The sequence below is a fragment of the Pongo pygmaeus genome, chromosome 6 (assembly GCF_028885625.2).
Source record: "Pongo pygmaeus isolate AG05252 chromosome 6, NHGRI_mPonPyg2-v2.0_pri, whole genome shotgun sequence".
Taxonomy (NCBI): domain Eukaryota; kingdom Metazoa; phylum Chordata; class Mammalia; order Primates; family Hominidae; genus Pongo; species Pongo pygmaeus.
The window spans coordinates 149473360-149545448 of record NC_072379.2 but is presented as its reverse complement, the minus strand read 5'-3'; the positions used below and the strand labels follow the sequence as shown (position 1 = coordinate 149545448).

General features: G+C 42.7%; 1 protein-coding gene and 1 pseudogene across 4 annotated transcripts; one reads left to right on the top strand and one right to left on the bottom strand.

Annotated features, from left to right (window-relative positions):
• LOC129041663 (STE20-related kinase adapter protein beta-like) overlaps positions 1–383 on the top strand; it is a 1778-nt pseudogene extending 1395 nt beyond the window's left edge.
• Positions 384–24591: 24208 nt separating this feature from the next.
• Positions 24592–70160, bottom strand: GIMAP8 (GTPase, IMAP family member 8). 4 transcript variants are annotated; one of them, XM_054496458.2, is made up of 5 exons: positions 69750–70160; positions 36216–36879; positions 32649–32694; positions 28892–29518; positions 24592–26835 (listed from the first exon to the last, which is right to left on the bottom strand). In XM_054496458.2, the coding sequence occupies exons 2-5, from the start codon at positions 36849–36851 to the stop codon at positions 26147–26149; spliced, it is 1998 nt and encodes a 665-aa protein (XP_054352433.1). In that variant the 5' UTR covers positions 36852–36879; positions 69750–70160; the 3' UTR covers positions 24592–26146. The 4 variants fall into 4 exon arrangements, with proteins under 4 accessions (XP_054352433.1, XP_054352431.1, XP_054352434.1 ...); XM_054496456.2 differs by lacking the exon at positions 69750–70160 and adding an exon at positions 68997–69242; XM_054496459.2 differs by lacking the exon at positions 69750–70160 and adding an exon at positions 68755–68801.
• Positions 70161–72089: the final 1929 nt, after the last annotated feature.

Genomic DNA, 72089 nt, shown 5'->3' with positions numbered 1-72089 from the left:
GTCTCCAGTGGAACTCACACAGTAAATAGTGACCGATTACACACACCATCCTCAAAAGCCTTCTCTCCTGCCTTCTTTAGCTGGGTACAGCTCTGTTTGCAACAAGATCCAGAGAAAAGGCCATCAGCAAGCAGTTTATTGTCCCATGTTTTCTTCAAACAGATGAAAGAAGAAAGCCAGGATTCAATACTTTCACTGTTGCCTCCTGCTTATAACAAGCCATCAATATCACTGCCTCCGGTGTTACCTTGGACTGAGCCAGAATGTGATTTTCCTGATGAAAAAGACTCATATTGGGAATTCTAGGGCTGGCAAATCATTTTATGTCCTATATACTTGACACTTTCTCCTTGCTGCTTTTTCTTCTGTATTGCTAGGTACAAATACCAAAATACCAGAATTATACTTGAAAATACAGTTGGTGCACTGAAGAATCTGTTCAAATCACTCTGTTCAAAGGGGCATCAGTTTGTAGTCCCTTTGGTTCACACAGGGTGCTATGACAACTCCAAGGAAACATCAGAACTACTGATATAGCTAGTTAGTGTTATTTATTCGGGAAATTTTTCTAAGCTGTGGCTAACTGTCTTGATCTCTCAATATAATTTTTGAGCCAATTAATTTTTTCAGTATTTTGCTGTCCTCTTGGGAATGGTCCCTCAAAGGATAGTGCTTCCAAGTACATCTTCTTCTCCCAGATTGTCTGGCCTTTTTAATGAGCTATTGTTAAATCAACAGGCTAGTTTATCTTGCATCAGACCCTTTTATGGTAGAGGGAAAATGTCTTTACTTTCCCTTTTTCTTCTGTTAATACTTATGGCAACATCTAACTCAGCCTCACTCACATTAAGTGATTCACTTGAAATGTATAAAAAAAGAAAACTGTGTTTAAAAATAAAAATAAAAAAGGAACATTATGTTTTTGATTTTGTGTGTATGTGTATGTGTGTGTGTGCACAAAACTCGGGACTTTTCTTCTGCCACCATGATGCTAGATCAATGCAAAGCTTAACTTATTAAGATAGTGCACAAATAATAACAGGAGATGAAAGGTATAGTACTGTCCTAGCTCTTACACAGATTAACTATGTAACCTTGGAGTATCGGCTTCCTATAGCTATCATGACAAATTACCAAAAATGTAGTGGCCTAAAACAACATAAAATTTTCCTCTTACAGTTCTGGAAGTCAGAAGTCCAAAATGAGTGTTATGGGATAAAATCAGGCTAATTAGCAGGGTACCTTCTAGAGGCTTCATGGGAGAATCTGTCCCTGGCCTCTTCCAGGATCTCTGTGATACTAGTGTCCTTTGGCTTGTGGCCACATCGCATCAATCTCTGCTGCCATCTTCACATTGCCTTCCTTCTTTGACTTTCTTGTTTCCCCCTTAGAAAGATCTTTGTGTTTACATTTAAACCCACCTAGATAATCCAGGATAATCTCCTCACTGTGAAAGCCTTAATTTAATCACATCTGCAAAGACTCTTTTGCTATATAAAGCAACAGTCACTTGTTCCTCCCAATATCAAGTCTGTATTAGTTTCCAGGGCTGCTGTAACAAATTACCACAAACTGGGTAGCTTAAAACAAGAAAAAATTATTGTCTCACAGTTCCTGAGGCCACAAGGTGTCAACAGGGCCACACTCTCTCTGAAGACTCTAGGGGAGGATCCTTCCTTGCCTCTTTCTGGCTTCTAGTGGTTTCTGGCAATCCTTGCTACTCTTTGACTTGTAGATGCATCCCTCCAATCCCTGCCTCCACAGTTACACAGTTTTCTCCCCTGTGTGCTTATTCAAATTTCACTCATTTTCTAAGGAAAAAAGTCACTGGATTAGAAGAGCTTGCCCCAAAACCTCATCTTAACTTGATTACATCACAAAGACTATTCCCAAATAAGGTCACATTCTCAAGTCCTAGGAGTTAGATCTTGAACATTTCTTTTAGTGGATGCAATTCTAAATTGTGATAGAAAATTGGTGGTTAAAAAAAAAAAGTACAGCGTATGCATTTTGAGAGTGAAACACCCTAGATCTCTTCCTTTCCAGTCCCAGTTGCAATGAATTGGTGAAGCCCATGCGGACTGTCCATGTCACGGTAGTTGGGAAGTTCTTACTACATAAGGTTTAGCATCCTTATTGCTCAGCCTGGAATTCAGCTATTGTTACAGTGTTTCAACCTTTCCTTCTGGGCCAAAGCTTCCTCTATTCCTCTCCTTGAGAGGCAACTTAACACAATGTTTCAGTGGAGCTCTGCTTACCTAAAATTCCAATCACAGTTCCTGTTAATACCTATTTTACATAGCTGAAGGAGACAGAGGTATAAAGGCAGTTTCTGAAATACCACAGGTGCTCAGCAAATGCTTTTAATGATCCTGTCTTAGTCTGTTTGGACTGCTATAACAAAATGCTGTAGAATGAGTAATTTATAAGTAACAGAAATTTGTTTCTCACAGTTCTGGAGGCTGAGAAATCCAAGATCAAAGCATTGACAGGTTTGTTATCTGGTGGTGGCCTGTTTCCTGATTCATAGATGGTGCCTTCTTGCTGTGTCCCCACATGGTGGAAGGGGTGGGGAGCCTCTCTCTAGTTTGTTTTAAGGGCACTAACTCCATTCACGAGGGCTCCACCATAACGACCTAAGTACCTCCCAAAGGCCCTACCTCTTAATACCATCACTTGGGGATTAGGTTTCAATACATGAATTTGGAAGAGGATACACAAACATTCAGACCCCAGCAGATCCCTCCTCAAGTCGTTTAATCTTCTCTGTGTCTCATAGTCCCACTACTGAGGCCTTGCTTGTGGTATTTCTCTGTGTTTCCTGTTAAAGTAAAATTAGAAAAAAAAAAAAAGCAAGGTCATGACTTTCATGCAAATTTAAAATACATACATGTAAAAGATTTTACTTAACTTATTGATTAATGAGAAAACCAGTAAGATATTATAATTAGTTCAAAGGACATTTGAGAATCTTGGGTAATTTGTAGGGGGATAAGATTTCCCGTGTGCCCATTTAATGACTGTTCCTAAGATGGTCATTGTATTAGCCTGTTCTTGCCCTCCTATAAAGAAATTCCTGCAACTGGGTAATTTATAAAGAAATGAGGTGTAATTGGCTCACAGTTCCACAGGCTGCACAGGAAGCATGATGGCTTCTTGGGAGACATCAGGAAACTTTCAATATGTTGGAAGGAAAAGGGGAAGCATGCATGTCTTGCATGGCTGGAGCAGGAGCAAAACTGGAAGGCAGCAGTGCCACACACTTTTAAACAACCAGATCTCATGAGAACTTACCCACTATCACAAGAACAGCATCAAGGGATGGTGCCAAACCATTCCTGAAGGACCACCCCCATGACCCAATCACCTCCTACCAGGCCCCACCTCCAACATTGGGGATTACAATTTGGCACGAGATTTGGGCGGGGACACAGACCCAAACCATGTCAGTCATAAAATGTAATTTTGGGGTATACGTTCTGCCAGACAAAAAAATTATTTACTTGTCTATAAGCAAAATTGCAAGTTACCTCTCAACAGAGTTGAGTATCTTAGACAGAAGTCAAGCCTCGCATCACACAGAAAGAATACCCAATAATCTCTCTTGCTTATTTCCACATGTTGGATAATTTTAATGTCATTTTCTACCTTGTGATCATACATAATCTCCAACAATTATTCTTGATCCCTCAATGCCATTATTATGTACGGCTTGGTTATTTACATATATACAGTAAGAGTTTTAATTAGCCAGATAGGCCTTCCTAACCTTGCTCAGGAAATCCAGAGCCTAACATCATTAAATAACTACCAATGCCAAAGAATGAACTTCTATTTGGAAATTTTCAAAATGAATCTTGAATTACAATCTTGAAAAGTTCTATTATTTGTTTTTCTATCACAAATGTAGAAAACCAAGACAAAGACACTTTTTCCAATAGATTTTACATGCAGTTCTTATAAATGTAGGTGAATTTTCCTTTTTTGTGAGGTCTCCAAAATTTGCAGAGGTTCCCAGCATGACAGGTAGCGGACTTACTTACTGCCTGTGAGACGAGGAGCCTAGATGACAGGTACCATGTTAATTTTCTTGGGAGGGTTTTGGAGGCATTAGCCTCACATAGAATGTTAATCACTATTCCTCAGTAGTGGCCTTATTGTACCTGATTAAGTGAAAACCACTCTCAGACATCACACTCTAGATATGGCCCTAGTGCCGGTGTCCCTGGCTGCCTTCGTCACCCGTCATCTATCTGACGGTCCAGATAGAAGACAAACTGGGTCAGGCGCAATGTCCGTACCCACATTGATCCCTGCCTGAAGCAAGGTATGTTTTGTAGCAAAGGCTTATGATTTTGCCTTTTTTGAAGACTTAGGAGGGAAGTGTTTTCAGATACGTAGGCAGAGGAGGAGCTGCTGAACCATGAATCAACAGCATCTGAGAACTTTCATATCTGCTAGTAAGGCACAGTCCTTTCTTGGAATTGGAGGCTGAGGCTATCTGCAGTGCATAGGTAATATGAGGTAAGTGCTTTCCAAGCCCGCCAACTCTGTCTCTCCCTTTAGGGCCTTCAGTTCTATTTATGTATCTGGACACCTATGATGTGAAATTATATAATACATGAGCTTAAGGAGACCAAACCACGATCCTGGGACTGACATCAAGAGTATTACCATTACCATTACTATAGCTGACACCACTGCTACTAGCTGACACTTGCTGATCACTTACTGTATGCTGAGTACCCTTCTCACTCCTTTATAGATACTACAGGCACACCTCAGAGATATTGCAAGTTCAATGCCAGCCACTGCAATAAAGCAAATGTAACTATAAAAAGAGCCACACGAATTTTTTGGTTTCTCAGTGCATATAAAAGTTATGTTTATACTACACTGTAGTCTATTACATGTGCAATAGCATTATGTCTAGAAAACAATATATACGCTTTAATTTAAAAATACTTTATTGCTAAAAGATGCTAACAATCCTCCGAGCCTTCAGTGATTCATAATATTTCTGCTGGTGGAGGGTCTTGCCTCAGTATTGATAGCTGCTGATTGATCAAGATGGTGATTGCTGAAGGCTGGGGTGGCTGTAGCAATTTCCTAAAATAAGGTAACAATGAGGTTTGTCACATAGAATGACTCTTCCTCTCACAAAATGTTTCTCTGTAGCATGTGTGATGCTGTTTGATAGCATTTTAAGCATAGTAGAACTTGTTTCAAAATTGGAGTCAATCTTCTCAAACCCTGCTGCTGTTTTATCAAGTTTATTTAATATTCTAAATCCTTTGTTGTCATTTCAATAATGTTCACAGCATCTTCGCCAAAAGTAGTTTGTTTTTTTTTTGAGATGAAGAAGGAGATTTTATTTATTTTTTATTTCAATAGGTTCTGGGGGGTCAGGTAGTGTTTGGTTACAGGGATAGGTTCTGTAGTGGTTATTTCTGAGATTTTGGTGCCATCACCTGAGCAGTGTACACTGTGCCCAGTGTGTAGTCTTTTATTCTTCACCTCCCTCCCACCCTTTCCCCAAGTCTCCAAAGTCCATTGTATCATTCTTATGCCTTTTCATTCTCATAGTGTCATTTCCATCTCAAGAAATCAGTTTCTTTTCTCATCCATAAGAAGCAGCTCCTTATCCATTCAAATTTTATCATGAGATTGCAGCAATTCAGTCACATCTTCAGCCTACATTCTTCTTTTGTTGTTGTTAGAGACAGGGTCTCACTCTGTCACCCAGGCTTGAGTACAGTAGTGTGATCACAGCTCACTGCAGCCTTGAGCTCCTGGGCTCAAGTGATGCTCACACCTCAGCCTCCCAAGCAGCTGGAACTACAGGCACACACCACCATGCCTTACTAATTATTTATTTTTGTTGAGACCGGATCTCACTGTGTTGCCCTGTGTGGTCTCAAACTCCTAGTTTCAAGTGATCCTCCTGCCTTGGCCTCCCAAAGTGCTGGGATTACAGGCATGAGCCAACACACCTGGCCTCCACTTCTAATTCTACTTTTCTTGCTACCTCCACCACATCTGTAGTGATTCCCTCTAATGAAGTCTTGAACCCCTCCAAGTCATCTATGAGGGTTGGAATCAACTTCTTCCAAACTGTTGTTAATATTTTTATCTCCTCTCATGAATCATGAATGTTGTTAATGGTATCTAGAATGGTGAATCCTTCCCAGAAAGTTTTCAATTTACTTTGCCCAGGTTTATCAGAAGAATCACTATTTATGGCAGCTATAGCCTTATAGAATATATTTCTTAAATAATAAGGCTCAAAAGTCAAAATTATCCTTGATCCATGGGCTGCAGAAGGGATGTTGTATTAGCAGGCATGAAATCTCTTTGTATATCTCCATAAGAGATCTTGGGTGACCAAATGCATTGTCAATGAGCAGTAACATTTTGAAAGGAATCTTTTTTTCTTTTTTTTCTTTTATTATTATTACACTTTAAGTTTTAGGATACATGTGCACAATGTGCAGGTTAGTTACATATATATACATGTGCCATGCTGGTGTGCTGCACCCATTAACTCGCCATTTAGCATTAGGTATATCTCCTAATGCTATCCCTCCCCCCTACCCCCAACCCCACAACAGTCCCCAGAGTGTGATGTTCCCCTTCCTGTGTCCATGTGTTCTCATTGTTCAATTCCCACCTATGAGTGAGAACATGCAGTGTTTGGTTTTTTGTCCTTGTGATAGTTTACTGAGAATGATGATTTCCAATTTCATCCATGTCCCTACAAAGGACATGAACCCATCATTTTTATAGCTGCATAGTATTCTATGGTGTATATATGCCACATTTTCTTAATCCAGTCTATCGTTGTCAGTCATTTGGGTTGGTTACAAGTCTTTGCTATTGTGAATAGTGCCGCGATAAACATACATATGCATGTGTCTTTATAGCAGCTTGATTTATAGTCCTTTGGGTATATACCCAGTAATGGGATGGCTGGGTCAAATGGTATTTCTAGTTCTAGATCCCTGAGGAATCTCCACACTGACTTCCATAATGGTTGAACTAGTTTACAGTCTGTTCCTATTTCTCCACATCCTCTCCAGCACCTGTTGTTTCCTGACTTTTTAATGATCGCCATTCTAACTGGTGTGAGATGGTATCTCATTGTGGTTTTGATTTGCATTTCTCTGATGGCCCAGTGATGATGAGCATTTTTTCATGTGTCTTTTGGCTGCATAAATGTCTTCTTTTGAGAAGTGTCTGTTCATGTCCTTCGCCCACTTTTTGATGGAGTTGTTTGTTTTTTTCTTGTAAATTTGTTGGAGTTCATTGTAGATTCTGGATATTAGCCCTTTGTCAGATGAGTAGGTTGCGAAAATTTTCTCCCATTTTGTAGGTTGCCTGTTCACTCTGATGGTAGTTTCTTTTGCTGTGCAGAAGCTCTTTAGTTTAATTAGATCCCATTTGTCAGTTTTGGCTTTTGTTGCCGTTGCTTTTGGTGTTTTAGACATGAAGTCCTTGCCCATGCCTATGTCCTGAATGGTAATGTCTAGATTTTCTTCTAGGGTTACAGTAACCAAAACAGCATGGTACTGGTACCAAGGCAGAGACATAGATCAATGGAACAGAACAGCGCCCTCAGAAATAACGCCACATATCTACAACTATCTGATCTTTGACAAACCTGAGAAAAACAAGCAATGGGGAAAGGATTCCCTATTTAATAAATGGTGCTGGGAAAACTGGCTAGCCATATGTAGAAAGCTGAAACTGGATCCCTTCCTTACACCTTATACAAAAATTAATTCAAGATGGATTAAAGACTTAAACGTTAGACCTAAAACCATAAAAACCCTAGAAGGAATCTTTTTTTCTAAACAGAGGTATCAACAGTGGGCTTAAAATATTCAGTAAGCCATGCTATAAACAGATGTGCTGTCATCAGGCTTTGTTGTTCTCTTTATAGAGCACAGGAAGAATAGATTGAACATAATTCTTAAAAGCTCTAAGGTTTTTTGGAATGGTAAGTGAGCATTGACTTCAACTTAAAGTCATCAGCTGCATCAGCCCCTAATGAGAGAGTCAGCCTGCCCTTTGAAGCTTTGGAGCCAGGCATTGACTTCTCCACTCAAGCAATGAAAGTCCTGGATGTATAATCTTCCTACAAAAGTCTGGTTTGTCTTCATTGAAAATCTGTTGTTTATTGTTGCCACCTTCATCAGTGATCTAAATTAGATCCCCTGGATAACTTGCTGCAGCTTCTCCATCAGCACTTGGCTGCTTCGCCTTTCACTTTTATGTAATGGGGACAGGTCATTTCCTTAAACCTCATGAACCAACATCTGCTAGCTTCAAACTTATTTCCTGCAGCTCCCTCACCTCTGTCAGACTTTATAAAATTGTGGGGTCCTTGCTCTGAATTAGACTGTGGCTTAAGGGAATGTTGTGGCTGGCTTAATCTTCTATCCAGACCAATAAAACTTTCTTCATATCAGCAGTAAGGCTGTTTAGCTTTCTTATCATTCATATATTCACTGGAGTAGCACTTTTAATTTCCTTCAATTACTTTTCCTTTGCATTCAAACTTGGTTAATTATTTGGTGCAAGAGGTCTAGCTTTTGGCCTATCTCAGCTTTTCACATACCTGCCCCACTAAGCTTAATCATTTCTAGCTTTTGGTTGAAGGTGAGAAATGTGCGACTCTGCCTTGCATTTGAACACTTAGAGGTCCCTGTAAGGTTATTAACTGACTTGATTTCAATATTGTTGTGTCAGGGAATAGGGAAGCCTGAGGCAAGGGTGAGAGACATGGGAACAGCTGCATGGTGGAGCAGTCAGAACACAGAATGATCAACTAAGTTCATCATCTTGTAAGGCGCAGATTGTGGCACCCCAAAGCAATTACAATAGGGACATCATAGATCACTGATCCCAAATCATCAGGACAGATAATAATGAAAACATTTGAAATACTGTGAGAATTGTCAAAAAGTGACACAGACACAAAAAGTGAACACTTGCTGTTGGGAAAATGGCACCAACAGACTTGTTTGATGCAGGGTTGCCACAAATCTTCAATTTGTAAAAAGCGCATCATCCACAAAGTGCAATGAAATGAGGTACAATAAAGTGAAGTGCACCTGTACATCCTTCCTCATTCCTCATCCCACACATCTGGCCCAGATGGAACATGAAAGTCTCACTGATGAGAGAAGCAGCTGTGGCTTTCTCCGAAGGTCATTTTAGACACTACCTGAGACTGTTCCTCAAGAACTTTTTATTTGCCGGGTCTCTCTGACTCTGCAGGTGCCTTCAACCCACTCCCTTTTACTTTACCCTTTCCAAACTCAGATCCTTTTGCAGAAGTATTTAACTTTTGTCATCAATTTATATACACCAAGACAAAAAAAAAGTGTTACCTTTAAAGAGAGACATAGGAAATTAAGGTGTGCAAACAGACCTTTGAATCCTATGAGGAGCAGGCAGACAATTGAAACAGGAAGAGCTGAGCAGGTTATAAGGCCACCTCTGCCTAAAAGCATGTCCCAGTCTCACCAGCAGGAGCCAATTGCCTACTCTTACAGAATTCCCAATTTATATCAAAACAACTGTTTTATCACTAAAGAGGAGGGTGTTATCCCTTAAAATAAAACAAAACAAGCTTTAATGCAATTAAATATGCAGGGGACTTCCTGGGGCACACTGTCAGCACAAGATTACTAACTTTATCTGAGTTGTTTCAGAGTAAACAGTATCTTTCTGTTAGCCCAATGACACCTGTTTTGTTCCATGAGCTTCAGTAGTAGATTCTCATGTTAGCATATCAGCACTGGATGTCTCCCATTACTATACAAAATGCAGTGTCAGTGAAAAAGTGTGTGAGTCTGATTCTGCCCCTAGTAATATCTATGGCTTTGAAGGGAAAAAATAATGTTACTAAGCCCCAGTATCTTTAGGCCTTACCAAAGTAGTACAAATTCCCAGACTCTCTCAAATCATAAGCCCTGGCCTACCTACCCACAGTACTTCTCAGATGTTGGTCAGAACATAGTTACAAACCTACAAGGTGGTATGTTGGTCAGAACATAGTTATAAACCTACAAAGTGGTGCAGAGAACAATGATCCTCAAAGGGAGACCACAAGGGACAGAGCAGTCCTGGGACTTCTCTTGAAGAGTCTGACATGAAGGAGCAATATTAGTACAAGCCCTCTTCTCCCAGTGCTATCGAGTCCCTGTGGTCATATGAGTAATGTGCAGACAGTTACAGATACCAGCTTTATTTGTTACTTGGCACAGAACAGCCAATGAAGCATGAAGCAAGGAAGCAGGTATTTTTCTTCCATAGGTTTCTGCTACTCTCACCACATCCTAGATTCCTTCCATACTTGCCTGCACAGTCTTTTTAGCCCCACCCCTCCAAAACCCAGGACTTGCTTATACACTCCTGAATTCTTCGCCATTCCATAATACTAATGGTGGAAGCAAAAGATGCTTAGGAAAACAGAAATTGGGGAAATAATTAAGAGGTTACCATAGCCACCAGACAGCATTCAGTATCTTACCCTCTCTCTAGAATTTATAATTAGGTTTGTGCAATTTCTGCTATTATCTTAATTTCCTCATTTTGTTTTCAATTTAACACCCTTTCTTTTTGTTTCCCATAATCCCTTATATCTTCAAGAAATGAGCTACAAGATGATTTATTGTAAATTCACTCATTCATTTAAAAAACAAATGCATCCTGCCTCAGCCACAGCCATTCCCTGCCTTACCTGCTCCTCATTCTGTTTTACCCATCACTTAGAGCTGTGGTCATATCACAGGCTAGAAAGGTTATGCTACAAGGCCCATGTCTCCATCTTTGCATCTGCTAAAGTATTCAGAAGAAATTTGAAAGAGACAGACAGGGCCAAGAAGAAATATCACCATGGAGATTGCTTTCAACTGTGCTCTGTCTCCTCCTTTGGTCCCTCTTCCAGTTGGTGCTGGCCCAGAGATGAGACAGAAGAGTTTTCCTCTGAGTCTCCAAACCCACTCCAGTGCCTTATTCAGAGGTGCAATCATTATCATTTTGGACTCTGACGTGAGCTAAACAAAATAAAAATTGCTGTGAATTGGAACAGGTGCTTATGTGTGTTGCTACTTTTCTAAATCCTAACAATGAAGTTCTGAAAACTTACATAGCTAATAAACAGTGGAGCAGGCTCAGTGTTTTTTAATTGTTCGTTATGAAGAAAGATAATTTGAAAATAGTATTTAAATGACACATTTCTAAGCTGTGAAATATTATAAATGTCTATCTGGAAATATAAAGAGGCATCAGCAGTTCTCTTTTTTTATTGTTATATATTCTTTTTTTTAAAATATACTTTAAGTTCTAGGGTACATGCCCACAATGTGCAGGTTTGTTACATACGTATATATGTGCCATGTTGGTATGCTGCACCCAACAACTCGTCATTTACATTACGTATTTCTCCTAAAGCTATCCCTCCCATATCCCCCACCCCACGACAGGCCCCAGTGTGTGCTGTTCACCACCCTGTATCCAAGTGTTCTCATTGTTCAATTTCCACCTATGAGTGAGAACATGTGGTGTTTGGTTTTCTGTCCTTGAGATAGTTTCCTTAGAATGATGGTTTCCAGCTTCATCCATGTCCCTACAAAGGACATGAACTCATCCTTTTTTATGGCTGCATAGTATTCCGTGGTATTTATGTGCCACATTTTCTTAATCCAGTCTGTCATTGATGGACATTTGGGTTGGTTCCAAGGCTTTGCTATTGTGAATAGTGCCGCAATAAACATACATGTGCATGTGTCTTTGTACTGGCGTGATTTATAATCCTTTGGGTATATACCCAGTAATGGGATGGCTGGGTCAAATGGTATTTCTTGTTCTAGATCCTTGAGGAATCACCACACTGTCTTCCACAATGGTTGAACTAGTTTACAGTCCCACCAACAGTGTAAAAGGGTTCCTATTTCTCCACATCCTCTCCAGCACCTGTTGTTTCCTCATATTTTAATGATCACCATTCTAAATGGTGTGAGATGATATCTCATTGTGGTTTTGATTTGCATTTCTCTGATGACCAGTGATGATGAGCATTGTTTTCCTGTGTCTGTTGGCTGCATAGATGTCTTCTTTACAGAAGTGTCTGTTCATATCTTTGCCCACTTTCTTATGGGGCTGTTTGATTTTTTTCTTGTAAGTTTGTTTCACTTCTTTGTAGATTCTGGATATTAGCCCTTTGTCAGATGGGTAGACTGCAAAAATTTTCTCCCATTCTATAGGTTGCCTGTTCACTCTGACGGTAGTTTCTTTTGCTGTGCAGAAGTTCTTTAGTTTAATTAGGAGGGAGGAACCAAGATAGCCGAATAGGAACAGCTCTGGTTTACAGCTCCCAGCGTGAGCAATGCAAAAGATGGGTGATTTCTGCATTTCCATCTGAGGTACTGGGTTCATCTCACTAGGGAGTGCCACACAGTGGGTGCAGGACAGTGGGTGCAGGACAGTGGGTGCAGTGCACCGTGCACCAGCCGAAGCAGGGCAAGGCATTGCCTTACTCGGGAAATGCAAGGGGTCAGGGAATTCCCTTTCCTGGTCAAGGAAAGGGGTGACAGACGGCACCTGGAAAATCGGGCCACTCCCACCCCAATACTGCGCTTCTCCGACGGGCTTAGGAAACGGGGCACCAGGAGATTATATCCCGCACCTGGCTCAGAGGGTCCTACGCCCACGGAGTCTCACTGATTGCTAGCACAGCAGTCTGAGGTCAAACAGCAAATCGACAGCGAGGCTGGGGGACGGGCGCCTGGCATTGCCCAGGCTCGCTTAGGTAAACAAAGCAGCCGGGAAGCTTGAACTGGGTGGAGCCCACCACAGCTCAAGGAGGCCTGCCTGCCTCTGTAGGCTCCACCTCTGGGGGCAGGGCACAGACTAACAAAAAGACAGCAGTAACCTCTGCAGACTTAAATGTCCCTGTCTGACGGCTTTGAGGAGAGCAGTGGTTCTCCCAGCATGCAGCTGGAGATCTGAGAACAGGCGGACTGCCTCCTCAAGTGGGTCCCTGACCCCTGACCCCCGAGCAGCCTAACTGGGAGGCACCCCCCAGCAGGGGCAGACTGACACCTCAGACGGCCGGCCAGGTACTCCAACAGACCTGCAGTTGAGGGTCCTGTCTGTTAGAAGGAAAACTAAGCCTCTTTTCCTAATTGAATACTCTTTATTTCTTTCTCCTGCCTGATTGCCCTGGCCAGAACTTCCAATACTATGTTGAATAGGAGTGGTGAGAGAGGGCATCCCTGTCTTGTGCCAGTTTTCAAAAGGAATGCATCCAGTTTTTGCCCATTCAGTATGATGTTGGCTGTGGGTTTGTCATAGATGGCTCTTATTATTTTGACATACGTGCCATCAATACCTAATTTATTGAGAGTTTTTAGCATGAAGTGTTGTTGAATTTTGTCAAAGGCCTTTTCTGCATCTATTGAGATAATCATGTGGTTTTTGTCTTTGGTTCTGTTTATGTGATGGATTATGTTTATTGATTTCCATATGTTGAACCAGACTTGCATCCCAGGGATGAAGCCCACTTGATTATAGTGGATAAGCTTTTTGACGTGCTGCTGGATTCAGTTTGCCAGTATTTTATTGAGGATTTTTGCATCAATGATGCGAGACTACTATTATTTTCTAACAGAGAAGAAAACTGAGGCCCAGGAAGCTTGTTAGATGCATAAACAAAGCCACCCACTGTGCAAGATCTGGAACCCTAATCTAAAGTGGTTCATTCCCCTTTTGTCCCTTCATGCATCTCTTCAGATCCCAACCCATCTACTTAGTAATAAGAGTATGGGAAATGGGGAAATGAAACCTCATGTCAAAGGTTGGTGTGCAGGAATCTGAATTATGAAACACAATTTCTCTTTGGTCATCTGTGCTCAATCTTAAGAAAAAAAAGTCCTTGTAGATGTTGGGAAACAGTACACATTATTAAGAAAGGTATGTTGAAATCTCCAACTATAATTGTGGATTTGTCTGTTTCTCCATTTCTGTCAATTTTCACTTCTTGAATTTCGAAGTTCTGTTATTTTTTGAAGCTGTTAGTTATTAATTAGGTGGATGCACAGCCAGTATTATTGTCTTGTTGATGAATTAATTTTTTAGCATTATTATTATACTATTTATTATTATGAAGTGTTCTTCTTTATCTTTGATGAAGAGATAGCACTGTTCTAAAGCCCACTTTGTCTGATAACTAATATAGCCATTGCCGTTTTTGTATGTGTAATGTAAGCATGATGTATATCTTTTTCAGTTCTTCTACATTTAACCCATTTGTGTTTTTACATTTAAAGTGACTTTCCTTTAGATAGCATACAGTGAAGTCTTGCTTTTTTATCCAGTCTGACAATGTGTCTTATAATTGGAGCATTTAGAAATTTACATCTAATATGGTTGTGTTTAAATCCATCATTTTGCTATTTGTTTTTACTTGTTCCAACTATTCTTTTTGATGCCAACTTTTTTGTTTATTTTAAGGTGGAGTCTTGTTCTGTCGCCCATGCTGGAGTGCAGTGGCATGATCTCGGCTCACTGCAACCTTCGCCTCCTGAGTTCAAGCGATTCTCCTGCCTCAGCCTCCCAAGTAGCTGGGACTACAGGAGCATGCCACTACACCAGGCTAATTTTTGTTTTGTTTGTTTGTTTTTTTGTTTTTTGTAGTAGAGAAAGGGTTTCACCATGTTGGCCAGACTGGTCTCAAACTCCTGACCTCAGGTGATCTGCCTGCCTTGGCCTCCCAAAGTGCTGGGATTACAGGTGTGAGCCACCATGCTCGGCCTTTTATGGCAACTTTTTAAAATTTCATTTTATTCCCACTATTGCTTTATTATCTGCACCTTGTTTTATTCTCTGTAACATCACATTCTACCATCAGTAAATATTATGTCACTTCATCTATAAGACCTTTATAATATTATACTTTCACTCCCTTCCTTCCACCTTCTGCATTATTGTTGTCAAACATTTTACATTTACATAAAAGGTACATTCAATTAAAATGCTTTCAAGAATCTATCATCTATCTTCTAAAGAAATTTTAAATGATAAAAAGAATATTTTATATTTTATCCAAGTATTTACTATTTTTGATCTCTTATTCTTTTGTGGAAATCTCAGTTGACATCTATTTTCATTTTCCACCCACCTGACACATCTCATGGATCAGTCCTGAGCAGCCTATTGTTCAATGTCTGGAAACAGCTCCTTTATATAATTTACCATTTTTCTGGTTGTTTATGGAAGGAGGGTAAATAACAATTCCCATTCCTCTATCATGGCATGAAACAAAAGATTTTTCCCCATTTCTTTTCTTGCAATGTATTTATTCGAAAATACCATATAATTTGTACTATTGATTTTTCTCCATTCTGAATTTTTCTGTTTAAGATCACTTGCCATGTTCCTCAGTCTCATACATTTTTATAAACTGGAATTTAGCTGTGGTTGATTTGATCAGAGAGGTCACAATCAAGTTCAATTTTTTGACAATATTGCTCATAGATGATGTTGTATATTTCCATCAGGGGCACTCGATGTCTTGCTTTTTCTCCTTTTATGTTAGCAGTTATTCATGAGCACTGTATAGATCCATTACCTTATTGTATATTGCAAAATGGTGATATCATATTCTCACATGTCCTTTCTGTTAAGTAGCTAGAATATTTTTATTAAGATATTCTCTTCCTCTTCAATTGTTTAGTAGCTGGAAGAACAGTTTATGCAGGCAAGGGAGAAGAATTGCTTCATAAACACTGGGATGAATTACAAATGAATGAAACATTTAAATGCTAGAAAAAAATTTTTTAAGCCCTAGAAAGAAACAGAAAACAATTCCATTAAAATCTATACATGTGGAAGGTATGACTCAAAAACCAGAAATACACATAATTTGATTAATTTGCCTATGAAACAGTGATACACTTGTACATAACAAAAACAAACTAAAATATGACAACCTGAAAAATAATATTTGTAACTCATAGAATAGACAAGTGACTAAGCTCTTACTGTGTAGAGTGTCAGGCTGTGCTTACTGCTTGTTACCAATGTATCACTGTGGTGCTGGATGTCAATAGCTGGGGATGCTGGGCATGTGTGAGGATAGGGAGTGTATGGGAACTCTGTGCTTTCCACTCAATTTTGCTGTGAATCTAAAACTGCTCTAAAAAATAAAGTTTGCTGATTGTAAAGATGCAAAAGTCCAACAATTCACTGTAAAAATGGACAAAATGTATGAAAAAATTTTAACAGAAAAAAACTGATATTAAACATATAGAAAAGAAGCTTAATCTCACTCACATGGAGAGAAATGCAAATTCAAACTGCACTGAGATATGATTTCTCCCCATCAGATTTTCAAAACCCATGATATGAGAACAAACATGCACCTTCACACTTCATTAGTGAAAACACAGAGTGGCATAACCAATGTGGAGGGAAATAATAGCAAACAATGCAGTACTGTTTGAAACTGCAAAGTTTTAGAAATATCCCAAATGAAACAAGTTAACACAAATGCAGGTATTGATACACAAAGGACTACTATATAGTTGTATAAAACAAATAAGGAGACCCTCTAGATACTGAGATGGAGCAATCCCCATGATATGTTGTTAAGTGAAAAGAACAAGACATAGAGCCATATATATAAACAGTAGGCTACCTTTTATGTTAAAAAAAAAAAAAAAAAGGAGAGAGAAATTAAGAATCTATGGCCAGGCACGTGGGCTCAACTATAATCCCAACACTTTGGGAGGCCGAGGTGGAATGATCGCTTGAAGCCAGGAGCTCAAGACCAGCTTGGGCAGTATAGTGAGATCCTCCCTGCCCCCCGTCTCTGGAAAAAGAAAAAAATTAACCAGCTGGGCATGAAGACACTTGCTGATAGTCTTAGCTACTTGGAGGCTGAGGCAGGAGGACCATGAGCTCAGGAGTTCAAGGCTGCAGTGAGCTATGATCATGCCACAGCACTCCAGCCTGGGTGACAGAGGGGACTCTGTATCTGAAAAAAGAAAGAAAGAAAGGAATTAAGAACGTGTACTGTGATTTGTTTACATTTTTAGAAAGAAACAATGTAAGTATACCCAAGAAACAATGGTTACTTTTAGAAAACTGTGGGAGAACCAGGCAGGCAAGGTGGAATCAAGACATCTTAATATTTGCCTTTTCATATTCTTTTGTTTTTTGAATCACGTAAATATATTATTTATTCAAAAATTAGATGTGAAAAGAGTCCCCAGCCTTCCTTATCATAAAGTCATAATATATTTTTTACACTTAAACTTATTTTATTTTTTTACAAAGGAAGTTGAAGGTAACATCTGTGCTGTGTTGCAGCTGCCCCAACAACCAAAGATTGCTGTTGTACCATTATTTGTACAGAATATAATTCTCTGGCTGAACCTTATCTGACCTTTATGGTCTGTTTTATTTTATCTTACAAATGTAAGGGGAAAAGTGGATTTTCAGAAACAGTCATCCATTAATGATTAAAACTTAAAACAAATATCAGAAGCCCCACAGACCATTTTTAAAAATTGTGTACTAAGAGTTAGTAGTAGCTAGAGGCGATTCATTCATTCATTAAAAGGGGAAATCGTTTGTAATGTTAAGCTAATATCAGAGTAGTTTTTGGGAAGATAAATGTGATTGAAATATTTTGGTATGTTCTTGGAGTGAAACAGAAAAACAGATTGCCTACCCCACCAGGCATGACTGTTGATATACTTAGACAAAATCTTGGCTTGCAATGTTGTTGGATTTATGCAAAGCCATTTTCTTAAAATATTTGAATCTGAATACTACCTTTATTTTTCTCTTGGCATCTCTTTTATAACCAAACATATCTTAATTTCACCTGAGGACAGACGGGTGCCTCCAACAGAATTTAGCCATGTTCATGTGCTTAGAAATTCCAAAAAGTAAGCATGTTAATACTTTTTGAACCACTGTTCACATTCCAGGTGTTACTGTTTAGATTCAGAGTGCCGATGAGCCCCTTCTTTCCTCCATAGCTCTGAACAATAGCATATATACACCGGGCGTGGTGGCTCACGCCTGTAATCCCAGCACTTTGGAAGCCTGAGGCGGGCAGATCACGAGGTCAGGAGATCGAGACCATCCTGGCTAACACAGTGAAACCCCCGTCTCTACTAAAAATACAAAAAATTAGCTGGGCGTGCTGGCGGGCACCTGTAGTCCCAGCTACTCGGGAGGCTGAGGCAGGAGAATGGCGTGAACCCGGGAGGCAGAGCTTGCCACTGCACTCCAGCCTGGGTGACAGAGCGAGACTCCGTCTCAAAAAAAAAAAAAAAAAATAGCATATACGTCTCAAAAAAAAAAAAAATAGCATATATACATAAAGAATGGAGTCGGTTGGGCAAATGATCACCTTTTCATCCAAAACACAGAGCCCCCTCAGATGTTGGAGTGAAGAACACAACAAGAATCAAAGTTCAAAATGAGACTTCCCAAATCTTCTTTCTAAATGGAGTAGCATGAGCCCACAGTACAACTCAGCTAACATCCATACCACATTAGACTGAGAAAAGTAAACCTGAAGAGGAAAGATTAGCCGGAATCTGCCCGAAATAGACCTACTCCAGTCACCTTATAACATGGAAAAAGGAAGCCCCAGGCAGGCTACCTATACACGGGTGCAGGGAGATCTAGGAACCCAAGAGAAGGAACCTGTTTCCTGGTTTGAGGCAAAGTGACATTAGCAGTGAGAACTAAAATACAATCTAAAAGCTACCGGTGACTTGGTAATAGGTAGTGCAGATGTCGACAAAACCATGGTTTCCTACTGTCAATAACAAACCTGTTTCTATATTGCAACAAATAAAATGCTATAATGTAAATACTGAAGAGTGATCCCATTTATAATGAGTTGGGCCCTCTAGGAAAACTCTTGTCAAAGCAGCAATTCTCTACTTACTGTGTGATGGTAAACTTGACTTTGGAACTGGCTCTTGTAATACAGTCTACTATAGTCTTCATACATATTACCACTGTATTCATACATATTACTACTGTAAGGGTTTGGAAATCCAGGGGAAAAATTGTGGAATGTTAAAAACCACAAATTTATTCCCAAACCTATGGCTTCAAATTTTACATACTTTGCTTGGTGCCCAGATAAAGAGCTGTACAGTGTTTTTCTGCATCCAGTGAGATGATCATGTAATTTTTGTCCTTCATTCTATTAATATGGTGTAATACATGACTGATACTTGTATACTGAACCTGTCTTGCAACAACTACTACATGTGCCCCCAGGTTATGTGTTAATAATGGATGCAAGATTTTCCATTATACTAGCTCTGTCCTGCACAAGAATATCATGCCATCAAATGCAGAAATACTTAGCGAAAAATCCTGGACATAATATTTCCAATAAAATCAATAACTTAGCAAGCAGTTCTAAGTACCCTGTGAGGAGCCAATATTGCAATGACTTTTAGAACTCCAGTTAGAAGAAATGAACAAGTCATTGATCTTAAGCTGCATGAGGAGGGGCCGCAGAGAATATGAAACTACAAGGGCAAATAATAAGCCATTTCCCAAAACATCTCCTAAGAACAAAGGAAGCATGAGGCCAGTCGCTGCAAAACAGGAAACACACCCCAAAATACGTTCTCTCAGCCAACATGAAGAGATTTTAAGATAGCGGGGAAAACATGAGAACCTAAGAAACTGAAAACAATCAAACAACTGAAATAACAAGCAGCAACCCGCAAACAGCCAGGAAAAAAAGCAGCTGGAGAAAATTCAAAAAGAGACAGCCCTTCTCCAGGAGCTAGAAGTTTTAGAAATGAGTCTTTGAGATATTTAAAGAACATAAATTGAATGCCAGAAATCAGTATAAATATATCTTTTTGTTAAACCTGATGGGGTACTCTAAACATTCTTATGCCCATACTTGATGATCATTTATAACGTATCCAATATTCTGAATATGTGGGGTTTTTAAATGTTTATTAAATTGACTTTTTCTACCTTTCAATATAATGTGGAAGTGGGTAGGAATGAGTTTTTTTAACCAAAGCTTGACAGACTAAAACAGAGATATTATTATCCACTAAAGAACAGTCTCTCAAAGACACAAATAAAAGCATCATCTTACACTTTTTTAAAAGAGGAAGGAGCAAAAGGAAGAGTGATCAAAATCAGGAAGGAAGGCTGCATGCTGACTCTGCATGTTCTCTGCAGAATCGCCAGTAAAAGTTCCTGAAACTGAAACAACAGTAAAGAAAAAGTCAAATAGGAATAATTATGTGTGTGAATACCAGGGTGGTTTTTTTTTAAAAGTAACAGTAAAAACACCACATTTTAGGCTTTTGGAGTCTTGCACCAACAAAGAAACAGTGCATAATTTTGTAGGACTGAGGAGGTAGAGAAAAGGCTGAGGAAAAAGAGGACTCAGAAACAGTGGGGAGGATTTCAGGATTTTTCTTTCTTTTAAATTAGTACTATATTTATTATTTTTCATTACCTTGTTCCTTTTTTAATTTTTATTTTTATTTCAATGGTTTTTGGGGTACAGGTGGTTTTTGGTTACATGGATAAGTTATCTAGTCGTGATCTCTGAGATTTTAGTGCACCCGTCACCCAAGCAGAGTACACTGGACCCAACGTGTCGTCTCTTATCCCTCATCCCCCTCCCAATCTTCCCCCCTCCCAGTTCCTCAGTCCATTATATCATTCTCATGCCTTTGCGTCCTCATAGCTTAGCTCCCACTAAGAAATGAGAAAATACACTATTTGGTTTTCCATTCCTGAGTTGCAAGTGGGATCTCCCAGGGCACCACTGGACAGGTCAAATAATGACATTTTTCTAGAAATGGGACTTTTAAGGGGCTCTAACTCCATTCAGCTCCCTTCAGTGGCTTCCAGGCTGCTAGTTTTCACAGTGATTTTAGTTTTTTGGTTTTCAAGGTTACCACACAGTTGGGGGTAATGAGAAAGGGGCAAGTTGAAACATGACAGAACTCACTATTCTTACTATTTTTCTTGAATGAACACTCTCAATATTGCTTCAAGCGTTGGGTTGATACCCAGAGTTCTGAAAAAAAAAAAAGAGTTGATTCTGATTATTTTTTGACAGTGTTCTCTATTTTTGTGGAGATTTTTGGAGGGCATTATTCTGCTATTCCCACTGACATCATCTCACAGTTATATTTGTCTTATAAATATATAGCATTATGGTTGCAGTGTGAAAGGTAATTTGAGAGAAGCAAGCCTCGAAACAGGTTCAATCCAAAGAAACAGTTGCAACAATCCAGTCCAGAAACGATGGTGACCATAACTCGAGTAGAGATAAGAAAAAAAAAAAAGTGGATGCTCCAGAGAGATATGAAGCCTTTATAATACACAACTCTTTTGTTATTTATTGGAAGAAAGAGTCAAGGCTTTTGGCTTGAACAACTGGACAGATTATGGCACCATTTGCAAAATAGGAAACCCAGGAAGGAAGGGATGAACAGCCAGTGGAGCCAAAAGTGGTGCCCGTGAGAACCTCATTACCAAGTGAAAACACAAGTAGAAGAAAGACCAAAGGTGTTTAGCACATGCTCCAATACCCAGTAGACCTTGCAGTGTTGACTTGAAGCTATGGTGGCCAACAGGATTGAAAGGCATGCTTTGTAGTTAACAGTGCTTAGTAAGCAGCACCCAGTGGAGAAGGATTTGGATCAGGACAAAAGTAAAACCAAGATAAACACCACGTGACAAGTGACAGAAATTTTCAGTAGCTAATGTAACTCATCCATTGGGAAACCTCAGAAATAAATTGAGGGGAAACAGGAACTTGCTGGCAGCCCATAGTGCTGCAAGAGCAGGTGGGTTGCAAGCTAGGAAAACATTCATAATTATTGTCGACATGATGTCATTTTAAACTTCAGGTTACTGATGATTTTCGAAGGACAAATTACAAATATATTCCCAGAGGGTCTTTTAGGCATGACACCTTGGCCCTGGCTTGACCCCTTTTAATCTAGCCTACATGCTGCCCTATAATCTGTGGGTCAGGAAATGCAAGCCTGCCACACTACCACCCACCAACATACATGAGGACGATGTGAAGTGAAGAGCAATAAACAAGAACTGTTTGTAGCTGAAGAGGAAAATGTATCATGCTGATCATGCTGTTCACAACTAGATTTTACACCAGCCTGTTGAGCACATCCTGTGTGTATTCACAGAAATACAGAGGTGCAAGAGTGAAGGCCACGGAGGTTTCTCATGAACATCAAGCTGCCTCTCATGGGAGAACGGGAGGTGAGGCCTGCCGATGCCTTCGTCTGCTAGGGAGGATGATAGTGTGCTAGTGGTAGAGGCTGGACCAATGGGCCCATGGAACAAACTAATGTAAGGATGGGCTAGGAAGGAGAGGGTTTTTACTGAAAAGGCGGATGCTTCATTTGAGGTAGGAGGAGAAGAGGCTCATAGCCAAGTGGCCTGGGGATTCTTCTAGGGAAGTTAGCTTGCTGGCAGGCTTCACAGATCATGTCAGCAACTTAGCTGACTCCCTTGCAGAAATTTAGCCAAATTTTATGGGATTTTCTGTCATTATGGAATCAAGAAACTATTTTTTTTTTTTACTCTTCATGCTAAGTTCATCACAAAAGCCTTGTTCTTCAGTAAATCTTTCTCAGTGCAGGAAAAGAGAGAAATGAAGTGAAAAGGATTGCTATTAGGAAGGAGAGGAGGCTGGGGGTGCTGGAGGACCCTTTGTGAAAAATAAGCATGTTCTTAGTGCATTAGCAAAACAGAGGCACTGTAAATAGGCAAAAAACATTTCCTTAGAAGTTACCTCTCCCCCTCTCTAACCAAAAGAGGTCTGGACTGTCTGTACATCCTGCAGTCTATCACATTGGTCCACTGTATCAGGGTCTCTCAGCCTCGGGACTATTGACATTTTGGTCCAGATAACTCTGTTGTGGGGCACTGTTGTGTGCATCTTAGGATGTTCAGTAGCATCCCTGGATTCTATTTACCACATGCCAGTAGCACCCACTCCCTGTTGTGGCAACTAAAAATTTCTCCAGGAGGCCAGGTGTGGTGGCTTACGCCTGTAATCCCAGCACTTTGAGAGGCCAAGGTGGGCAGATCATGAGGTCAGGAGATGAAGACCATCCTGGCTAACATAGTGAAACCCCATCTCTACTAAAAGTAATTTTAAAAAAAATTAGCCGGGCGTGGTGGTGGGCGCCTGTAGTCCCAGCTACTCGGCTGCCCGAGGCAGGAGAACAGCATGAACCTGGGAGGCGGAGCTTGCTGTGAGCCCAGATCACACCACTGCATTCCAGCCTGGGTGACAGAGCAAGACTCCATCTCCAAAAAAAAAAAAAAAAAATTTCTCCAGGAATTGCCAAATGTCTTCTACAGGGCAAAATTGTTTCCAGTTGAGAACTAGCACATTACCTCAATGACGTCACATTGAAGAGGCAGGACAAGCAATAGGTGGCCAGCATGATAGTGGCCTTGGTAAGGCACATATGTTTGAGAGAGGAGAATATCAATTCTGGACCTCCAAATCAAGGAGGGTCTTCAGTGAGACATGGAGGATGTCTGCCAATTATGGCAATGAGGAAGGGATGCCACTCTTGAAGGCTTTCACTTCAAGCAGAAACTTGCCATTCAGCTCCAGCTGCAACACTGTCAGGCCCCACCTGAGCGTCTGAGCTGAAGCCATGCTTTCCCCAGCCAGTCCCCAGCCTAAAGCTGAGCACAGCAGAGCTCTTAGTGTCTGTCCAATGCAGGACTTGGCTATTGATCTGTCTTTGCCCCAGAATTCCCTATTGAGTTGGCCTGGGCTTTGCCAGGCTCTCCCTGCCCAACTCATCTCCTCCCCACTTTCCTCTTGCAAGTGTCCAGTCTAAATGACAGTCTGAAGGCTTTCCCTGCCCAATTTGGCTTCTTCCCTCTTTTGTCTTTTATGAGCATTCCCCGTAAATAAACCTCTTGTGCTCCTAACTCTTTCTCGGCATGTACTTCTCAGAGAAACTGACACAGCAGTATTGTCGCCCCACTCAGACTTGGACCTAAAGGAAAACAGCAAGGTATGTTAGAGCCAACCTGCGAGAGGATGCTACATTGCTCAGCCCACACATCACCCACCTTGTGTAGCTCCCAGTGTCGCCTGCTCAGCCATAGGTAGCACACTGGGATTTGTTTCTGCCTTCAAGCAGAAGGGAAGCTCAGGGAAGAAGCACAAAATGCCTTTCAGACAGTATTCCTCCCATGTTTCTGGTTCTAACACTGGTTACATTTATTTGTCCTTGCTATACTTAGATGTCCAGAGTGAAAGATAACTGAGCTGTCAGGGACCTGCCACCCAAATGGCTGTCACCCAGTCTAAATAAAAGTCCTCAGGCACCAAAGATACAAAAACCTCGCCTGAGTCAAGGTATCTAAACATCTCAATTGTCTCTTCATGAAGGTATGCTCCTTCCCTAAATCACAAAAATAGAAATCAGAAAGAGAATATGAATTCATAATCTGATTCATCTTTATTATTTGATTCAACTAAATATATTTACACACTTTTTTTTTACTTTCCAACTTTTATTTCAGATTCAAGGGGTACATGCACAGGTTTGTTACATGAGTAAGTTGTGTGTCACAGGGGTGTGGTGTACAGGTAATTTTGTCACCCAGGAAACTAGCATAACATGCAATAGGCAGCTTTTCAATCTTCACCCTCCTGCCACCCTCCACCCTCAAGTGTACCCTGGTGTCTATTGTTCCCTTCTTTGTGTCTATGGCACACACATTTTCTAAAAGTTATCATGTTAAGGGTTATATGGAATCCAAAAGTATTCATGGCAACAGTCCATGCCCTTTTAAATGGATTAATGTTGATGGTAACCTGATATTGTCCAGGGGAAAAAAACAGATGACAAAGATTATGCCCTCAAAGCATGTAAAAAGTGCTCAACATTTAAAACATCTTATACCCTGTATCTACCCAGAAAAAGGTTCTAGATTTCTGTCTCACATATCACCCACCTCTCAAAATAATCTGCTCAGCTATGGAAAGAACACCACTGTCTTGAAACCAAGAAGCAAACTCGAGTGTAGAAGCCACATCCCAGTGCAGGTGGGACAGAAAGATAGAACAAAAACTGGGATGTTGACACCCACCAGCCCCGGACTGCTTACTCCTCGGCTTCCTGACAGGAGATACAGGAAGCCCCTGATGTTTTTAAACCATTATTATTGGAGTTCTCTGAGTTTTAACCTACTTCCTAACCTCAGGGGAAAGAGAGGGAGAAAGAGAAACGCAATGGAGATTCTAATAACCTTCTCTAGAGGAAATCTAGAACAACACTTAGAATTATAGAACTTTGCAAGGTTCTCTGATTTTGGCAATCTTACTATGCTTCTAATTTCTGTTCTAGTCTATGTCACTGTGATAATTAGCAATAAAATCATTCAGAACCTCCAAGACTCATGTCTGTTTCCTCAGGGACAGCCCGCAATAGAAGACTACGTCCCACTTCACATGTAGGTGTGGAACGTGAAGAGCCGTAAGGAATGGCTACCTTGTGAAGAAAGGAACACTCTAGCCCTGAGTCGCATCCCAAAGGAGACAGGAGAGCTCAGGGAGCCAACAGCCCTGGACAACAGGGAGGCCCTCTGGAGTCTGCTTCCTACTTCTGCCATGCCCAGGAGTGTGCTGAATGCTGCCCTGGTCTCATGTATCTGGATCCCCTGGGTTGTTGTACGACTATCTATATTCTGATCCCAGGTGGCCTCAGCCTTGATCACAGTGTCTATCCTGATTCCAACCTACCTACACAGGGGAGGCGATTCTTGTGACTTGATTCTACCACTTATTATCAGCCTAATGTCTGAAATCTTTTTCCAGATTTCCCCACCTTGTATCTTCTTTCTCCTTTATAATACCCTACTATTCGCTCCCGCCTGCAATTTATTTATCTACAAATAGCTGATACATCACAAGGCGGGATGCATTTGCCTCTCAGGCCCTCAAAGCCATGAACCCTCTTCCCTTCCCACAAGTCGTACCATGCCCCGCCCCTCCCCCCAACCTGAGGGTGTCTCTAATTGAAGAGACCCCAGGCACTTCGGCTACCTATTGTAAAATACCCATTAAATTTTTAAGGAGTTTTTCAGCTTGGGACATTTCCTGGACATTTTCAATTAGTTTGCTGACGTTCTCCTGTGTATGGGGATACCCGGACCACCCACTTTCCTTTCTCAGATCATTGACCTTTGTTAAAAGAGCTTTCACCTGAGTTTCCTGGGCCTGGCCTGTTTCTTTGTTGTTAAAAGCACAAACTCGCCGCCCACACTTTTTAAAAATGCGTCGAAGGGCTTTGTTATCTGAGTTCTTGATGAAGTCTTCCAAATTCCCCCCGCCTAGGTCTTCCTTCCGGGTGAACAGCATAATCGCGTATTTCATAAAGCCTGCTCCAAAGATGGCCTCCAGTTTCGCCACCGCTGTTTTGTCCTCTTCAGTGAATCGTCCCAGCTGGAACACCAGGACAAAAAATGTGTCCCCTTTTTCACAGCAGGACAAACAGCGCTTGACTTCCTCTTCTAACCGGGATGGGTCCTTTTCGACATCCAGCATCTGGTTGAAGGAAGGAGTGTCCACAACCACCACCTCCTGTCCGTCCCAGGTCCTCCTGCCACTCTGGCTGGTCTTGGTGACTGGCTGGGCCCGGAGCCGAGAGGTGAAGACGAGGCTCCCCAGGATAGAGTTGCCGGTTGCACTCTTCCCAGTCCCGCTTCTCCCCACAAGGACAATGTTCAGGGTTTCTGTTAAAGGAAAGTGGGAAAGATTCGTGACCATGGGCTGATCTGAAATTGGATTTTAAAGTTATCCCATGAAGCAAGATTACATCACTAAAGTAAACAGGATGTTCAAACAGCATCAAGGCCTCCTTCTCACCCAAGCAGGGGGATCTCCAAACACGGGAATGACTTGGCCCAGTTCACTCAGTCTGTGGACTTATGGCAGGACTTGGACTACAGTCTCCGTCCAGGGTTCATCTACCAATGTGGCACTGTTCCTATCACTGAATCGGTTCTGCTCCTTTTTTGCAGCATCTTCCAGACTCCCTGGCACCTGTGAGTGTCCCCTGGCCTTCTTACTCTCTGCTCCCCTCAGCTGGGTCCCGTCTACACATCTCATCTCTTTGTCTTCTGTTCCTGTTACAACTACATCTTCTCACTCCCAACTACTGCTAACTATAGCAACATCTCCTTACAGTATTTAAAGAATTATTCTGTAAAACTGACTTTCATGAAAAAAGAAACTCTACATATCACTGATAGATTACCAGTTTCCTTAGTTAGGACATGTAAAAATTCATTTCTCCTTAAAACCACATTGAACTTAATTGCCTTTCACTGATGAGTCAAAAGAAACTGCATGGTTATCATAATGAATATCCACTAACACTGTTGGGTGTGTGGTGTCCATGATGGAGAAAGAGAATGAATTTCCCTATAAATGGAATTTACAGACACATAGAGACCTTACAATATGCATTCTTCGGAGATTGTTCTTATGCTTTTGCACTTGCACTGTGACAGTCCAGTGCTCATTCAAGTCTCTTCATAGTTCTCTTCCATTATGAATTTCGTATCAAATAGCTAATATCTACTTCAATGCAAAGGAGCAAGAAAGCACATCTCATGCTCTTCCTTCAAGGGGAAATTATTAACCTGTTTATGCTGAAACTTCAACTTCATAGTTATGCCCAGCAGATGAACAATAGCTTAATCTTCCAACACTCCCATATTTGTCATCTATTTCAGTCCCTACTTCTGTACCTACAGAGGGTGTGTTTCTCATGTACCTCTGAAATCCGGCCTCACTCCCCATCCCATATTCTCTAATTCGATGTTCTTAATGTTCAATGCCTTAATCTTCAATGTTCTTGGAAGATGTCCTCAAGAGCTGTGAACCCCCATCTCCACCAAGATTATTCTTTTTTGTCCCCTAACAAGTGACATGCTTAGTCCTACCTCTTTATTTCAAATTGCTGGTGTACTCTCTGGAATATCTTCCAGCTTTCTGCTCAGCCATTTAATCCCTACCCATTCTCTAAAACCTGTTTCAAATTGGGCTTTCTACACACAGCCTCTCCTGACTTTCCCATGTGTCTATACTTCTAAAGGAGGGTTCAATAAGAAGATATGCTCCTTTGGGTTTTATGTTCTTCCTGGGTGAGGGTGTTTGAAGCAGAAAAAAAACAGGATGAGTAAGAATGGGAAGGACCTCAGCATAGGTCAAGTGAACGTGTAGCACTAAGTGGATGAGGAGTCCTTCTTAAGTAGTAAAGAGAGCAGTGTGCCAAGCTCTGGGCAACAGTACACTGTGGGGAAACAAAGGGTTGGAAAGCATCAGCTCCCTTCTTCAAGACACTCACACCATCCAGTTGAAGACATAGTAAGGATCATGAAAAAATTAAAGACCAGTTCAAGAGAATGTGCATGGAAAAGCTATAACTTCAGTACAATTTGAGAAGCAAAGAAAGAGAAAAGAGTTAGTCCATAGAACAGACCTATCCTTCCTTTATTTTTCTGCCAGTTTCAACTTCGTTTTTTTTTCATTTCAACTTTTATGTTAGGTACAGGTACATATACACCATAGAATAATAGGCAGCCATAAAAAAGAATGAAATCCTGTCTTTTGCAGTAACATAGATAGAGCTGGAGGCTGTCATCCTAAGCAGATTAACACAGGAACAGAAGACCTGTCCTTTTTATCTTCTCCATGCCTTTTAGAAAACAAAAAGTTCTTGTATATTTTATACCTATTTTTAAATGATATATATAAAAATATATATTCTATTCACAGTTTTACCTTTTTCTCTGAAAACACAATGCTTGTTCCCATTCTGATGCACCATGTTCTCAATTTTTTCCAGGAGCTCGTCCACCTGCCTTTGCTCTTCTTCTCCTGTTGCCCGGTAGTTGAAGGCACTATATCTGTTTTTGCACTTCTGGATGAGACAATAGAGAGCTTTGTTGCCATTTCTTAAGAACGTATCTAGATCCTGATCCCCTAAATCTTCTCTCCTGGTAAGAAGTATGACCGTGTACTCAAAGAATTTTTCTCCAAAATTGCTTTGGATGGTGCTCAGCACTGCCTCATCATTCTTAGTGTAAAAGCCCAGTGGTGTCACCAGCAGGAAGGCATGGGGGCCTGTAGAGATGTGTTTTCTAACTTCTGAGTCAATGTTCTTTAAAGATGAGATGTCCGGAGTATCAATGATCGAAACTTTCTTTTTTCTCCAGCTTCTGCTCTCAGACAAGAAGCTCTGGGTTACTGACCGCTCACTAAATCCAGTCTGAAAGGCCTGCCTCCCCAGAATGCTGTTTCCTGCTGCGCTTTTTCCAGCACCGCGTTTCCCCACAAGGAGGACTGTCAGTTCTGATATCCCCGGATTCTGCTCAGGTCCTGTGGACAGCAGCTGCCTCTCCCTTGGGCCTGTGGGACAAATGGACAGGTTCAGAGTCTCTTCCTGCAGTTGAATATGGATGTGGGCAGGTTTTGTGATTTCTCGTCCCTGCCGACTTGTATAGAGAATGGCAACAACACTGTAAACCAGTAGAACTCTACTCTCAGCCAGAAGCTCTCCATCAACGTGAAAGCCACAAACAGGGGCAGGAAAGAACTAAGAGATATTCATGGAGCTTTAGATTCCCCAGGAACATGAACATGCCAACTTTGGCCTTCGTTGGTCTTGGTCCTCAGGGTTCCGCTCATTTTGTTATCAAAGGTAAGTATTGGGGCCTACCAAAGGTAAGTACTTACAAAAGGTAAGCCCAGGGGCTAAGGCAGGAGCAGGGAGAATCCGATTTTCAAATGACCCTTGACGGTATAAAATCAAATACACTCAGCAATTTAAAAAAAAGTGAACTAGTGATATGCAGTATAGATGGATCTCAAAAAAACACGCTAAGTAAAAGAAGCAAGACACAAAAACTGCATACTATATGATTCTACCATACGAAGTTGAAGAACAGACCAAATTAATCTATGTTGATAGAAATCTGGACAGTGTTTCTCTTTGGCGAGGGGCAGCAAGAATCTGTAAGATGATGGAAGTGCTGTATATCTTTATCTAGATGGGGATCCCATATGTATAGATATAGCAAAAGGCATCAAGCTGTTTGCTTAAGATTTGTGCATTTTACTCTGTGTAAATCATACCTCAATAAATTGCTGTAAAAACCTGCAAACCTGCACCCTACAACTATCTCTCCACACATCCCCTGGCTGAGGCAGCATCAACACCAGACCTATGTACTGAGCAAAAGGGAGAGTCAGCAACTGCAGGGAGCTTTCTCTGAGGCTTGAGTCATCAACAGCCTTCGTGGGAAGGGTCTGAGCAGCAAGTTGGGAAGGTGGGATAGACACAGCATCAGAGGCCCTTGCTGTATTGCCTTGGAAAACTTACTGCTTTGCGAATCTGTTTCCATGTTGGTAGAATGGGAATCTAATGCCCACCTTGAGGTTGAAAAGACTAAAGGAAACAGCACCTATAAAGCCCTTAGGATCTGACTAGCATGGAAGTGTGCATGGAAGGCTTCACAGTTAAGGAGGAACTTGAGTCAGGCCTGGAAGTGCCCCTCCCTCCCTCACACTCCCCCCCACTCTCCTTTACAGACTTCAGGACTTTTGCCCATATGACAGCACTTTCTTTGCCTCCTGCCCTATCTCCTGCTGGCTACTCAGGTTCCTATGCAAATATAACTTCTTCAAGAGAACTTCACCTAAATTGCTTCCCGCAAAACTATACAAATTAGCTGCCACGTGTATTTCCTCTATTCTTACCAAAATAATAATTTTATATTTATTTCGAATATGGACTCTCTTCAATTTAGAGAGACCATACAGTGCAGTGGTTAAAAGTAGGAGCGAGAAGGGATAATAAATAGCCCTTGAGAGCCAGAAGCTGGTCTGGCCTCCACAGCAAGGCCATGGCACCCTCCTGTCTCTCATCCACAGTATTACAGAAAATCAGACACGAATCTCCCACAACCACAACCACTCTACAATCATATCTGAGCACACAAAAACAACAGCATTGCCCGAACATCCCCTGCACTGGCTAAATAGATGACAGCTGCCTCATGATAGCTTTAGCCTCGCTCCACCCTTGTCACCTCGGACAGAAGAATTATTCAAACACTTCGGTTGGAACTACCCCCCACTTCCTAAGCGCATCCATCCTGGAGCAAAGTCCCACTTCCTGGAACCTTCCTCAAAATCACCTAACATGAGCCCACATCCTATAAAAAGTCCTTCCCTGCCCCTTGTTTCTGACAGCCCTGTGACTCCCATGGTGTGCTGGGCCCTCACAGCCACAGGTCAATAAACGCACTTTTGTTCAGTCACACGTGTGTTCCTGGGGTCTTGGCCAAAGGGCATTGCCAGAATTTTGAAACCATTCTGCCTGAGTATACGTATTTCTGGCTGAGTGCACTCAGCTGTGAAATGAGGATGAGGCTCACAACATCTTCTTTACAAGATTGTTATGAGAATTGAACTGTGTATTTTAAGAGGATTATATATGAATATGCTATGAAGATTGAATTACATATATATGAAAGTTATTTCCCAGGACATAATGTCAGCTGCAATTTTTTTTGAGACAGGGTCTTGCTCTGTTGCCCAGACTGGGGTGCAGTGGCATGATAGCTCACTGCAACCTTGCGCTCCCAGATTCAAGTGATTCTCATGTCTCAGCCTCCCGAGTAGCTGAGACAACAGGCACGCACCACCATGCCTGGCTAATTTTTGTATTTTTAGTAGAGACAGGGTTTTGCCATGTTGGCCAAGCTGGTCTTGAACTCCTGGCATCAAGTGATCCATCCACCTCGGCCTCCCAAAGTGCTGGGATTACAGGCATGAGCCACTGCACCCGGCCTCAGCTACAATTATTATCAATACTATTAAAATTATGATTTTATTATTTGGGAGATTTCCACGAGGAAAAGGTTCTTGTCTATCTTATTCACGACTGGATACTCAGAGCTTGCACAGGGCTGACCCAGAAATAACCTGCAAATCCATCAGCAAAGGCATGGTTGCATTTGTTGTGTGTGTCCACATTGTGAAACAAACTGCATCTACTATACAGAAAGAGGTAGATCTATACATATTGACTTATGCAGATGTGCAGGATCTATCATTACTGGCAATCATCACATGAATACCGCATCCCATCAGAGAATTCTCCAAGTTGGTGTTGTCCATGAAGGAGTGATTTCTGCTTTCCTAAGAGGAGTCAAAACTTGGGCAGGGCCGGATCCAAGGCCAGAAAGAAGAGTCTGAGTCAGGAAAGAAGACACAAGAGGCAAGCCCAGCTCTGTAACACTTCAGAAAAGTCCAAGGACACCCTCACTGGGTCCAGGAACTTTGCTAGTGCTATACCTACTCACAAGTGTTAGGAGTTTCCTAGGGGATAGGTTGTGGGAACCAAACTCAGCTAGGTCCCCAGGGTGAATTTTTATTCTGGTTTATATGGATAATGTTTCCGCTTCACTTTGGCTGCAGAATGCATTCAAAAGAATACAAGTGTGAGCTTAATGTTTCTTAAAGATCAACTTACCATGTGGCTTGTCTCCCTCTTGAGATGCAGCTTCGTTCACACAATCCTAGAAAATAAAGGAACAAAATAGTGCACACAGATCTAAAACCTCATCTTCCACAAACTAAAAAAAAAAAAAAAAAGGAAATTGAAGTATTAATTCAGAGTAATCTGCTGAGTCAGAGGTAGTCAAATCAAGGCCCTGGTCATGGTCTTTGTTGGTCTTTGTGGACCTGTCCACGATGGCAGTGGATCCTTAAATCCCCTGATGCTGCTATAACTGGTTCTCAGAGAAGGTGATGTTTCCAACATCTCCTTCCCTTGCTGCTCCCAATATGGAAAGGAAGCTTCTTCTAACCTGAGGTTAATTGTCCAATATAATTTGGAATCCCATCCCCTACCCCTGCAAGTCTGGCAAATGGAGACAACAGGATAGAGAACCAAACACCTAACTGACATCCCCTTCTCCTGCCTGGGGAATCCTTATACTTAGTTCCAAAATATTTATTGTCATGGAATCAAGAAAGGAGGTGAAAAAACAGTATGCAATCTTGATGAACCTGCTAGTCTTAGAAGCTTCCTAGACTTCATTTTAACCTTATCTTTGTTAAATCTTCATGCCAGCCAAGGAAACCTTCCCTCTGCTTTCTTGCCTGGCTTTGCCCAATATCATTGATACCCTCAACCATCCCTCTCCCTGCATCCTCTCCATTTAGCTGTCATTATCAGATTTCTTTAACCTTACATAGCCCAGTTCAAATTCTTTAGTGTTCTCTAAATTCAAAAGATTGTTATGAGGTAAATGTCCATAATATAAAAATTAATGATATTTGCATTCCCACTCCACCAGAAAAGTAACAGTTGTTAACTGGTATATATCCTTCTATCTTTTTCTATGTTCATACAAATACATACAAGCATATATGAACATATGGAGACTTATTATTTGTTCTACAATCTGCTTAATAATGCATTCTGTACATCTGTAGAAGTCAATATAGATAGAACTACATCATTCTTTAAGTAGATAGAATTTATTCCATAGTACGGACATGCGTAACTGATGCAACCATCTTTTCATTGATCAATCTTCAGGTTATTTCTGGTTTTACTGCTTCAAGTGATCCTGTACTAACTATTCTTGTACATATATATTTATGTATACAATTTTTTTTTATTTCCAGGGCATAGAATTCTAAAAGTATGGCTCTAACTCAGTCTCTGGGTTGTTGAAGTTCTTAATGATTCCTTAATTTAATGCTCAGGCATTTTCATCATCATCATAGTAACAGCATTACTGAACACCTACCAAGTTTCAAGCATTTGTTAACAACTTTGTAAGCATTTCATTTAATTCTCACAGCAATTCCTGACATACATGTGATTATTATCTCTGCTTTGCAGAAGACAAAACTAAGATGCTATAGTCAACAAAACAGATATGATTTCTTCTGCCTGCATGGAGTTGGTAGGGAGACAACTAGTGAACTCACTTGATGTGGTGGTGACATTGCCATGAGGAAAGGAAACTGTGGGGCTCATTCCAAGGCCTGAGAGCCAGGATGGTCAGGGAGGACTCCCTGAGGAAGTGACTTTTAGCTGATGCAGATGGAGAAATAAAAGCAAACCTGGTACAGGGTGGAGGGGGGCGAGCAAGTGTCAGTGCAGAGAGAATCACAGGCTTGAGGCTCAGGAGTGGATGTGAGTGTAACTCAGGGGCAAACAGGAAGGCCAGCAGGACCAAGGCATAGACAGCAGAGCACAGGGCAAGGAGTCAAGCCAAATTAAGAGTTCTGAACTTTACCTTATGATCAGCAGGAAGTCACTGGAGCATGTTAAACAAGAGGGTTTCATTGTAGGAAACTTACTACACACCCATTCTTCTCTCTATTAACATCCCTGTTCCATGCAGCCCTCAAGGAAGAGACACATTGTCACAGAGGAGGGAGCACTCAGGCTAGGAGATAAGAGAGCAAGTGTCTTCAGCCCTCTTGAGCCTCAGTTTCCTCATGTGTAGAGCATCTGTCCATAGGGTTGTCACGAGGGCTTAATTAGTTTATGTCTTTGCCTGGAATTTAGTGGGCATTCAGTAAATGATTTCTCTCTTATTTCCATGCTGCTTGGGCTTATTACTCTTCCCTCTGAGCAGTCTCTCTCTGACCAGAAAAGTAACAGTTGTTAACTGGTATATATCCTTCTATCTTTTTCTGTGTTCATACAAATACATACAAGCATACATGAACATATGGAGACTTATTAAGTTATTTGTTCTACAATCCGCTTAATAATGCATTCTGTACATCTGTAGAAGTCAATATAGACAGAACTACATTATTCCTTAAGTAGATAGAATTTATTCCATAGTATGGACATGTGTAACTGATGTTACGCATCAAGCTCAGCGCGTGCCTGCTGTACACCCTCTGGGGCTTCCCCTTGCCAAATCCTCTGTGCTAGCATCCCCCTCACACTCAGCCAGGAGTGCTTTGTTTCTTATGCATCAGCCACTCCAGTTAAAGTGTAAGCACCTCTAAGGCAAAAGACTGCATTTTTGTATCTTCCTTAGTTACAAATACATTTTCATTTCACATCCAAAGCTTAAATAAAATCTCACCCTGGCTGTAATGTGTGAGATGGATTGCAGGATAAAGCCGAAGAATACATGAGGAGAAAAATCATTACGTTAAAATAGGATAGGCAAGAAATGATGTAGGCTTGGACCAGGTGGTGGGAGTGGGATGGAGAGAAGCAGGTGGATTCTGGGTATATTGATCCCGCAAGACCTGATGATTTCTTGGCTCTCCAAGGAGAGCTACCAGGGTAGCAGAGCTGACACTGGGGTGTGGGTACAAAGAGCATAGTGAATAGCACAGCCCTTTTCTGAAGCATGAAGGAGAAGTCTTGTAGATTGAAAAGAGAAAATCAAAAATTTGGACATGTTAAGTGTGTGAAAGTATAAGAGAGACAAGTGGAGACCCCAAGCAGCAATTGTGTAAAGGAGGAAGAACTCAGAGGACAGATTTGGACTAGAGTTACTACTCATTTGAAAACTGTTAGTAGTAGATGAAGCTCAATGCCATAAAAGTGTGGGATCATCTGAGAAGAGAGTACAAAGAATTGAGGAAGGCCAGAACCAAGCCCTGAGGATGTTCATTTTTAGAGGTCAGAGATTAGGGAAGGACTCAGCAATCTTTGGAATAGCCAGAAAAAGAGGGGGGAAAAAAAAAACAAGTGAACAAGGAGAGTGCAATTATATTGAAGTCAGGGGAAGAGAGAGTCTAACAAATCATTGTATGTTGAATAATATGAGGGACCAAGTAAGATAAAGGCTTAAATTTGTCCATTAATTTGCTAATAAAGCCTAAAGTCCTTAAGCTGATACTTAAAGTATCCTACAATCTGATACCTCTTATTCCTGAAAATTATGTACAAATATCTTATTAAACAAATATCTTATTATGTACAAATATCTTATTAAACAAACAATATCTTATTAAACACAATGCAATATTTCATTTATTTGTACCCATTTTGATCCCACTAGTTCAGCAACATAGAGCTCTTTCACGATATTAACAAAATTCTTACTTGAAACCTGCTGCCTTCAGTTTTGAAGTTCACATGATAGGGTCCTCCGTTCGTATTCACCAAAGACTCAACCTTGCGAAGGAGCTCCAGCACCTGGGTGATCTGCTCATCCTTACTATCGGTCTTGTGGTTGAAAATGCAGTATCGGCCCTCATAGTCTTGAACCAACTGCTTGAGAGGTTTGTTTTTTTCAATGAAATCTTGCAGCAAGTCATCCCCCAAATCATCCTTCCAAGTGAAGACAATAATGATGTGCCTCCTGGCTTCAGCTCCAAACACTTGTTGGATGCCCTTGGCTGTTTCCTCATCCTCCCTTGTGAAATGGCCGATGGCAATTACCAAGAGCAGAGCATGGAGGCTGGGGGCAGAGAGCTCCAAGCAGCGTTGGATGTTGCGTTGCTTGTCTTCAGCACAAGCTATTGAGGAGAAAAGGTCAGGGGTGTCGATTACCACAACCTTCTTTTCTCTCAGGACCCGACTCTCTCTGTGGCACATTTTGATCACTATCTGATCACTGAACTTGGACTTGAACACATGTTTGCCCAGAATGGCATTTCCTGTGGCACTTTTTCCTGAGCCGCATTTTCCCAGGAGGAGGAGCCGTAGTTCAGACATCTGGCAGCTCTGCTTTGACATGCTTTCCTGACACAGGCTCCCACTTGTTCTGTTGGGACAGAAAGCAACACATTAATGTTCAACTCCCACACAGAGTGGACAGGAAAACAGCAAGGAAAGACATTCTGTTTTTGACTCAAATTGCCACCGATGAATTTGAGCTACTGAAGTTCTAGACCCAGACTAGATTAGAACAAGAAACACTTTCCCAGGATCTTCCTGTTCCCTCATCTCTGAGACAAACCTAGAGATCTCTTTTAGTTCCTTAAATTTTTTTTTTTTTTTACCATTAGAAACCACAAGGAGTCAGATATGTTAGAAACCATACTAAATAAGCATGTTTCAAAGTTGAAGGAAATCTCATAATTAATAGTAATGGTCAGATGTTTAAAAAATACAGATTTCTGGGACCCAACCTAGACCTATTAAATCAGAATCTCAAAGGAAGGAGCCTAGAAATCTGTATTCATCAAATGTCACAGTAATTCTAATGAGTAGCCAAGTTTGGGAAGCATTGCCCTATAAAATGCAATGAAGTAGTAATGTCTAAGGCATACAAGCAAATATCATATATGGTATACATGATACTCTGAAAATAATATCACAGAAGACAAACTAGAAAACTTCATTTGTGGAACTCGTGATGCACCCAGTGCCAGGTGAAGTTAACAGAGAAGCATGACGTGGTGGGTATGACCATGGTCATGGACTCTGACCTGGTTCACCTTCTGCTCTGCACCCATTAGCTGAGATCTGTAGAGGCCACTTAACCATTCTGAGTCTCAGTGTCCTAATCCATAAGATAGAAATGGTATTACCTACTTCAAGGATATGTTTATAAAACTCAAATGAGATGACAAATGAGAAAGTACCTTGCGAGTTTCCACATATTACCTAAATGCAAAGTGGTACGATTTCAGTATACAGATAGTGCTGCTTGGATTTAATATTCTCCCTGCAAAGACTTCCATCTGCCAGGCAAGCCAAGCCCAAAACTCTTGAGCTAATGTGCCAAGCTCTTTGCAGTCTGTTTCCAGCCCACAGAGTCAGCTCTACTTGTAGCCACTCTCCTCAACACACTGTATGCTCCAGCCACGTGAACTACTCATCTGTATTTATTTATTCAGGCCCCACCTTGTTTGACATATGTTTTGAGCTGATTTGCCGTACTTGTTCAGTCATCCTGCCTTGTACAATTTCTTCTGGATTACCCAAGAGACCCTGATCTGAAATCAAGTGAGGCCTGGAAATTCATGACAAAACTGTCGCTGCGAGGAAAAAACTCCCCTCTACCATAATCACAGGATTTCCCTTTAGGGAACATCAGCAATTAGCTGTGATTCCCACACAGGGTTACACTGAGGATCCTGTGTTCCTCTCTTTAAAAACTTAGTTTCCAAGACTGCAAAGCTGGCCATGATGCCCTCACCTGTGAAAGTTTACCTATGCAGATCTACAAGAGAGTGGCTCTCCCTATGAAAGCTTCGTACAGCACCCTCTTGGATGGCCACCCCTCCATGGTCCATGGTGAAGTCAGAAAGTTATTCATGTTATTTCACACCCTTTCTGGTGTCTCTGCCCCTTGATGGGTTCCTTCCTGTTCCCACCAAGCCTGCCCCGGCATCCTTTTTGTCACTTGTATGAAAAGACTGAACAACAACAAATAAAAGGCAGAGATGCAGCAAGCAGATAAGAAGAATGTGACACACATGAGGACAATGTTGTGGGAGTCCAGGGAAGAGTCAGTCACTGGGGACAGATTGGTATCACTCCATCAAAACTGCTCCAGCAGAGGGCAAAGATCCCTTAGCTGCCAATTCACAATGTGCTTACACTCATTATCTGATCACTCTGTGCCATAACCTCTTCATTCTTTATATTTTTCTGATTATGAAGTTTAGTGTTTATTCTAAAGAATTTGGTATATTTAGAAATTTTTACAGAAAAAAATCTGGCTCCATCTATGGCTCCATCATACATAAGTAGCATATTTAACATAAATTGTTAAAATATGCATATAATTTCTTTTCTTTTTTTTTCTTTTTTAGAGACAAGGTCTCTCTCTGTTGCCCAGGTTGTTGTGCAGTGGTGGGATCACAGCTCACTACGTCCTCAACCTTCTGGGCTCAAGTCATCTCCTGCCTCAACCTCCAGATTATCTAGAACCACAGGCACACACCACCATGCCCAACTAATTTTTTAAAATCTTTTGTAGAGATGGGGTCTGTCTATGTTGCCCAGGTGGGTCTCAAACTCCTGGCCTCAAGCAATCTTCTGGCTTTGGCCTCACAAAGTGTTGGGATTACAAGCATGAGCCACCATGTTCAGCCCATAATTTCCTCATACACACATACATTTGCATCATCTGGCAATAACTTCTCTTGTGAAATATATTTTCATTAAATAAGAATAACACATTCCTTAAAATAAGTTGGAAAATACGCAAAATGATGATTGGAAAGTGATCTGCCATCTACAAAGAATCGTATCGATTTGTAGTGTTTTTATTACAGGTAAATGAGCATTTTAGGTTCTTTTCCTTTTTATCATACTTATGTGTCCATCTGAAGCTAATGTAAACTCTTATGAGGAAAGTTTACCCTAGAAATTACTCCAAATATTGAAAATAACAAGTTGTAGTAAAATAATTTACTTTACCCTGCCTATCACTGCTGCCACTGACACCCATACACACTGCCCAGGGGCCCAAGTTCCAGCCAGCCCAGCCCACTACTGCCACCACCAGCGCCCATGCATGCCGCTTGGGGGTCTAAGGGCTGGCCCACCACTGCTACTGGCACTGCCAATGCCACATACATCATCCAGGGGCCCAAAGACTGGCCCACCAAACCTGTTGCTGTGGCCAACACACACCACCTGGGAGCCCAAATACTGGCCTACTCAGGTCCTCCACTTGCCACTATCAGTGTTTGTATATGCCACCCAGAGGACTGAGTACTGACCCACATAGCCCATAGCCACCAATACTGGTCCTCATGTGCATCACCCAGGGCCCAAGGGTGAGCCCACTTGGTATCTCTATTCCCAGGAAAATGTTACCACAGCCTTCACTAACAACCACAGGCTAAACCACTGAGGAACTTGCAGACATCACTGACATTGATTACAGCCAAAGAAATAATATGAAGACTACACTACTGCACCTACCCAGAATCAAAGCCAAAGCACCCTACCCAATCAACACTAGAGATATGTGTACAGAAGAAAGTCTTTCCCTATGAAAGCCAATGCAGAAAATTGAAAGAAGCAACTGTTACACCAGATGCACATAGTGCAAAAACACAAGAAACATTAAAAAGCAAGGGAACATAATATCTCCAAAGGAATGCAATAATTCTCTAGTAACAGATCCCAAAGAAAAGAAAATCTTGGAATGCTTGAAGAGGAATTGAAAATAATGATCTTAAGGAACATCAACAATATAAAAGAGAACACAGATTGACAATACAAAGAAATCAGAAAAAACAATTCATGATCTGAATGAGAAATTCAATAAAGAGATAGATATTATAAAAAAAAAAAAAGAACCAAATGGAAATCCTGGACCTGAATAATTCAATGAGCAAAATAAAAAAATATAACCAAGAGCTTCAAAAATAGACTAGATCAAGCAGAAGAAAGAATTTCTTAACTTGAAGGCAGGTCTTTTAAAATAACTCAGTCTGGATAAAAAAAATTTTTTTAAGAATAAAGAAAGCCTATATGACATATGGGACACCATAAAGTTAACAAATACTTGAATTTTGAGAGTTCCAGAAAGATACAAGATGGGAAAAGTCACAGAAAATCTATGTAATAAATAATAGCTGAAAACTTCCAAAGTATTGTGAGAGATATAGACATTCAGACACAGGAAATTCAAGATTCAATCCAAAAACATCTTCTCTGAAGCATATTGTAGTCAAATTGTCAAAAGTCAAAGACAAAGAAAGAATTCTAAAAACAGCAAGAGAAAAGTCTCAAGTCACATATAAAGGAATCTCCATCAGACTAACACCATGTTTTATTAGCAGAAACCTTGCAGGTCAGGAGAGAATGGGATGATATATTCAAAGTACTGGAAAAAAAAAATTTTGGCCAAGAATACTATACCCAGCAACACTATCCTTCAGAAATGAGGGAGAAATAAAGCCTTTCCCATACAAACAAAAACTGAGGTAATCTATTACCACTGGACCAACCCTACAAGAAATGCTTAATGGACTCCTACCTGTGAAAGTGAAAGGACAGTATCTACCACCATGAAAATGCACAAAGTACAAAACTCATTGGTAGAGCAGATATACAAATGAGAATGAGAAAGGAATCAAATGTTATTACTATAGAAAACCACCGAATTTCAAGGATAAACAATAATAGTAAAATAAAGGAACAGTGTGTCAGGCCTCTGAACCCAAGCTAAGCTATCATATCCCCTGTGACCTGCACGTATACATCCAGATGGCCTGAAGTAACTGAAGATCCACAAAAGAAGTGAAAATAGCCTTAACTGATGACATTCCACCATTGTGATTTGTTTCTGCCCCCCACAACTATCAAGGTTCTTCATAATTTTAAGAAGGTTCTTTGTAATCTCCCCCCTCTTAAGAAGGTTCTTTGTAATTCTCCCCACCCTTGAGAATGTACTTTGTGAGATCCACCCCGTGCCCACAAAACATTGCTCCTAACTCCACCGCCTATCCCAAAACCTGTAACAACTAATGATAATCACACCACCCTTTGCTGACTCCTTTTTTGGACTCAGCCCGCCTGCACCCAGGTGAAATAAACAGCCTTGTTGCTCACACAAAGCCTGTTGGTGGACTCTGTTCACACGGATTCATGAGACATTTGGTGCCAAAGACCCGGGTCAGAGGGACTCCTTTGGGGGACCAGTCCCCTGTCCTCACCCTCACTGTGTGAAGAGATCCACCTATGACCTCAGGTCTTCCTACCAACCAGCCCAAGGAACATCTCACCAATTTCAAATTGGGTAAGCAGTCTTTTCACCCTCTTCTCTAGCCTCTCTCGCTACCCTTCAATCTCCCTGTCTTTCCAATTCCAGTTGTTTTTCATCTCTAGTAGAGACAAAGGAGACACATTTTATCTGTGGACCCAAAACTCTGGTGCCAGTCACAGACTCGGGAAGACAGTCTTCCCTTGGTGTTCAATCACAGCGGAGACACCTACCTGATTATTCACCCACACTCCACTGGTGTCTGATCACCACGGGGATGTCTGCCTTGGTCATTCACCCACATTCCCTTGTTGGCAACTCAATTGCAGGGATGCCTGCTTTGGCTGCTCACCCACATTGCAGCCCAGGGCTGCTCCCCACCCACTTCTCCATGTATCTACCTTTCTCTTTAAACTTACCTCCTTCACTATGGGCAGCCTTCCACCCTCCATTCCCCCTTCCTCTCCCTTAGCCTATGTTCTCAAGAACTCAAAACCTCTTCAACTCTCACCTGACCTAAAATCTAAGCATCTTATTTTCTTCTGCAACACCACTTGGCCCCAGTACAAACCCGACAATTGTTCTAAATGGCCGTAAAATGGCACTTTTGATTTCTCCATCCTACGAGACCTAGATAATTTTTGTCAAAAAATGGGCAAATGGTCTCAGGTGCCTGACGTCCAGGCATTCTTTTACACATCAGTCTCTCCCTAGTCTCTGGTCCCAATGCGATTCATCCCAAATCTTTCTTCTTTCTCTCCTGTCTGTTCCTTCAGTCTCCACCCCAAGTTCTGAGTCCTCTGAATCCTTCTTTTCTATGGACTCATCTGACCTCTCCCCTTCTCTCCAGGCTGCTCCTTGCTAGGCTAAGCCAGGTCCCAATTCTTCCTCAGCCTCTGCTCCCCCACCCTATAATCCTTCTATCACCTCCCCTCCTCACACCCAGTTTAGCTTACAGTTTTGTTACGCGACTAGCCCTCCCCAACCTACCCAACAATTTCCTCTTAAAGAGGTGGCTGCAGCTAAAGGCATAGTCAAGGTTAATTCTCCTTTTTTCTTTATCTGACCTCTCCCATATCAGTTAGAATTTAGGCTCTTTTTCATCAAATATAAAAACCCAGCCCAGTTCATGGCCCATTTGGCAACAACCCTTAGATGCTTTATTGTCCTAGACCCCAGAGGAGTGCCATCTATTCCCAACATGCATTTTATTACCCAATCCACTCCCAACATTAGGAAAGCTCCAAAAATTAGATTCCGGCCCTCAAACCCCACAACAAGACCTAATTAACCTTGCCTTCAAGGTGTACAATAATAGAGTAGAGGCAGCCAAGTAGCAACGTATTTCTGAGTTACAGCTACTTGCCTCCGCTGTAAGACAACCCACAACCACACCTCCAGCATACAAAAACTTCAAAACATCTAAGCCACAGCTCTCGGGGCCTGCTTCAAAACTTCCTCATGGACCTTGCTTCAAATGCCAAAAGTCTGGCCACTGGGCCTCAGAATGCCTGCAGACCAGGATTCCTCCTAAGCCATGCCCTGTCTGTGTGGGCCCCCACTGGAGGTCCAACTGTCCAACTCACATCGCCGCTGCTCCTAAAGCCCCTGGAGCCCAAATCCAATGTTCCTTGGCCGACTGCTTCCAGATCTCTTTGGCTTAGCAGTTGAAGACTGATGCTGCCCGATCGCCTTGGAAGCCCCCTGAACCATGGTGGACACCAAGCTTTGGGTAACTTACAGTGGAGGGTAAGTCCATCCCCTTCTTAATCAATATGGAGGCTACCCACTCCACATTACCTTCTTTTCAAGGGCCTGGTTCCCTTGCCTCCATAACTGTTGTGGGTATTGATGGCCAGGCTTCTAAACCTCTTAAAACACCCCAACTCTGGTGCCAACCTGGACAATACTCTCTTAAGCACTCCTTTTTAGTTATCCCCACCTGCCCAGTTCCCTTGTTAGGTTGAGGCATTTTAACTAAATTATCTGCTTCCCTGACTATTCCTAGGCTACAGCCACACCTCATTGCCACCCTTTTTCCCAGGTCAAAGCCTCCTTCACATCTTCCTTTCCTATCCCTTGACCTTAACCCACAAGTATAGGACACCTCTACTCCCTCCCTGGCAACTGATCACACACACATTACTATCCTATTAAAAGTTAATTATCCTTACCCCACTCAATGCCAATATCCCATCCCACAGCAGGCTTTAAAAGGATTAAAGCCTGTTATCACTCGCCTGTTACAGCATGGCCTTTTAAAGCCTATAAACTCTTACAATTCCCCCATTTTACCTGTCCAAAAACCAGACAAGTCTTACAAGTTAGTTCAGGATCTGCTCCTTATCAACCAAATTGTTTTGCCTATCCACCCCATGGTGCCAAACCTGTATACTCTCCTATCCTCAAAACCTCCCTCCACAACCCCTCCAAAACCCATTATTCTGTTCTGGATCTCAAACATGCTTTCTTTACTATTCCTTTGCACCTTCATCCCAGCCTCTCTTCACTTTCACTTGGACTGACCCTGACACCCATCAGGCTCAGCAACTTATCTAGGCTGTACTGCCACAAGGCTTTGCGGACGGCCCCCATTACTTCAGTCAAGCCCAAATTTCTTCCTCATCTGTTACCTATCTTGGCATAATTCTTCATGAAAACACATCTGCTCTCCCTGCTGATTGTGTCCAGCTAATCTCCCAAACCCCAACCCTTTCTATAAAATAACAACTCCTTTCCTTCCTAGGCATGGTTAGGTACTTCGGCCTTTGGATACCTAGTTTTACCATCCTGACTAAACCATTATGTAAACTCACAAAAGCAAATCTAGCTGACCCCAAAAATCCTAAATCCTTTCCCCACTCCCCTTTCCATTCCTTAAAAAACAGCCCTAAAACCTGCTCCCACACTAGCTCTCCCTAACTCATCCCAACTTTTTCATTACACACAGCCAAAGTGCAGGGCTGTGTGGTCAAAACTCTTACACAAGAGCTGGGACCATGCCCTGTAGCCTTTCTGTCCAAACAACTTGACCTTACTGTTTTAGGCTGGCCCCCACCCCCATAACTGTATCTCTCTAATCCACCTGGCATTCACTCAATTTTCCCATATTTCCTTCTTTCATGTTCCTCACCCTGATCATACTTGGTTTATTAATGACAGTTCCACCAGGCCTAATCGCCATTTACCAGCAAAGACAGGCTCTGCTATAGTATCTTCCACACCTATCATTGAGGCTACCATTCTGCCCCCCTCCACTACCTCTCAGCAAGCCAAACTCATTGGCTTAACTCAAGCCCGCACTCTTGCAAAAGGACTACACATCAATATTTATACTGACTCTAAATATGCCATCCATATCCTGTACCACCATGCTGTTATATGAGCAGAAAGAGGTTTCTTCACTACACAAGGGTCCTCCATCATTAATGGCTCTTTAATAAAAATTCTTCTCAATTTTGGAATAGGTGTGGTGTGGTGCTGAAAAAAATGTATATTCCATTGATTTGGGGTGGAGAGTTCTGTAGATGTCTATTAGGTCCCCTTGGTGCAGAGCTGAGTTCAATTCCTGGGTATCCTTGTTAACTTTCTGTCCCATTGATCTGTCTAATGTTGACAGTGGGGTGTTAAAGTCTCCCATTATTATTGTGTGGGAGTCTAAGTCCCTTTTTTTTTTTTTTTTTCTTTTATTATTATTATTATTATACTTTAGGTTTTATGGTACATGTGCACAATGTGCAGGTAAGTTACATATGTATACATGTGCCATGCTGGTGCGCTGCACCCACCAACTCGTCATCTAGCATTAGGTATATCTCCCAGTGCTATCCCTCCCCCCTCCCCCCACCCCACAACAGTCCCCAGAGTGTGATGTTACCCTTCCTGTGTCCATGTGTTCTCATTGTTTAATTCCCACCTATGAGTGAGAATATGCGGTGTTTGGTTTTTTGTTCTTGCGATAGTTTACTGAGAATGATGATTTCCAATTTCATCCATGTCCCTACAAAGGACGTGAACTCATCATTTTTTATGGCTGCATAGTATTCCATGGTGTATATGTGCCACATTTTCTTAATCCAGTCTATCGTTGTTGGACATTTGGGTTGGTTCCAAGTCTTTGCTATTGTGAATAATGCCGCAATAAACATACGTGTGCATGTGTCTTTATAGCAGCATGATTTATAGTCCTTTGGGTATATACCCAGTAATGGGATGGCTGGGTCGAATGGAATTTCTAGTTCTAGATCCCTGAGGAATCGCCACACTGACTTCCACAAGGGTTGAACTAGTTTACAGTCCCACCAACAGTGTAAAAGTGTTCCTATTTCTCCACATCCTCTCCAGCACCTGTTGTTTCCTGACTTTTTAATGATTGCCATTCTAACTGGTGTGAGATGGTATCTCATTGTGGTTTTGATTTGCATTTCTCTGATGGCCAGTGACGGTGAGCATTTTTTCATGTGTTTTTTGGCTGCATAAATGTCTTCTTTTGAGAAGTGTCTGTTCATGTCCTTCGCCCACTTTTTGATGGGGTTGTTTGTTTTTTTCTTGTAAATTTGTTGGAGTTCATTGTAGATTCTGGATATTAGCCCTTTGTCAGATGAGTAGGTTGCGAAAATTTTCTCCCATTTTGTAGGTTGCCTGTTCACTCTGATGGTAGTTTCTTTTGCTGTGCAGAAGCTCTTTAGTTTAATTAGACCCCATTTGTCAATTTTGGCTTTTGTTGCCATTGCTTTTGGTGTTTTAGACATGAAGTCCTTGCCCATGCCTATGTCCTGAATGGTAATGCCTAGGTTTTCTTCTAGGGTTTTTATGGTTTTAGGTCTAACATTTAAGTCTTTAATCCATCTTGAATTGATTTTTGTATAAGGTGTAAGGAAGGGATCCAGTTTCAGCTTTCTACATATGGCTAGCCAGTTTTCCCAGCACCATTTATTAAATAGGGAATCCTTTCCCCATTTCTTGTTTTTGTCAGGTTTGTCAAAGATCAGATACTTGTAGATATGTGGCATTATTTCTGATGGCTCTGTTCTGTTCCATTGATCTATATCTCTGTTTTGGTACCAGTACCATGCTGTTTTGGTTACTGTAGCCTTGTAGTATAGTTTGAAGTCAGGTAGTGTGATGCCTCCAGCTTTGTTCTTTTGGCTTAGGATTGACTTGGCGATGCGGGCTCTTTTTTGGTTCCATATGAACTTTAAAGTAGTTTTTTCCAATTCTGTGAAGAAAGTCATTGGTAGCTTGATGGGGATGGCATTGAATCTGTAAATTTCCTTGGGAAGGATGGCCATTTTCATGATATTGATTCTTCCTACCCACGAGCATGGAATGTTCTTCCATTTGTTTGTATCCTCTTTTATTTCCCTGAGCAGTGGTTTGTAGTTCTCCTTGAAGAGGTCTTTCACATCCCTTGTAAGTTGGATTCCTAGGTATTTGATTCTCTTTGAAGCAATTGTGAATGGGAGTTCACTTATGATTTGGCTCTCTGTTTGTCTGTTATTGATGTATAAGAATGCTTGTGATTTTTGCACATTGATTTTGTATCCTGAGACTTTGCTGAAGTTGTTTATCAGCTTAAGGAGATTTTGGGCTGAGACGATGGGGTTTTCTAGATATACTATCGTGTCATCTGCAAACAGGGACAATTTGACTTCCTCTTTTCCTAATTGAATACCCTTGATTTCCTTCTCCTGCCTAATTGCCCTGGCCAGAACTTCCAACACTATGTTGAATAGAAGTGGTGAGAGAGGGCATCCCTGTCTTGTGCCAGTTTTCAAAGGGAATGCTTCCAGTTTTTGCCCATTCAGTATGATATTGGCTGTGGGTTTGTCATAAATAGCTCTTATTATTTTGAGATATGTCCCATCAATTCCTAATTTATTGAGAGTTTTTAGCATGAAGGGTTGTTGAATTTTGTCAAAGGCCTTTTCTGCATCTATTGAGATAATCATGTGGTTTTTGTCTTTCGTTCTGTTTATATGCTGGATTACATTTATTGATTTGCGTATATTGAACCAGCCTTGCATCCCAGGGATGAAGCCCACTTGATCATGGTGGATAAGCTTTTTGATGTGCTGCTGGATTCTGTTTGCCAGTATTTTATTGAGGATTTTTGCATCAATCTTCATCAAGGATATTGGTCTAAAATTCTCTTTTTTTGTTGTGTCTCTGCCAGGCTTTGGTATCAGGATGATGCTGGCCTCATAAAATGAGTTAGGGAGGATTCCCTCTTTTTCTATTGATTGGAATAGTTTCAGAAGGAATGGTACCAGCTCCTCCTTGTACCTCTGGTAGAATTCGGCTGTGAATCCATCTGGTCCTGGACTTTTTTTGGTTGGTAAGCTATTGATTATTGCCACAATTTCAGCTCCTGTTATTGGTCTATTCAGAGATACAACTTCTTCCTGGTTTAGTCTTGGGAGGGTGTATGTGTTGAGGAATTTATCCATTTCTTCTAGATTTTCTAGTTTATTTGCATAGAGGTGTTTGTAATATTCTCTGATGGTAGTTTGTATTTCTGTGGGATCGGTGGTGATATCCCCTTTATCATTTTTTATTGCATCTATTTGATTCTTCTCTCTTTTTTTCTTTATTAATCTTGCTAGCGGTCTATCAATTTTGTTGATCCTTTCAAAAAACCAGCTCCTGGATTCATTTATTTTTTGAAGGGTTTTTTGTGTCTCTATTTCCTTCAGTTCTGCTCTGATTTTAGTTATTTCTTGCCTTCTGCTAGCTTTTGAATGTGTTTGCTCTTGCTTTTCTAGTTCTTTTAATTGTGATGTTAGGGTGTCAATTTTGGATCTTTCCTGCTTTCTCTTGTGGGCATTTAGTGCTATAAATTTCCCTCTACACACTGCTTTGAATGCATCCCAGAGATTCTGGTATGTTGTGTCTTGGTTCTCGTTGGTTTCAAAGAACATCTTTATTTCTGCCTTCATTTCGTTATGTACCCAGTAGTCATTCAGGAGCAGGTTGTTCAGTTTCCACGTAGTTGAGCGGTTTTGAGTGAGATTCTTAATCCTGAGTTCTAGCTTGATTGCACTGTGATCTGAGAGACAGTTTGTTACAATTTCTGTTCTTTTACATTTATTGAGGAGAGCTTTACTTCCAAGTATATGGTCAATTTTGGAATAGGTGTGGTGTGGTGCTGAAAAAAATGTATATTCTGTTGATTTGGGGTGGAGAGTTCTGTAGATGTCTATTAGGTCCGCTTGGTGCAGAGCTGAGTTCAATTCCTGGGTATCCTTGTTGACTTTCTGTCTCGATCTGTCTAATGTTGATAGTGGGGTGTTAAAGTCTCCCATTATTAATGTGTGGGAGTCTAAGTCTCTTTGTAGGTCACTCAGGACTTGCTTTATGAATCTGGGTGCTCCTGTATTGGGTGCATATATATTTAGGATAGTTAGCTCTTCTTGTTGAATTAATCCCTTTACCATTATGTAATGGCCTTCTTTGTCTCTTTTGATCTTTGTTGGTTTAAAGTCTGTTTTATCAGAGACTAGGATTGCAACCCCTGCCTTTTTTTGTTTTCCATTTGCTTGGTAGATCTTCCTCCATCCTTTTATTTTGAGCCTATGTGTGTCTCTGCATGTGAGATGGGTTTCCTGAATACAGCACACTGATGGGTCTTGAGTCTTTATCCAGTTTGCCAGTCTGTGTCTTTTAATTGGAGCATTTAGTCCATTTACATTTAAAGTTAATATTGTTATGTGTGAATTTGATCCTGTCATTATGATGTTAGCTGGATATTTTGCTCATTAGTTGATGCAGTCTCTTCCTAGTCTCGATGTTCTTTACATTTCGGTATGATTTTGCAGTGGCTGGTACCAGTTGTGCCTTTCCATGTTTAGCGCTTCCTTCAGGAGCTCTTTTAGGGCAGGCCTGGTGGTGACAAAACCTCTCAGCATTTGCTTGTCTGTAAAGTATTTTATTTCTCCTTCACTTATGAAGCTTAGTTTGGCAGGATATGAAATTCTGGGTTGAAAATTCTTTTCTTTAAGAATGTTGAATATTGGCCCCCACTCTCTTCTGGCTTGTAGGGTTTCTGCCGAGAGATCCGCTGTTAGTCTGATGGGCTTCCCTTTGATGATAACCTGACCTTTCTCTCTGGCTGCCCTTAACATTTTTTCCTTCATTTCAACTTTGGTGAATCTGACAATTATGTGTCTTGGAGTTGCTCTTCTCGAGGAGTATCTTTGTGGCGTTCTCTGTATTTCCTGAATCTGAATGTTGGCCTGCCTTGCTAGATTGGGGAAGTTCTCCTGGATAATATCCTGCAGAGTGTTTTCCAACTTGTTTCCATTCTCCCCGTCACTTTCAGGTACACCAATCAGACGTAGATTTGGTCTTTTCACATAGTCCCACATTTCTTGGAGGCTTTGCTCGTTTCTTTTTATTCTTTTTTCTCTAAACTTCCCTTCTCGCTTCATTTCATTCATTTCATCTTCCAGGGCTGATACCCTTTCTTCCATTTGATCGCATCGGCTCCTGAGGCTTCTGCATTCTTCATGTAGTTCTCGAGCCTTGGTTTTCAGCTCCATCAGCTCCTTTAAGCACTTCTCTGTATTGGTTATTCTAGTTATACATTCTTCTAAATTTTTTTCAAAGTTTTCAACTTCTTTGCCTTTGGTTTGAATATCCTCCCGTAGCTCGGAGTAATTTGATCGTCTGAAGCCTTCTTCTCTCAGCTCGTCAAAGTCATTCTCCGTCCAGCTTTGTTCCGTTGCTGGTGAGGAACTGCGTTCCTTTGGAGGAGGAGAGGTACTCTGGTTTTTAGAGTTTCCAGTTTTTCTGCTCTGTTTTTTCCCCATCTTTGTGGTTTTATCTACTTTTGGTCTTTGATGATGGTGATGTACAGATGGGTTTTTGGTGTGGATGTCCTTTCTGTTAGTTTTCCTTCTAACAGACAGAACCCTCAGCTGCAGGTCTGTTGGAGTACCTGGCCGGCCGTGTGAGGTGTCAGTCTGCCCCTGCTGGGGGGTGCCTCCCAGTTAGGCTGCTCGGGGGTCAGGGGTCAGGGACCCACTTGAGGAGGCAGTCAGCCCGTTCTCAGATCTCCAGCTGCATGCTGGGAGAACCACTGCTCTCCTCACAGCTGTCAGACAGGGACATTTAAGTCTGCAGAGGTTACTGCTGTCTTTTTGTTTGTCTGTGTCCTGCCCCCAGAGGTGGAGCCTACAGAGGCAGGCAGGCCTCCTTGAGCTGTGGTGGGCTCCACCCAGTTCAAGCTTCCAGGCTGCTTTGTTTACCTAAGCGAGCCTGGGCAATGGCGGGCGCCCCTCCCCCAGCCTCGCTGCTGACTTGCTGTTTGATCTCAGACTGCTGTGCTAGCAATCAGCGAGACTCCGTGGGCGTAGGACCCTCTGAGCCAGGTGCAGGCTATACTCTCCTGGGGCACCGTTTCCTAAGCCTGTCGGAAAAGCACAGTATTCGGGTGGGAGTGGCCCGATTTTCCAGGTGCCGTCTGTCACCCCTGGAAGGGGAACTCCCTGACTCCTTGCGCTTCCCGAGTGAGGCAATGCCTCGCCCCTGCTTCGGCTGGCGCACGGTGCGCTCACCCACTGACCTGCGCCCACTGTCTGGCACTCCCTAGTGAGATGAACACGGTACCTCAGATGGAAATGCAGAAATCACCCGTCTTCTGCATCGCTCGCGCTGGGAGCTGTAGACCGGAGCTGTTCCTATTCGGCCATCTTGGCTCCTCCCCCGTCTAAGTCTCTTTGTAGGTCACTAAGGACTTGCTTTATGAATTTGGGTGCTTCTGTATTAGGTGCATATATATTTAGGATAGTTAGCTCTTCTTTTTGAATTCATCCCTTTACCATTATGTAATGGCCTTGTCTTTTTTGAGTTTTGTTAGTTTAAAGTCTGTTTTATCAGAGACTAGGATTGCAACCCCTGCCTTTTTTTGTTTTCCATTTGCTTGGTAGATCTTCCTCCATCCCTTTATTTTGAGCCTATGTGTGTCTCTGCACATGAGATGGGTCTCCTGAATACAGCACACTGATGGGTCTTGACTCTTTATCCAATTTTCCAGTCCGTGTCTTTTAATTGGAGCATTTAGCCCATTTACATTTAAAATTAATATTGTTATGTGTGTATTTGGTCCTGTCATTATGATGTTAGCTGGTTATTTTGCTCATTAGTTGATGCAGTTTCTTCCTAGCCTTGATGATCTTTACATTTTGGCATGTTTTTGCAGTGGCTGGTACCGGTTGTGCCTTTCCATGTTTAGTGCTTCCTTCAGGAGCTCTTTTAGGGCAGGCCTGGTGGTGACAAAATCTCTCAGCATTTGCTTGTCTGTAAAGTATTCACCACACCTATTCCAAAATTGACAACATAGTTGGAAGTAAAGCACTCCTCAGCAGCACCTCTGCCTGGCCGCCCCGTCTGGGAGATGAGGAGCACCTCTGCCCGGCTGCCCCATCTGGGAGGTGAGGAGCACCTCTGCCTGGCTGCCAACCCATCTGGGAGGAAGTGAGGAGCGCCTCTGCCCGGCTGCCCCATCTGGGAAGTGAGGAGCGCTTCTGCTCTGCCGCCCCATCTGGGAGGAGAGGAGTGCCTCTGCCCGGCCGCCACCCCATCTGGGAATTGAGGAGCGCCTCTGCCTGGCCACCCCATCTGGGAGGTGAGGAGCACCTCTGCCCAGCCGCCCATCATCTGGGAAGTGAGGAGCGCCTCTGCCCGGCCGCCCCATCAGGGAAATGAGGAGCGCCTCTGCCCGGCCGCCCCATCTGGGAGGTGAGGAGTGCCTCTGCCTGGCTGCCACCCCATCTGGTAGGAAGTGAGGAGCGCCTCTGCCCTGCCGCCCTGTCTGGGAAGTGAGGAGCGCCTCTGCCTGGCCGCCACCCTGTCTGGGAGGAAGTGAGGAGCACCTCTGCCCGGCTGCCCCATCTGGGAAGTGAGGAGCGCCTCTGCCCGGCTGCCCCGTCTGGGAGGAGAGGAGTGCCTCTGTCCGGCCACCACCCCATCTGGGAAGTGAGGAGCGCCTCTGCCTGGCCACCCCGTCTGGGAGGTTAGGAGCGCCTCTGCCCGGCCGCCCCCTCTGGGAAGTGAGGAGTGCCTCTGCCCAGCCGCCCTGTCTGGGAGGTAAGGAGTGCCTCTGCCTGGCTGCCACCCCATCTGGGAGGAAGTGAGGAGCGCCTCTGCCCAGCCACCCCATTTGGGAGGTGAGGAGCGTCTCTGCCCGGCCGCCCCATCTGGGAAGTGAGGAGCGCATCTGCCCAGCTGCCCCGTCTGGGAAGTGAAGAGTGCCTCTGCCCGGCCGCCCCGTCTAGGAGGTGAGGAGCACCTCTGCCTGGCTGCCACCCCGTCTGGGAGGAAGTGAGGAGCGCCTCTGCCCAGCCGCCCCGTCTGGGAGGTGAGGAGCATCTCTGCCCGGCTGCCCCGTCTGGGAGGTGAGGTGTGCCTCTACCCGGCTGCCCATCGTCTGGGATGTGAGGAGTGCCTCTGCCCAGCCACCCCGTCTGGGACGTGAGGAGTGCCTCTGCCCGGCTGCCCCGTCTGGGAAGTGAGGAGCGCCTCTGCCCGGCCGCCCCGTCTGGGAAGTGAGGAGCGCCTCTGCCAGGCCGCCGTGTCTGGGAGGTGAGGAGTGCCTCTGCCCGGCCGCCCTGTCTGGGAGGTGTACCCAACAGCTCCAAAGAGACAGCGACCATTGGGAGCGGGCCATGAGGACGATGGCCGATGGCCGTTTTGTTGAAAAGAAGGGGGGGAAGTGTGGGGAAAGGAAGGAGAGATCAGATTGTTGCTGTGTCTGTGTAGAAAGAGGTGGGCATAGGAGACTCCATTTTGTTCTGACTAGGAGAAATTCTTCTGCCTTGGGATGCTGTTGATCTATGGCCTTTCCCCCAGCCCCGTGCTCTCTGAAACATGTGCTGTGTCAATTCAGGGTTAAATGGATTAAGGGCGGTGCAAGATGCGCTTTGTTAAACACATGCTTGAAGGCAGCATGCTCTTTAAGAGTCATCATCACTCCCTAATCTCAAGTACCCAGGGGCACAAACACTGCAGAAGGCCGCAGGGACCTCTGCCTAGGAAAACCAGAGACCTTTGTTCATGTATTTATCTCCTGACCTTCTCTCCACTATTATCCTATGACCCTCCCATATCCCCGTCTCCAAGAAACACCCAAGAATGATCAATAAATACTTAATAAAAAAATTTAAAAAAAGAAAATTTATAATCATCCCTATATATGTAAACATTTTCCCAATAGTTGAATGCCCAGACATTTTTTCATATAGAGCATAATAACACGAAAACCTACTTATATGAGTATTATTAAGTATTGAGATTTTTTCTTCATGAAATGTGCATTTTGTCCATTGTTTTCAAATAAGTTTACAGGTCAAAATAAAGCCTTCTATGGTGATGATGAATAAATGAAAAAAAAAAAAGCACTGCTCAGCAAATGTAAAAGAACAGAAATTATAACAAACTGTCTCTCAGACCACAGTGAAATCAAACTAGAACTCAAGACTAAGAAACTCACTCAAAACTGCTCAACTACCTGGAAACTGAACAGCCTGCTCCTGAATGACTACTGGGTACATAACGAAATGAAGGCAGAAATAAAGATGTTCTTTGAAACCAATGAGAACAAAGACAAAACATACCAGAATCTCTGGGATGCATTCAAAGCAGTGTGTAGAGGGAAATTTATAGCACTAAATGCCCACAAGAGAAAGCAGGAAAGATCCTAAACTGACACCCCAATGTCACAATTAAAAGAACTAGAAAAGCAAGAGCAAACACATTCAAAAGCTAGCAGAAGGCAAGAAAAACTAAAATCAGAGCAGAACTGAAGGAAATAGAGACACAAAAAACCCTTCAAAAAATTAATGAATCCAGGAGCTGGTTTTTTGAAAAGATCAACAAAATCGATAGACCACTAGCAAGATTAATAAAGAAGAAAAGAGAGACGAATCAAATAGATGCAATAAAAAATGATAAAGGGGATATCACCACCGATTCCACAGAAATACAAACTACCATCAGAGAATATTACAAACACCTCTATGCAAATAAACTAGAAAATCTAGAAGAAATGGATAAATTCCTCGGCACATACCCCCTCCCAAGACTAAACCAGGAAGAAGTTGAATCTCTGAATAGACCAATCACAGGCTCTGAAATTGTGGCAATAATCAGTTTACCAACCAAAAAAAGTCCAGGACCAGATGGATTCACAGCCGAATTCCACCAGAGGTACAAGGAGGAGCTGGTACCATTCCTTCTGAAACTATTCCAATCAATAGAAAAAGAGGGAATCCTCCCTAACTCATTTTATGAGGCCAGCATCATCCCAATACCAAAGCCTTGCAGAGACACAACCAAAAAAGAGAATTTTAGACCAATATCCTTGATGAACATTGATGCAAAAATCCTCAATAAAATACTGGCAAACCGAACCCAGCAGCACATCAAAAAGCTTATCCACCGTGATCAAGTGGGCTTCATCCCTGGGATGCAAGGCTGGTTCAATATATGCAAATCAATAAATGTAATCCAGCATATAAACAGAACTAAAGGCAAAAACCACATGATTATCTCAATAGATGCAGAAAAGGCCTTTGACAAAATTCAACAACCCTTCATGCTAAAAACTCTCAATAAATTAGGTATTTATGGGACATACCTCAAAATAATAAGAGCTATCTATGACAAACCCACAGCCAACATCATACTGAATGGGTGAAAACTGGAAGCATTCCCTTTGAAAACTGGCACAAGAGAGGGATGCCATCTCTCACCACTCCTATTCAACATAGTGTTAGAAGTTCTGGTCAGAGCAATCAGGCAGGAGAAGGAAATAAAGGGTATTCAATTAGGAAAAGAGGACACTAAATTGTCCCTGTTTGCAGATGACATGATTGTATATCTAGAAAACCCCATCGTCTCAGCCAAAAATCTCCTCAAGCTGATAAGCAACTTCAGCAAAGTCTCTGGATACAAAATCCATGTGCAAAAATCACAAGCATTCTTATACACCAATAACAGACAAACAGAGAGCCAAATCATGAGTGAACTCCCATTCACAATTGCTTCAAAGAGAATAAAACACCTAGGAATCCAACTTACAAAGGATGTGAAGGACCTCTTCAAGGAGAACTACAAACCACTGCTCAATGAAATAAAAGAGGATACAAACAAGTGGAAGAACATTCCATGCTCATGGGTAGGAAGAATCAATATCGTGAAAATGGCCATACTTCCCAAGGTAATTTACAGATTCAATGCCATCCCCATCAAGCTACCAATGACTTTCTTCACAGAATTGGAAAAAACTACTTTAAAGTTCATATGGCACCAAAAAAGAGCCCGCATCACCAAGTCAATCCTAAGCCAAAAGAACAAAACTGGAAGCATCACGCTACCTGACTTCAAACTATACTACAAGGCTACAGTAACCAAAACAGCATGGTACTGGTACCAAAACAGAGATATAGATCAATGCAACAGAACAGAGCCCTCAGAAATAATCCCGCGTATCTACAACCATCTGATCTTTGACAAACCTGAGAAAAACAAGCAATGGGGAAAGGATTCCCTATTTAATAAATGGTGCTGGGAAAACTGGCTAGCCATATGTAGAAAGCTGAAACTCGCTCCCTTCCTTACACCTTATACAAAAATCAATTCAAGATGGATTAAAGACTTACATGTTAGACCTAAAACCATAAAAACCATAGAAGAAAACCTAAGCAATACCATTCAGGACATAGGCATGGGCAAGGACTTCATGTCTAAAACACCAAAAGCAATGGCAACAAAAGCCAAAATTGACAAATGGGATCTCATTAAACTAAAAAACTTCTGCACAGCAAAAGAAACTACCATCAGAGTGAACAGGCAACCTACAGAATGGGAGAAAATTTTTGCAACCTACTCATCTGACAAAGGGCTAATATCCAGAATCTACAATGAACTCAAAACAAATTTACAAGAAAAAGACAAACAACCCCATCAACAAGTGGGCGAAGGATATGAACAGACACTTCTCAAAAGAAGACATTTATGCAGCCAAAAAACACATGAAAAAATGCTCATCGTCACTGGCCATCAGAGAAATGCAAATCAAAATCACAATGAGATATCATCTCACACCAGTTACAATGGCAATCATTAAAAAGTCAGGAAACAACAGGTACTGGAGAGGATGTGGAGAAATAGGAACACTTTTACACTGTTGGTGGGACTGTAAACTAGTTCAACCATTGTGGAATTCAGTGTGGCTATTCCTCAGGGATCTAGAACTAGAAATACCATTTGACCCAGCCATCCCATTACTGGGTATATACCCAAAGGATTATAAATCATGCTGTTATAAAGACACATGCACAAGTATGTTTATCGCAGCACTATTCACAATAGCAAAGACTTGGAAACAACCCAAATGTCCAACAATGATAGACTGGATTAAGAAAATGTGGCCCATATACACCATGGAATACTATGCAGCCATAAAAAATGATGAGTTCATGTCCTTTGCAGGAACATGGATGAAACTGGAAACCATCATTCTCAGCAAACTATCACAAGGACAAAAAACCAAACACCACATGTTCTCACTCATAGGTGGGAATTGAATGATGAGAACACATGGACACAGGAAGGGGAACATCACACTCCAGGGACTGTTGTGGGGTGGGGGAAGGGGGGAGGGATAGCATTAGGAGATATACCTAATGCTAAATGACGAGTTAATCGGTGCAGCACACCAACGTGGCACATGTATACATATGTAACAAACCTGCACATTGTGCACATGTACCCTAAAACTTAAAGTATAATAACAATAAAATAAAATAAAATATAAAAAATTCTTCTCAAGGCTGCTTTACTTCCAAAGGAAGCTGGAGTCATTCACTGCAAGGGCCATCAAAAGGCATCAGATCCCATCACTCAGGGCAATGCTTATGCTGATAAGGTAGCTAAAGAAGCAGCTAGCATTCCATCTTCTATCCCTCATGGCAGTTTTTCTCCTTCTCATCAGTCACTCCAACCTACTCCCCCACTGAAACTTCCACATATCAGTCTCTTCCCACAGAAGGCAAATGGTTCTTTGACCAAGGAAAATAATCTTCCAGCCTCACAGGTCCATTCTATTCTGTCATCATTTCATAGCCTCTTCCATGTAGATTACAAGCCAGTAGCCCACCTCTTAGAACTTCTCATTTCCTTTCCATAGTGGAAATCTATCCTCAAGGAAATCACTTCTCAGTGTTCCATCTGCTATTCTACTACTCCTCAGGGATTTTTCAGGCCCCCTCCCTTCCCTACACATCAAGCTCAGTGATTTGCCCCCACCCAGGACTGGCAAATTGACTTTACTCACATGCCTCTTGTCAGGAAACTAAAATACCTGTTGGTCTGGGTAGACACTTTCACTGGATGGGTAGAGGCCTTTCCCACAGGGTCTGAGAAGGCCACCACAGTCATTTCTTCCCTTCTGTCAGACATAATTCCTCAGTTTGGCCTTCCCACCTCTATACAGTCCGATAACGGACCAGCCTTTATTAGTCAAATCACCCAAGCAGTTTTTCAGGTTCTTGGCATTCAGTGGAACCTTCATATCCTTTACCATCCTCAGTCTTCAGGAAAGGTAGAATGGACTAATGGTCTTTTCAAAACACACCTCACCAAGCTCAGCATCCTACTTAAAAAGGAGGACTCTGTCAAGGATAGAGCCCAAAAACTCACCAACCAAGCAACTGATTGTGCTGAACCCTCTTGGGCACTCTGTAATTGGATGTCCTGGGTCCTCCCAGTTCTTAGTCCTTTAATACCTGTTTTTCTCCTTCTCTTATTTGGACTTTGTGTCTTCCATTTAGTTTCTCAGTTCATCCAAAACCATATCCAGGCCATCACCAATCATTCTATATGACAAATGTTTCTTCTAACAACCCCACAATATCACCCCTTACCACAAAATCTTCCTTCAGCTTAATCTCTCCCACTCTATGTTCCCACATCACCCCTAATCCTGCTTGAAGCAGCCCTAAGAAACATCACCCATTATCTCTCCATACCACCCCCAAAAATTTTCACTGACCCAACACTTCAATACTATTTTATGTTATTTTTCTTATTAATATAAGAAGGCAGGAATGTCAGGCCTCTGAGCCCAAGCTAAGCCATCATATCCCCTGTGACCTGCACGTATACATCCAGATGGACTGAAGTAACTGAAGATCCACAAAAGAAGTGAAAATAGCCTTAACTGATGACATTCCACCATTGTGATTTGTTTCTGCCCCACCCTAACTGATCAATGTACTTTGTAATCTCCCCCACCCTTAAGAAGGTTCTTTATAATCTCCCCTGCCCTTAAGAAGGTTCTTTGTAATTCTCCCCTCCCTTGAGAATGTACTTTGTGAGATCCACCCCCTGCCCACAAAACATTGCTCTGAACTCCACCGCCTATCCCAAAACCTATAAGAACTAATGATAATCCCACCACCCTTTGCTGACTCCTTTTTCAGACTCAGCCCACCTGCACCCAGGTGAAATAAACAGCCTTGTTGCTCACACAAAGCCTGTTGGTGGACTCTCTTCACACGGACATGTGAGACAAAATGGATATACAAAACAATCCAAAAACAACACAATGACAGGAGTAAGTTCATCTATCAGTAACAACCTTAAATGTAAATGGATTAAATTCACCAATTTAAAGATATAGACTGGCTGAATGGAATAGAAAACAAGACCTAACTATATGCTGCTTACAAGAAATTCACTTCCTCTGTAAAGCATGTAGAATGAGAGTGAAGGGATAAAAAAAAGGTATCCCACACAAACAGAAAACAAAAACATGCAGAAGTAGCTATACTTACATCAGACAAAATAGACTTTAAATAAAAAACATAAAGACACAAAGAAGGTTATTATATAATGATAGATCAATTGAGCAAGAGAGCATAATAACTATAAATGTATGTGCACCTAATACAGACATGTAAAGCAAATATTATTAGGGCTAAAGAGATAGACCCCAATACAATAATAGGTGAAGACTTTAATACCCCAGTTTCAACATTGGACACATAATCTAGATAGGAAATTAATGAAGAAACATAGGACTTAATCTACACCACAGATCATGTGGACTTAACAGATGTTTGCAGAACATTTCCTCCAACAGCTACACAATGCACTTTCTTCTTATCAGCACATAGAGAATTCTCCAGGCTAGACCATCTGTTATGTCAGCATTATCCTGATATGGTTTGAGCATATAATTTATTAGCTCCAATGGTGCTTAAGGTATCAGTAGCCAATATGGGATATTGTGTGGAGCCTTTGGCAGGCCCTTATAGATAACTCACAGTACAAACCCTAAAGATTTTGGAGCAAAGCCCTGTTATTGTCTATGAATAACTAGTCACGTTTTGAGAAACAGCTTTTGGCCTGCCACTGGGCCTTAGTAGACACTGAACACTTAGCCATGGGCCACCAAGTTGACATGCAACCTGAGTATACAGTAAACCCAGGTGTGCACAGAAGGACTCCATCATCCAATGGAAGTGGTATATATGAGATTGGGCCTAAGTAGGCCCTAAATGCACAAGTTACATGAAAAAGTAGCTCAAATGCCCATGATACCTACTGCTGCTATACTGCCTTCTCTCTCCCAATCTACACTCATGACTTCATAGGGGAGTTTCCTACAATGAATTGACAAAGAAGAGAAAACTCAGAGCTGGTTTACAGATAGTTCTGCACAGTATGCAGGCACTACCCAAAGTGGACAGCTTCATCACTATAGCACCAGTCTGGGACATTTCTGAAGGACAGTAGTCAAGGAAAATCCTCCCAATGGGCAGAACTTTAAGTAGTGTACCTGGTTGTTCATTCTGTTTGAAAGGAGATATGGCAAGATATAATTATATACCAATTCATGGGCTGTGGCCAATGGTTTGGCTGGATGGTCAAGGACCTAGAAGAAACATGATTAGAAAATTGGTAACAAGGAAGTCTGGGGAAGAAGTATGTGGGTAGACTTCTCAGAATAGGTGAAAAACATGAAGAAAACATGAAGACAATTAGTCCCATATGAATGCTTACCAAAGGGTGACTTCAGCAGAGGAAGAATTTATTAAAATAATCATCAAATGGATAAAATGACCCATTCTGTGGATCCCAGTCAGCCTCTTCCCCCAGCCACCCCTGACATCATCCAATATGCTCATGAACAAAGTGGTCATGATGGCAGAGGTGGAGATTACATATGGGCCCAGCAACATGGTCTTCCATTCACTAAGGCCAATCTGGCTATGGCCACCACTGAGTGCCCAGTCTACTAGCAGCAGAGGCCAATACCAAGTCCCTGATATGGCACCATTCCCCAGGGTTATCAGCAAGCTACCTATGGCAGATTGATTTCACTGGACCACTTCAGTCATGAAAGAGGGAGTGTTTTGCTCTTATCAAAATAGACACTTACTCTGAATATGGATTTGCCTTCCTTGCACACAATGCTTTTGCCAAAACTACAATCCTTGGGCTTACATAATGCCTTACCTATTGCCATGGTTTTCCATACAGGCTTACTTCACGGGAACTCACTCCAAGGAACTCACTTCACAGCAAATAAAGTGAGGCAATGGGCCCATGTTCATGGAATTCACTGGTCTTACCATGTTCCCTGCCATCCTGAAGGAGCTGAATTGATAGAAAAGTGGAATAGCCTTCTGAAGATTCAGTTATAGCACCAGCTACATGACAATACCACCTTGTAGGACTGGGGCAAAGTTCTCCAGGAGGCTCTATATGCTCTGAATCAGCATCCAATATATGATGCTGTTTCTCCCATAGCCAAGATTCATGGATCCAGCAATCAAGGGGTAGAAACAGGAGTGGTACCACTCACAATTACTCCTAGTGACCCACTAGCAACATTTTTGCTTCCCATCCTCAAGGCCTTATGCTGGCCTAGAGGTCTTAGTTCCAAAAAAAGAAATGCTTCCACTTGGAGATACAACAATGACTCCATGGAACTAGAAGTTAAAAATGCCACCTGGCCACTTTGGGCTCCTCATGCCTCTCAATCAACAGATAAAGAAGGGAGTTTTGGTATTGGGTGGGGTGATTGATCCTTACTACTGGACTACTACTCTACAATGGAGGTAAGAAAGAATATGGAATACAGGAAATCCCTTAGGGCATCTGTTAGCATAGCCACGTCCTGTGATTAAAGTCAATGGAAAATTACAACAACCCAATCCAGGCAGGGCTACTAATAACTCAGATTTTTAAGGAATAAAGGTCTGGGTCACCCTCCACCTCCCCAGATAAAGAACCACAACCAGCTGAGCTCATTGATGATGGTAAAGGGAAAACAGCATGGGTGGTAAAAGGAGGTAGTTATCAATACCAGTTATGACCACACGACTAGTTACGAGAATGAGGATTATAATTGTTATGAGTATTTCCTCCTTACTTTGTAATGAATGTATGTGTGTAAAATATCTCTGTTTTCTTCCCTCTCTTATTCCTCTAACATGTAACATAAGACGTATTGATTTTATATTATAATATTTAAGTATGGTTAACTTTACATAATAGTACTTAAGTTATAGTACATCAAAGAGAAGGATAAAAGGACTTTATTTCTTTTTCTGGAGAAGGAATTAGTGCATATCAGTTGTATGCAGGACAGTTGTATCATGTTAGATGGATTTATGACCTTGTTATTGTCTTTAATTGGGAGATTAAGTGTAGTTTAAGGAGAAGTGTATGGATTCCAGATGGATAAGGTGAGGACATGTGCTGGTTAATTTTATGAGTCAATTTGTCTGGGTCATGGAGCCTAGATAGTTACGCAAACATTATTCCAAATGTTTCTATGAGGGTGTTTTGGGATAACATTTACATTAAAATCAGTGGACTCTGAGTAAAGCAGATTGCCCTCTCGAGTGAGGGTGGGCCTCATCCAATCAGTTGAAGACCTCATTAGAATAAAAGGCTTACCTGCCCCAAGCAAGAAGGAATCATTTGGCAGATGGCCTTTGGACTTCATCTGCCACATTGGCTCTTCCTGGTTCTACAGCACGTTGCCTTTGGACCTAAACTGCAATTCTTTCCTGAATCTCCAGCCTGCTAGCCTCCCCCATCAGATTTTGGTCTCACCAAGCCTCCACAATCATGTAGGCCAATTCCTCAAATAAGTATCTTACACACACACACACGCACACACACACCATTCATTCTGTTTCTCTAGAGAACCCTGGCTAACACACATAGGAAAGGTGCTAAAGTGCTCAGTGCCTTACATCTGAGCAAGACAGAAGTGGTGAAGAGGTGAAGGAGCCAGGCATATGGCTCTCTGAGGAAAGAGTGTTGCAGGCAGAGGGAGCAGCAAGTTCAAAGGCCAGGGCCTGTTGGGGAAGGAGCAGGGAAGGCAGTGCAGCTGGAGTGGAGAGTGGCCGAGTGCAGCTCAAAGAACTGCCCATGAGCAAGGTGGAGCCTGTGGGGCTTGCTGGGGCTTTGGCCCTCATGATGTCTGCATCTCTTCAGACCTTAATCTCATCAGACCTTCAAGATCTTGCCAATCTGATAGGGGTAAAACAGTATTTCATGAATGTTTTCAGCTGCCAGAGTTTACATTTTACATTTTTTCATGTGCTTGTTGGTTATTTGGACTGGCCCTTCTGTGAATTTTTACTTAATATTCTTTTCCCAGTTGTCCCTATGGATATTTAGTATAATTTACTGATTTGTAGAAATGACATATATGTTCTGGTTACTAAACCTTTGTTGATTCTACACATTTCATAGATCTTTTCACAGTCTGTGGCCTATTTTTAGGTTTCTAAATATGTCTTTTGTCATACACACAAAAACACTAAATTTTAATCCACTCTTATCAACCCTTTCTTTCATAATTTAAGCATTGTTGCTGGGAACAGGTCCCAAGCCTGTCCATAAACAGGCCATGAGAAACTGGCCATAAACAAGATCTCTGCAGCACTGCGGCATGCTCATGATGGTTATGACACACACGCTGCAGGTTGCTGGTTTACCTGAATGAAGGCAAGGAACACCTGGCCCACCCAGGGCGGAAAATCGCTCAAAGTGTTCCTAAACCACAAACAATGGCATGAGCAATCTGTGCCTTAAGGACATGTTCCTGCTGCAGATGACAAACCAGAGCCTGTCCCTTTGTTCTCCATAAGGAATACTTTCAGTTAATCTATAAACTGCAGAAAAGATATTTGTCATGGGATTACTGTCAATAAATAGGTGGGTGAAACTCTGTTCGAGGCTCTCAGCTGTGAAGGCCATCAGCCCCCGATCCCACTCTGCACTCTGTTTCTGTGTCTGTGTCTTCATTCCTCTAGCACCACTGAGTTGGGGTCTTCACGACCGAGCTGGTCTTGGCACATTGTGCATTTTTTAATTTAAAAATTCTGTTTTTATCATGATATCAAAGAGATATTCTTTATTTTCTTCTAAATATTTCTTACACAATTTAGAACTTTAATCTCTCTGGAATTTGCTTTTGTGTATAGTATGAAGTAGGCAACTAATTTTATCATTTTTCCATATTGAAAAAAATGACACTGTTGATTGGCTAAACAAACTAATCCCCTTCTCTTTTACACATCACCCACTATAAATGCTGGAGAGGGGGATCTAAGTACTTTCTGTTGTAGACAGAATGGTTGCCCTAGGTGTCCATGTGCTAATCCCCAGAATCCCCAGTGGCTGTGTTACTTTACGTGGTAAAAGGGGCCTTGCCAATATTATTAAGAATTTTGAGACAGATAATCTTGGATCATCCAGGTGGGCTCAGTGGTCTATACGAGTGTCCTTATAACAGGGATGCAGGAAAGTCAGAGTGAGAAGGAGATGTGAGGACAGAGGCAGAGGTCACAGAGACAGAGGGACTTGAAGATGCCACATTGAAAGACAGAGGAAGGAGCAGGAGCCAGGAGTCGAGGGGATGCAGGTGGCTTCTAGAAGCTGGAGAAGGTGAGGAAATGGATTATTCCATAGAACCTGCAGAAGGACCACATTCCTGCCCAGAAAACCTTGATTTCAGGACTTTTGACCTCCAGAGCTGTAAAATAAATTGGTGGGGTTTTAGCCACTAAGTTTGTGGCAATTTGTTACAGCAGCAATAGGAAACTAATACACTCTCTCTCCCACCTTCCCTTCTAACTAGGGTTGTCTATGTGACCCAGCTCTACCAGATGACAGTTACATGAAAGTCTGCTTGGAACTTCTGGGAATATTAGTACTACTGCCTTGGTGATAGAGACAGACTCAAGTAGACAGCTCCTGTTGTCATCTCCTTCCCCTTCTTGCATGGGATTGAAGTGTGATATCTGGAATTGTGGCAGATAGTATGGGGCAATAAGGTCACAAATATTAAAACAAAAAGTCAACCTGTGCCACCAAGCAGAAAGATAAAAGGCACCTGGATTTCTGCTGCTGTCACTGAGCTCCCAGAACATCCCAGAGACCAACTCTTTGTTAAATGAGCACTTAATATTCTGATGATTTAAGAGCTTGTTAATCAAAGTGCAATTCACAGAGTAGCAACATCGCCAAGATCTGGGATCTCATTAGAACTGCAGAATCAGACCCTGCCCCAGATGTACTGAATCAGAATCTACAATTTAACAAGACCCAGGTTATTCTCGTGAGCATTCAAATTTAACAAGCTCTGGTTTAACCCACCTTTAGTTAAAAATGAGCATTCCTAAATGATCCCACATGAAGAGCCAAGCTTCCCAGCACCACTTACTGAGTAGTCCATGCTTTCTCCAATGATTCTATCAGACGCCAAGTGCCCGTAGGTCCACAGTTCTATCCCTAGGTTCTCTGCTTTGTCCATTGGACTCTTAGTGTATTCCTGAACCAGAACATCTTCATTTCTAAACGCCAATATTACTTAATTAGTGTAACTTTAGTATAACTTTAAAATAAGTCTTAGTTAACTGATTGAGCAACTCCCAACACCTTGCTATTATTCCAAACTGTCTTGGCTCCTCTCAGCTCTTTAATCTGGTATAGGACTTTTAAAATCAGCTGTCAATTTCTTTAAGTCCTGTTGAAATGCTGAATGCCATTGCATTGCATTTATAGCTTTGTTGTTGTCTTTCCCTCCATTTTTTGTTGTCTTTTCCTCCATTCTTTTTTGTTGACCAGTTTTTTGTGGTTTTTTTTGTTTTTTTTTTTTTGAGATGGAATTTCGCTCTTGTTGCCCAGGCTGGAGTGCAATGGCATGATCTCGGCCCACTGCAACCTCCATCTCCTGGGTTCAAGCGATTCTCCTGCCTCAGCCTCCCGAGTAGCTGGGATTACAGGTATGCGCCACCACACCTGGCTAATTTTGTATTTTTAATGGAGATGGGGTTTCTCCATGTTGGTCAGGCTGGTCTTGAACTCCCAACCTCAGGTGATCCACCCACCTCGGCCTCCCAAAGTGCTGGGATTACAGGCGTGAGCCACTGCGCCCGACCTGTTGACCAGTTTTAAATATGTTCTAATTTCAATTATGATTTCTTTTTGACCCAAAGGTAAGAGAAGTGCTTACTAAATTTAAAAATGTATTGAGACATCTACTACCTTTTTATTTCAAATGCTGCATTGTGGCCAGAGAACAATGTCTGTATAAACTATTTGTCATTGGTTGAGATTTACTTTTTGGCTCAGTGAAATTTTTCTAAGTGTTCCTGTAGGCTCAAAAAGAATGTGCAGCCTGTTACCGTGGTACCTTCCACAATCAAGGCCCCATCTCTCCACTGACACCTTAGCTACAGCTTCCCAGATGGTCCAGCACAACTTTGCCTGCACCCCATCCTCCTGTCTGCCTGGAACGTTCCTACTCATTCTCCATCACTTAGCCCAAGGACTCTGAGGCTCCATGTCAAGCCTTTCCTGACTTTTCCAGATTGAACTGGTCATCAGCTCTTCTTTGGACTTCTGCAGTAATATTAACACTGCTCCCCTGTTTCCACCCTTCTCCAGCTGTCTATTGTACATCAATAGCCACAGTTCTCCTCTCCTGTTAAAACAAGAGACAGGTAATGTCATGCTTCATTCTAAACCGCCCCCCCCCCCAGTGACTCTCCACCCATTCAAAGTAAAAGACAAAGCCTTGGTCACGAGACCCTACCTTGCGCCCAGCTGCTCTCTGACCTCATCTCCCACTCCCTTCCCCTCCCATTGTGTGCTGCAGTCACATCAGCCTGCGCTATACTTCAAACATGTTTGCTGTTCATCTGAACTGGGGCACTGTCCCTTGCAGACATGTGCAAGACATGTGCCTGAGCATTTCCCTTAGGTCTCTATCACACTGTCCCCTTGGTACAGGAGGCCCTCTCCAGCCTCCATCCGCTATTAAAGAGCTGCCCATGCTTCTGTGCCCCACTGACACCCCCGCCCGACACCCAGCACCCGCCACTGCCACCCTAAGAGTCGTGACTCCTCTGTGCCTCACTGGCACCCCCACCCCGTATCCAATACCCACTACTGCCACCCTTCACATCTGCATTTACTTGCTTAGTGCTTTTTAGTCTCCCACCACTAGAGGTGAGTTCCATGAGAATAAGGACTTGCTCTGTTTTTCTCACCACTGTAGCTACAACATAAAGGAAGTATCTGATAAAACCTGTTTCCGAGTTGATGGTTACTGACTTGAAGAACAAGCAAAATGCAGCAGATACGCCAAAGAAAGTGAAGAGTGGGAAAGCCCTTTTTCTGTGCAGAGATTTGGTGGTCCATACCTTTTCAAAAAATGGGGTCTGTGGCACTCAGGGGAGAGGCTGCACTGCAGGGAATGACCCAGGGAGGTAGTAAAGGCAGTGGCAGGGTGCACTTTTGAAAAGGGCAAGGCGAAGCCCACAAGGGCCTTGACAGAGGCCTCTCTCTGGAATCATCTGGATGGCTGCATGGCACGGGGCAGAGCCCACTGCAGCCTCAAACACCTCAGAACCTCAGAACCAGTCCACCAGGGGAAAAGTACTTCTGGTGGGTTCAAACCTAATCAGCATCGGGGGTCTTCTAAGAGCATCTTTCACCCAGATACACCCTATGGAGAGAAGCTCTCACACTAATGTCCTATCTCCTCTCTCCTCAATTTTCTTCATAACATTGATTCTATCTGATATTATTTATATTTTATAATTATTTATTAATTTTATTTTTAAATGTCTAAATGTTCTCTGTACTACTCTTGGTACAAAGCTCCATAACAGCATGTGCTAAAACTCCAAACATGCCTGTTTTGTTGTGTGTCCCCAGGTCCTAACATTGTGCCTGGCCTGTAGTCTATGCCCAATACGTGGAGGTCAGTGAATGAATGATCACAGGAGAGACGGAAATGTGAAGGAAAGAAGAAAAACGGTTTTTAGAACTGAGAGGGAGGCTGGGCGCAGTGGCTCACGCCTGTAACCCCAACACTTTCAGAGGCCAAGGCAGGTAGATCCCTCGAGATCAGCAGTTTGAGACCAGCCTGGTCAACATGATGAAATGCCCATCCTTATTAAAAGTACAAAAATTAGCTGGGCATGGTGGTGGGTGCCTGTAGTTCCACTCGCATATATATATATATACACACACACATATATATGCAAGTGAAGTGAGATGTCTCTGCAAATTAATTTAAGAAAAAAAGACACTAGTGAGTAAACAGCAAGCTGAAGGAAGCAGAGGCCTCCCACAGGTCTGAAGAAGAAAGAAATTTCTTTCCCAATTAAGCGACACAGCCTTGCATGGTTCCCCAGCAGAGTATGACCAAACCGATGAGTCTTGGCTGGACTCCTGCCTGCAGCTCCACATGATGTCGGGACCTACACACACACACCCACACGCACACACACATGCATACACACGAACACACACACACGCACACACACATGGACACTCCTACCACACATACAGCTTCCCAGCCAGTAGCACTTCACCCCAGCATGTAGAAAGTGCACTTAAGGACAAAAAGGAACCCAAACTCACCCTCACTCACGCTCTGCCAGCCCACATTTCCCTCTGCTCAATCTCCCAGGCCACTCTGGTGACCCCAGCAGAACAACTGAGAGAAAAAGAGAGTGTTCTTCCTATAATTCACTGAAGACTGTAAAGGCAGCCTCCGCCTCCTTCTCAGGAAACAGCCCAAGGCAAACGTGGACTCAGGCATCTGAGCACAGCGTCCAGCCATGTGGGGATTCATCCCACATCTAATCGCAGTTCCTACTTACAGAGCAGGGTGGTGGGAGATGCCTCCAGAGCCCAGCATGGGGAAGACCTTAGGCCCAGTCCAGCAGGGCAACCATCAAGAGGAAGGGAAGAGGTTAACTGCTGAGGCCCAGGTTGGCTGAAATGTAGGTGAAATCGGAAATATTGCTTTTGGTAAGGTCTTGACCCCTCCAATGCCCAGTTCACAGAATCCTAACTGTGCAAGGGGCAGGAAAGATCAGAAAAGCAGACGTGGAAAAATCAGCATCCCCCACCCCCCCCTTTGCGGGAGGAGCTCCGCTGGCTTCCTCCTGGGGGCTGCTCTGCAGCACCATCTAGCTTCATGGGGCTTCTGACAGGCTCCTTCCACCTGCTTCTTCCTCCCTTCTGCCAGTCTCAGCCCTCCTCCTCTTCAGGGCTCACACCCACTCCCCGACACGCCTTCTCTTAGGACAGCCACTCTCATAGATGTCTGGGGATGTGCCTCTGTGCCCATCCTGCCGAATCTACTCCCCAGCAGGCTGGGGAGACACGCTTTGGACCAGGAGGAAAGCTTCCCAGGGTCCCTGCGATTCAACCCACAGGCAGCCTCCTCTCCCACGGCTGAGCGGGCTGCCTTCCCGGTGCCAAGCCCGTCCTCCCCCACAGCTATGCACCAGTGCACACACATCTACACACGTGTGCACGTGTCACACATGCACTGCGGTCCTGTCCCATGGCGTCCCACAGTCTCCGAGGCTCCGCAATCCACCTGGCTCCATCCCTCCATCTCTCACCTGGGTGGAAGCAGCTGCTGGTCCCCCAGGGCACAGGATGTGAGGAAGGCGAGGAGGGTGAGGGGAGAACGGCCAGAAAGTGACCCTCTTCCCAGGCCCTGGTCCTCCTGGCAGGAGGGTTTCGGGTGTTTCTGCAAAGGAAAAGATTTCTAGAAATAGCCTTCACATCCACAGAGGCATAAATGCAGTTGGAGAGGAAGTTCTGTGTGTAGGCCACAGGCTCAGAACCTCAAGAGCCGTCGGGGCTCAGGGAGGAGCCAGCATCGGGGACACACGCGCCTTCCCTGGGTGCTGAGCGCCTTGTGGGGTCACAACACAGCAGAAACTGAGGAGCCCGGCCCGTCCTGCAGCTGCAGACTGAGAGGAGGGAGGAGAAATGACAGCAGAGGCTTGGCCAGGGGCTGGGGCGCCGGGGCCGGTGCGAGGCTGAGCTTCAGAAGGGCTGCAAGAACAGGGGCTTGGATAGGGCAGGAAAAGGACGTCAAGCCGGTTCCTGTTCCTGAGAGGACAGAGATTGTGGCGCCGCTACAGGCTCTGAGCAAAGCGAGCTCCGGGCTTCTGTGTGCCCTGAAGTGGCCTTTAGGACTTCCTCTAACAAGTCCTTCCTCGCTTCCCTTCCCTTCCCTAAAACCCACAACCCGGGGAACTCCGAGCCTGACAGACCAACGCTGCTTCTCAAGGAATGAATGCTTTTCCCCAGCTTGCAAAAGGTGAAATGCTAGACTTCGATGCTTTCAAATATTTCACAAAATGAAATCCCTTTTGTGAAAGAACATAGTGTCCAAACTCCCTGGTCTCTACTTCCTAAGGAAGTCAAACACGGAGGAAGACTTCTTAAAAAATGTTTACTGGGGTAAAAATGATGTAACATTAAATGTACCATCTTAACCATTTCTAAGTGTATAGCCCACAGTAGAAAGTACATTCACATGGTTGTGTGCCAGATCTGCAGGACTTTTCATCCTGCAGCACCCAAACTCTCCCCATTACACCCCAACTCTCCTCTCCGAATCCCAGCCCGGATAACCACCATTCTACTTTCCGTTTCTATGATTTTTTTTTTTTTTTTTTTTTTTTTTGAGACAGAGTCTTGCTCTGTCGCCCAGGCTGGAGTGCAATGGTGTGATCTTGGCTCACTACAACCTCCACCTTCCGAGTTCAAGCGATTCTCCTGCCTCAGCCTCCCGAGTAGCTGGGATTACAGGTTCCTGCCACCACACACGGCTAATATTTGTATTTTTAGTAGAAACGGGGTTTCACCATGTTGGCCAGGCTGGTCTTGAACTCCTGACCTCAAGTGATCCACCTGCCTCAGCCTCCCAAAGTGCTGGGATTACAGGTGTGAGTCACCACGCCTGGCCAGTTTCTATGATTTTTGGCAACGTCAGATACTCATGTGAGTGGAGTCCCACGGTGTCTGCCCTTCTGAAACTGAGCAGAATGCCCTAGAGGTTCATCCAAGTGAATGCGGGACCCTCTGCGCTCTGCACAGCAGGGCCCTCCTCACCGGATGCAGAGGCTGGGGCCTCGAGGGACTGGAGCTCACATCAGTTTTCCAAATGTCTGAGGTGGTGCTAAGCTTTCCAAAGGGACCCCGCAGAAGGAGGAGCAGTGGGGGTGGCTGAAGTAGAGGGACATGCTTCAGATATGAAGTCTCTACAGTAGTCAAAACCACAGGCTTTGTGGAGCTGCTGTCAGCCTATCACATCCCGAGGGATCCACCCTCCCCATGGACTGGTCTTCATGCGCCAGCCTTGAGGGCTGCTCTACCTTGTTATGAACCTGAGGGAAATCCTGGTTATGCTGGGATGGCTCAAGAAGAGGTTTGGGGACACACAGGACACATCTTGATGGGGAAAGCTGACAAAGCCCTTCCCATGTCCCACTCCACCTGCCTCCTCATTAAAAGAGGATCTATTTTGGAAGAACCCCCACCCTTCCTTTGCAGTAGGTCAACGCACATACAACCAACTCATTAAAATGAAAAGACAAAATCCCTAAGCCAGGTACTGCAGTTCATCCCCGCTGGGGTACTAACAGAGGCGGAGGCTCAGCAAGAAACTGTTTCCCCAAAATAGAGAAGAAAAGGCTCACTCATTCTTAAATGAAATATTAAGCATCCAGGGATTGCTGTAAGTAAAACTGAAGCTGCAAATAACTCCTCAAAGATTCAGCAAGTCGATTATTTGTTGAGTTGACCATTTTGCAAAATAATCTTTCAGCAAATCAGCTCTTAGAGAATTGATTTCCGTGCAGAAGGCAGGCTGCCGGGTTCTGGTTTGGCACCGATCTGAGGAAGGATGGGGGCTCCCTGCCCCCTAGTGGCTTTGTGGCTAATGA

Excerpts from the sequence above, each read along its gene's own strand:
- GIMAP8 (XM_054496456.2), bottom strand. The coding sequence starts at position 69,034 with ATGCTGGGCTCTGGAGGCATCTCCCACCACCCTGCTCT. Across the intron at positions 36,880-68,996 it reads ATCTCCCACCACCCTGCTCT|AACAAGTGGGAGCCTGTGTC; the intron begins GTAAGTAGGAAC and ends CTGTCCCAACAG. Across the intron at positions 32,695-36,215 it reads CTGAAGGCAGCAGGTTTCAA|GATTGTGTGAACGAAGCTGC; the intron begins GTAAGAATTTTG and ends TTTATTTTCTAG.